Source organism: Alexandromys fortis, unplaced genomic scaffold, assembly GCF_014885135.2.
Source record: "Alexandromys fortis isolate MF-2015 unplaced genomic scaffold, M_Fortis_MF-2015_v1.1 scaffold_369, whole genome shotgun sequence".
NCBI classification, from domain to species: domain Eukaryota; kingdom Metazoa; phylum Chordata; class Mammalia; order Rodentia; family Cricetidae; genus Alexandromys; species Alexandromys fortis.
In genome coordinates, this window is record NW_026068250.1 from 519,162 (window position 1) to 589,470 (window position 70,309).

The 70,309-nt window shown below is 44.6% G+C and overlaps 3 protein-coding genes, 1 long non-coding RNA gene and 1 pseudogene across 6 annotated transcripts; 2 read left to right on the forward strand and 3 right to left on the reverse strand.

Moving 5' to 3' along the window:
* Positions 1-4,019: 4,019 nt before the first annotated feature.
* Positions 4,020-18,401, reverse strand: Akr1a1 (aldo-keto reductase family 1 member A1). Of its 2 annotated transcripts, XM_050131364.1 has the most exons (8): positions 18,078-18,400; positions 9,882-9,968; positions 8,117-8,388; positions 6,946-7,141; positions 6,536-6,735; positions 5,706-5,778; positions 5,338-5,424; positions 4,020-4,168 (listed from the first exon to the last, which is right to left on the reverse strand). In XM_050131364.1, the coding sequence occupies exons 2-8, from the start codon at positions 9,960-9,962 to the stop codon at positions 4,103-4,105; spliced, it is 975 nt and encodes a 324-aa protein (XP_049987321.1). In that variant the 5' UTR covers positions 9,963-9,968; positions 18,078-18,400; the 3' UTR covers positions 4,020-4,102. The 2 variants fall into 2 exon arrangements, with proteins under 2 accessions (XP_049987321.1, XP_049987322.1); XM_050131365.1 differs by lacking the exon at positions 5,338-5,424 and having other exon boundaries at positions 18,078-18,401.
* A 13,479-nt stretch (positions 18,402-31,880) lies between these two features.
* LOC126494145 (uncharacterized) lies at positions 31,881-37,035 on the forward strand. Of its 2 annotated transcripts, XR_007589957.1 has the most exons (3): positions 31,895-31,964; positions 32,330-32,429; positions 34,646-37,035. It is a non-coding gene; the product is annotated as an uncharacterized lncRNA (long non-coding RNA). The 2 variants fall into 2 exon arrangements; XR_007589956.1 differs by lacking the exon at positions 32,330-32,429 and having other exon boundaries at positions 31,881-31,964.
* A 3,951-nt stretch (positions 37,036-40,986) lies between these two features.
* Positions 40,987-51,666, forward strand: Prdx1 (peroxiredoxin 1). The gene is made up of 6 exons (XM_050131366.1): positions 40,987-41,138; positions 42,890-43,006; positions 46,300-46,453; positions 46,887-47,009; positions 48,435-48,565; positions 51,057-51,666. Exons 2-6 carry the CDS (start codon positions 42,901-42,903, stop codon positions 51,140-51,142), a joined length of 600 nt encoding a protein of 199 aa, XP_049987323.1. The 5' UTR covers positions 40,987-41,138; positions 42,890-42,900; the 3' UTR covers positions 51,143-51,666.
* Positions 51,667-54,176: 2,510 nt separating this feature from the next.
* Positions 54,177-56,844, reverse strand: LOC126494141 (cyanocobalamin reductase / alkylcobalamin dealkylase-like; annotated as a pseudogene).
* Positions 56,845-66,177: 9,333 nt separating this feature from the next.
* Positions 66,178-66,504, reverse strand: LOC126494140 (elongin-B-like). The gene has a single exon (XM_050131362.1). The coding sequence runs from the start codon at positions 66,478-66,480 to the stop codon at positions 66,178-66,180; it is 303 nt and encodes a 100-aa protein (XP_049987319.1). The 5' UTR covers positions 66,481-66,504.
* Between the last annotated feature and the right edge of the window lie 3,805 nt (positions 66,505-70,309).

Genomic DNA, 70,309 nt, shown 5'->3' on the forward strand with positions numbered 1-70,309 from the left:
AGGTGTGTTACACAGAGAAACACTATCGGGGGTGGGGGGGGGATGTTGTTATTGTTTTTCTTTAAGTCAGGGTTTCTCGGTAGAGCCCTGGTTATCCTGGAACTTACTCTGTAGACCAGGCTGGCCTCATACTCGGAGATCTGCCTGCCTCTGCCTCCAGAGTGCCAGAACTGAAGATGTGCACCACCATGCCTTTTATTTTTGAGACAGTCTCATATGATGCTAGCCTCCAATTTTACATAGTCAAGGATAATCTTGAATTCCAGATCCTCCTGCTTCCACCTCCCAAGAGCTAGGGTTATTTCTGAGTGTCATCACACCCAACATATGAGATACAATGAGATCCTGCCTCAAAAAAAAAAGAAAAGAAAAGAAAAAGAAAGTTAAAACAAACTCATTAGGATGTGTTCTAAATCCCAGTACTGGGGAGGTGGAGGCATGCCCTTCTCTGGGAGCTTGAGGCCAGCAGGTCTACAGAGCAAGTTCAGGATGGCTAGAGCTACTATAGTCAGGCCTCATCTCAAAAAGAAAGGGAAAGAAAATTGGGATGACTGGTGAAATGGCTAATTGGGCCTGAGAACCCAAATTCAAACCCTAGGTCCCTTAAGATGGCAGGGGAGAACTAAACTGCCAAGAGTTGTCCTGACCTCCACGCCACACTACCGTTGAGCTCCATCTCTGCCCGACTTGACATTCTAAAAATTTCTTAATGTAATAGGAAGCTGTAGAAGTATTTAGAAACATGACCTGTGGTGAGGGGAGTAAACGAGTGGTATTTTCTGTTCAGACCCTAAGACCAAAGAACCTCCCAACCCTGGTGCAGCTATGGAGATAAATCAGAGGAGTAACAAGAGGTTGGAGAGATGTGGTAGCCCACACTGCTCTAACACAGTCCTCCCTCCTCAGCCTCCCAAGTGCTGGGTATCCAACGTACCTGCTTTAAGATTGTTTGCTACAACAGGGTGGTGGTGCATGCCTTTAATCCTAGTGCTCAGAAGGCAGAGGCAGATCTGTGAGTTCTAGCCCACCCTGGTCTACAGAACGAGTTCCAGGATAGGCTTCAAAGCTACAGAGAAATCCTGTCTCAAAAAACCAAAAGAAAAAGAAAATAATAATGCTTGCCTTTAAGCAAGCTTGTAGGGCATTTTTTAATTAGTGATTAATATGCGCAGGCCCATTGTGAGTGGTGTACCCTGGGCAAGTGGTTCTGGCCCATATGAGGAAGCAAGCTGAGCAAGCCGTGGGAGACCCTAGTAAGCCATACCTCTCCTTGTCTTCTTATTCATTTCCTGTTCTAGGTTTCTGCCTTGATTCCTGCCCTGACTTCCCTCAGAAATGGAGCATGACCTGAGAGTTGTTAACCTGAAATAAACCCTTTCCTCCCCAAGTTGCTTTTGGTCATGGTGTGTTATGACAGCAACAGAACTGAAGACAGTTCCCACAGCCTTGTTTGAACACTTGGTTCCTAGCTATTGGTGCTGGTGTGGAAGGTCCTGGGATCTTTAGAAGTGGTGCCTCTCTGGAGGAAGTGGGTCACTGGGGGAGGACCTTGAGCTTTATAGCCAGCTCCATTTGATGTCTGTGAGCAAGCTGCCTCTTCTCCCATCACCGTGCCTGCCACCACGTCTTCCCTGCTGCCATGAACTGTGTCCCCAAACAGGGGAGCCAAAACATACCCCTTCTTCCATAAGTTACTTTTTTTTTTTTTTTATGACTTATCTATTATGTATTCAGTGTTCTGCCTGCATGTATCCCTGCAGGCCAGAAGAGGGCACCAACCCAGTTACAGATGGTTGTGAGCCATCATGTGGTTGCTGGGAATTGAACTCAGGACCTTTGGAAGAGCAGGCAAAGCTCTTAACCACTGAGCCATCTCTCCAGCCCCCATAAGTTACTTTGGTCAGGTATTTGAGTACAGTGAAGAGGAACGAATACAGGTGATGTGGTGGTTTGAGCGGCAACAGCCCCCATAGGCTCAGGTATTTGAATGCTTAAGTTTCTTGTTGGTGGGACTTTTGGAAAGTATTTGGAGGTCTGGTCTTGGAGGAGGTGTGTCACTAGTAGCAGCCTTTGAGGTTTCAAAAGCCCAGACCAGGCCCAGCCTCACTCTCTCTGCTTCCAACTCTACTACTGCTCCAGCACTGTCTGCCTGCTCCCACCAAGATGACTTTGGATTCACCCTGAGACTATAGGCCACCAATTAAAAGTTTTTTTAAAGTTGCTTTGTTATAGTCTCTTCACAGCAGAAAAGAAACCAGGACAGATGCATATCTTCTCCATTTCTTCATGTTACTTTGCTGCTTTCCATCTGGGTCCAAGTTTCTTCTTCAATAAAATAAGAAGTGTAGGCCAGGCAGTGATAGAAGACGGTTCTCTCCTTCCACCTCCACACGGGTTCTAAGGATAAAACTCAGGATGCAGCAGGCACCTCTACTCACTGACCCATCCTTTGGAGTGCTTTGTTCAACAGTTCTCTGTAGCTTTGGAATGTTCCTGGAACTTGCTCTGTAGACCATGCTGGCCTCGAATTCACAGAGATCCATTTGTCTCTGTCTCCTGAACACTGGGGTTAAAGGCGTGCATCACTACCGCCCAGCTGGAGCATTTTTTAAAAATAATTATTTTATTTTCAACTATGTGTATATATTTGTGTATGAGCTTGTAAGTGTAGATGGCCACAGAAGCCAGAAACATCAGATCCCCCTGGACCTGAAGTTACAGGTAATTGTGAGCTACCTGGTATGTGAGTTGAAAGTACAACTCTGGTTCTCCGAGAGCAGTATGTACTCTTAACTGTTGAAATACCTCTCTGGCCCTCACTGAGCATTCGGACAGTCTGATTCTTTAAAATTTTTTGGGAGGTCTTATGGAATCTCAGAATGGTCTCAAAACTTGACTACTTAGCCACAAATGACCGTGAACTTCTGATCTTCCTGGCTCTACCTGCCTGGTGCTAAGACTAAGACTACAGGTGTTCAACCACACACTCACTTTATTTGGTGGTGAAGATCAAACTCAGGGTTTCAAACTTGCTTAGCAAGCATTCTACCATCTGAGCCAGACTCCCAGCTCCTCTAACACAGCTTCTTCAATCGGTTCCTCCCAGCCCGGCACAGTCCTTTGCCTCCTTCCACCTCTGTATCCATGTTGTTTCTGTCACATCTTTTTCAGGCTTTTCCCATGCCTTCCAATTCCAAAGCTGTTTCCTACGCTGTCCAATTCGGAATGCTGTTCCTACTCTCACCTCCTTTAACTAATTAATCTCTGTTCATCCTTAAGATCTCAGCTGATTAAATAAGTAGGTTTCTCATGATGCACTTCTTCCAACTATAATTAAACTAATTATGCAATTACTTAAAAAGTCTGTCTCAGGTAGACTACAGGGACCTGCATACCTTAGTTATTTTATATCCCCAGGGATGAGCACTATTCTTAATCCACATGCATTTATACTATCAGTGAAGGAAGAAAAATGCTTTGAGGCACCATATGGATAGACTTTAGAGCCACTTTGAGTCACCAAAATCTTTCCTAAAATCTATTGATGACCTTTGATGGAATGATAAGGTACTTATTGTCTTAGGTGACAAGCTTTGGACCTGACACCTGCTTCCTTTGGATAGCCTCTGCACACTCACTATTGTACCCCATCTTTCATAATTCTCTAAGCTGAGATCCCTAAACATTTTGGGGGTTCTTCCTAATCCTAAATTTAGATACATACTGGAGCAGGGATTGATAAAAATTCAAGTTTTGTCTTTTAAACCAATATATTAATATTACCCAGGCGTGGTGGCACACACCTTTAATCCCAGCACTCAGGAAGCAGAGGCAGGCAGAAGGCTGTGAGTTCAAAGCCAGCCTGGTCTACAGAATGAGTTCCAGTACAAGTTAAAGATAGACAGAGAAACCCTATCTCAAACAAACAAGTCCCACGCAGCAGTCCTGAATCTGAGCTGTCCCTGAGGACAACAACTTCCCTCCCAAGCCTAACAGAACAAGTCAAGTCAAACAAAGCATATGCTCCAAGGGCTTTATTTTCTCAGGCGTAGCAAGCAACACTTAGCAGGGGAGCTGAAAGGGAAGCTGGGAAACGATGGCCTCAGTATGGGTCATTAAAGGGATACAGAGGGTGTCCAGCATCTCTGGGGACCATCTTCCCATCCATCTGAAAAGAGAGATGAACAGATGAATGCATTAGCAAACACTGACATTCCCAAGACCCATGGCATGACCTCCAGTTCTTCTGAAGAAGTTTACCTCTCTATAGCACTACGACAGCTGACATCAGCAGGACCCAAGCCTCAGTTAATGTTTACATTGACAGTGATTCCAGCATCAAACCCACAGCCTGGTACATGGTTAACCTTGCCCTTAAGACTTCGTAGTATCAACTGGTATAATGCAGCTAGAATCTGTTTACTTCCTTATATGTAGCAGACTTCAACAAGGTCGACAATGTTTCCTGAGCTCCTATTTTTTTTTTAATTTAATGTGGCATGAGGGCAAGTTATCCTTTTTTTTAATTATTTATTTTTACTTTATCCGTGTTTTGCCTGTATGAGAGTGTTTGACCCTGGCATTACACAGTTGTAAGCTGCCATGTGGGTACTGGGAATTGAACCTGGGTCCTCTAGAAGAGTAGTCAGTGCTCTTAACCACTAAGCCATCTCTCCAGCCCCCTGAGCTCCTCTCTTATTATTTAACTGGAGAAATTAAATAGGTCACAAGATCATCAGGAAGCAGGACTGAGACTCACACGTTATGTCCATTATACCTGAGTCATACTAATTTTCCCCAACTTCAAGAGAATGAGACCACTGAAGCAGAGCGTGGTGTAGCCCAGAACTTGGTAGGCTGAGGCAAGAGAATGGAGTGTAAAATCTGCCTGAAAGGAAAGAAAGGGAAACAGAAAGGCAAAGGGAAAGAAAGAGAAATCAGGCAGGAAGAATGGCAGGAGTTCAAAGCCAGCCTGAGCCACACAGTGAGCTGCATAAAAGCAAGAATGACAATGTAAGTCCCTGTCTCAAAAAAAAAAGATGCGTGTGGGGATAGGCCTGGTGGTGGCTCACACCTTTAGGCAGAGGCAGGCAGACCTTTGAGTTCCAGGCCAGTCAGGGCAAAAATGTAAGACCCTGTCTCAAAAAAAAAAAAAAAGAGGAAAGGAAGACAGGAAAGGAGGAAGCAAAGAGAAGAAACAAGCAATGCACCTTGAGTAGCAATCCCACCAACATTCTGCCCCTTCTCCAGTCAGCAGGCCTGAAGTCACACCTGGGCCACCACACCCCAAAACTCCTCTTCCCTGTTCCCTGACTCAGGATGGTTACATATCTTTACCGTAATCATGGGCACAATATACCGCCAATTTTTGTTCAGAGCATCTAATTGCTTCATCTCCTCGGGGCTAATGGTGAAATCAAACACCTGGGGGGGGGGGGGGAAGAAAAATCAGCCTTGTGAGTGGTAGCCTGAGTCTCTCAATACCGGCCTCTTAGTAGGTAGAATCGGGCATCTCCATCTCTCTCTCTCTTTCGTTTTTTCAATAAAGGGTTTCTCTGTGTATCTCTGGCTGTAGATGGACCAGGAACTCACTCTAGATGGACCACACTGGCCTTGAACTCATATAGCTCTGCCTGCCTCTGCCTCCTTGAGTGCTGGGATTCAAGGTGTGAGATTAAAGAAGACAGAACCTAATGATCAAATACCTGAATGTTCTGAAGGATACGCGAAGGAGTGACGCTTTTGGGGACACAGATTACTTTCCGCTGAACCTGCCATCTGGGTGGGGAATGAAAATAAAGAAAATGAATTAGCATTCAGAAACATTTTAACCATAATGCAGCCCTCCGTCCCTCCCTAATTCCTAGACCACCTGAGCCCCATTAGAATAGATGACATGCCTCATGGTGGCCTCACTTCAGCCCATATGGAAAATCCTCAGTCCTACTCAGGCAAATTAAGGAGGGAAAAAAAAAAAAGTGCCCTTTGAGCTGGGTATGGCAGCTCATCCCTTTAATTTTAGCACTCTGGAGGCAGAGGCAAGTGGATCTGTAAGTTCTTGGCCAACCTGGTCTGATGGAGGAGGGTCATCTGTCTATGTGTTACTTTCATTGGTTAATAAAGAGACTGCCTTGGCCTTTTGATAGGGCAGGAAATTAGGTGGGCGAAGTAGACAGAACAGAATGCTGGGAAGAAGGGAAGTGAGGCAGTTGCCATGATTCTCCGACCTGAGATGAGTGTAGGCTAGAATCTTTCCTGGTAAGCCACCACCTCGTGGTGCTACACAGATTATTAGAAATGGGTTAAGCAAGATATGAGAGTTAGACAAGAAGAGGTTAGATATAATGGGCCAGGCAGTGTTTAAATGAATACAGTTTGTGTGTTCCCGGTAGCCGGGCGGGACGAAAAGCAGGCCTGCTCACCTCATCACTACACTGGTCTAGACAGTTGCAGGCCAGCCTGTCTCAAGAAGAATAATTTCCTCAGTCCTTGCCACCCAATTAGGCCTTTCCCCTACCTTAAAAATGTCCCATACCTGAGCAAGATCTGGGCTGGAGACCGGCCATGTTTTTCAGCAAGTGCCAAGACCACTGGATCCTCAAGCAGGACTGGCTCGCTGGGATGGCGCCAAGCACGATCAGAGGATCCCAAAGGGCTATACGCAGTCACCTCCAAGCCTCGTGCTTGACAGTGGGCAATGAGCTCATTCTGGGCCAGGTATGGATGGCATTCCACCTGAAACGGTGAGCAAACTCTGGTGCCACAGCCTCCACTGTGGACCTCTAGGCCCACTGTTTGCACTGGTGAGTTCATGCTCTTCCAGGACTTCAAATCCTTCCACAACACTTTGGACAACTTGCAGTCTCCACTGAGGAGATCCATCACCTGATTACCCATGCTCTGCACACACAACCCACCTTCCATTCATCTGTTTGTAGTGCTCACCTGCAAGACAGCTGGGCGCACAGAGGCCACACTGAGGATATCATCAATCTGCCGACTGTTGAAGTTGGACAAGCCCAGTGCTTTCACCAGCCCCTTTGCCACCAGTGCCTCCAGAGCCTTCCAGGTGTCCTTATAGTGGATGGAGTCATATCGCATGGTCCCATCGGCATTCTTGGGAAAGGGATTGTCTCCCCGCCTGAGTGAAACAGAGCCCCCCAAGTGTCAGCAAAGATGTCAGGCTTCTGCCCTTCCTGCTTATCTAGCTATTCTATGTGCTCCACTTTAAGACCAAGGGATGAAGTGACAAGAATTAGAAACAGCAATGCTTTCTCATCCTTCTAGTTTATAACTCAGGTATGACATCTATATGGAAAGCCCATCCTTTTTCATAGGCCTGGATTTTGTATTTTTGGGTCTTTGTTTGGTTTGGTTTTTAAAGACAAGGATTCTGTGTAGCACCTGCTGTCCCAGAACTAAATCTGTAGACCAGGCTGGCCTCAAAGTCAGAGATCCACATGCCTCTGCTTCCCAAGTACTGGGATTAAAGACATTCAACACCATGCCTGGTTCAGGGGCTAAGAGTCTATCTTCTTTTCTCTAGTACACTTCCATAATGCCATCTTCCTCAAGGGGTGTTTTTTTTGTTTTGTTTTGTTTTTTTTGAGACAGGGTTTCTCTGTAGCTTTGGTGCCCGTCCCGAAACTAGCTCTTGTAGACCAGGCTGGCCTCGAACTCCCAGAGATCCACCCTCTCTGCCTCCCAAGTGCTGGGATTAAAGGCGTGCGCCAACACCGCCCGGCCCTCAGGGGGAGTTCTGTACACCTGACAAAGGCACAATGCTGATGCAAGACATCTCACACCCTCTGTTGAGAAACATTCACAGCCAAAATCTTGGGGGGCCTACTATAAAAGAGCAGCATGTTTCCTAATTGAACAACAGAGTACTAGATAGAGACCACTCATATAAACATACGGTATACACTAAGTGTTCCTTATTATATACCTAAACTCCTGGCTGCAGAAAAGGTAAGGATCCCATGGTACATAAGTTCATCTGCTTGTTGCACAGCTAAGTGTTCTTACCCCATTCTGTAGCTGTGAATATGATAAATTACTAACACTACACACCCAATCCCCAAATTCCAGAAAAAGTTGCAGAGGCAAGGCTTACTCGAAGGCATGAGGCCAATGTATCAAATAGAGGTCCAGATACTCCAACTGGAGGTCAGCCAGTGTCTTCCGAAGGGCACCTTCTACATCCTCAGGGTGGTGCTTAGTGTTCCACAGCTTGGATGTCACAAACAGCTCCTCTCGAGGCACTGCCTTGCCTGGTCCCACATTCTCCTTCAGGGCCTCCCCAATCTCGGTCTCGTTGCCATAGACAGCAGCACAATCAATATGACGGTAGCCTACACTAAGGGCATGCTTGACGGCTGCTTTCACCTGCCGGAGGGAAAGGAGATTTCAGTTCCACTAGTCGGAAAGGGGAAGGGGGAAGGACTATATTAAGGCTGCCCGTGCAGGTCAGAGCGGAGAAGATGAAAAATGATTCTAGGCTTGGGATATAGCTCAGGTAGTGAAGTGCTTGTGTAACATGTATGAAGTCCTAAATTTGAGGTTTTTTTTGTTTTGTTTTGTTTTTTGTTTTTCGAGACAGGGTTTCTCTGTAGCTTTGGTGCCTGTCCTGGAACTAGCTCTTGTAGACCAGGCTGGCCTCAAACTCACAGAGATCCGCCTGCCTCTGCCTCCCGAGTGCTGGGATTAAAGGCGTGTGCCACCACCACCCAGCTTTAAATTTGAGCTCTTGAATGAACAGAGTGTGCTGGCTTATGCCTGTAAATCGGCACTCAGAAGATAAAGACAGGAGGAACAGAAGTTCAAGTTCAAGTCTGGAGAGATGGCTTGGCAGTTAGGAGCACTGGCTGCTCTTCCAGAGTACCTGGGTACAGTTCCCAGCATATACAAGGTGAAACACAGTATTTGGTAACTCTGGTTCAGGGGATCAAATGTAGTCTTCTGACCTCTGTGAGCACCAGGTACACACCCGGTATACAAACATAACTAAGGCAATCTATTCATAAACAAAAAAAAATAAATAAAATCTAAAATTTCAAAAAAAAAAAAAAGAAAGAAAGAAAAGAAAGTTCGCCTCAGTGCCTTTTATCCCAGAACTCAGGATGCAGAAGCAGGCAGATCTCTGTGAGTTTGAGGCCAGCCTGGTCTACAGAGTAGTTCCAGGACAGCCAGGGCTATACAGAGAAACCTTGTCTTGAAAAACAAAACAAAACAAAAATTCAGCTAAAAATCTTCCCTAACTCTTGTCTATACAGTTGACCAAGTAACTTCCCAAGCTTTTGACTATGCTCCCAACTCCAAAATACGTACTTGGGAAAGAGCCAGTTCTTAAAAGCTAAGTGTGGGGGCTGGAGAGATGGCTCAGTGGTTAAGAGCATTGCCTGCTCTTCCAAAGGTCCTGAGTTCAATTCCCTGCAACCACATGGTGGCTCACAACCATCTGTAAAGAGGTCTGGTGCCCTCTTCTGGCCTGTAGACATGCACACAGACAGAATATTGTATACATAATAAATAAATAAACAAATAAATATTTAAAAAAAAAAGCTAAGTGTGTAGGACAGGAGACATAATCACAATACAGGGTGGGAAGTAATATATGGGGACTCAGAGCAAGACTCTAACTCTACCATAACAATGCGTAGAGATGCAGAGAGGCTCTACAGGCTTCAGTCTCTCCTGAGTTAGCTGGGGAAACTAAGGATTCATGGTTGTCCCTTTTTTCCTCATCTCTTCCCACTACCCTTAGCCTTACAAGAACCATAATAGGGGTTTACTAGGGAAAATACAGGGCCTCTCTTGCAAATCTCTCCGATCCTCTGACAGAGACTCTAGAAGATTCCCTCCTCTTCCCGATCCCTCACCTGGCCAGGCTCACTCTTCCATGTCCCCAGCCCAATCAGAGGCATCTTCTGTCCAGTGTGCAGGAGGACACAGGAAGCCATCGTCTCCTAAAACATAGGGGAAAATAAACGGTGAGGAAGTTAATGCTGCCTTGAGCCTAGCCACCCACTGCTGCAAAACATGGTTCAGAAAAGGGTTAGAGATAGGAGTGGTGCAGTGTGGGGAGCAAATACCTTGTGATATAAGGGCCTATGAGCAGAGACAGAGACAAGCAACCTGAAATCAACCAAACCCAGTAGCTCCGGGACAGACACTAACCACACTACTAACTTGGCTGGCCTTCACACAGCATTCAAAGACTCCAGTTTCTGAGAGGGAGAGAGTAGCTCAGTGGTATAGCACTTAGCAACACCCACCTAACACAAACCCAGCCTAGAGATATGGCCTGTAATCCCAGCACTCAGGAAACAGAGGGTAGAGGATCAAAAGTTCCAAGCTAACTTGTCTCAAGAAATCAAAACCTTTTCCCAATACTCAGTGACTTCTAGGCCAGCCAGGCTGTTAAAAAAAACAAAACCAGGGGGCTGGAGAGATGGCTCAGTGGTTAAGAGCATTGCCTGCTCTTCTGAAGGTCCTGAGTTCAATTCCCGGCAACCACATGGTGGCTCACAACCATCTGTAATGAGGTCTAGTGCCCTCTTCTGGCATGCAGGCATACACACAGACAGACTATTGTATACATAATAAATAATTATTAAAAAAAAAAAGAGCCAGGCAGTGGTGGCGCACGCCTTTAATCCCAGCACTCAGGAGGCAGAGACAGGCGAATCTCTGTGAGTTTGAGGCCAGCCTGGTCTATAAGAGCTAGTTCCAGGACAGGCTCCAAAGCTACAGAGAAACCCTGTCCCGAAAAACCAAAAAAAAAAAAAAAAAAAAAAACCAAAATGTACTGGAGGGCTGAGCAGATAAATGACCTGATGACCGAGTCTGATCAAGGACTCACAGGCAGTGGAGGAATGCTGACCCCACAAGTGGGCCTCTGACACTCATGCAAATAAACAGAATAACAACAACAAAATGAATGTGCTCATGTAATCACAGAATTAAAGAAGCTGAGACAGCAGGATCACTGAGTGTCCAAGACCAGACTGAGAGACCAGGCAAGACTCTGTCTCAAAATAAAACTAAAAAGGGGAAGCTGGAGAGATGACTCAGTTCGTGAAGTACTTGCCACTCAAACATGAGAACCGAAATTCAAGCCTAGCACCACATAAAAGCCAGGTATGGCCTGGGCGGTGGTGGCACACACCTTTAATCCCAGCATCTGGGAGGCAGAGACAGGTGGATCTCCATGAGTTTAAAGCCAGCCTGGTCTACAGAATGAGTTTCAGGACAACCAGAGAGACCCTGTGTGTGTGTGGGGGGGGGGGGGGGGAGGGGGTTTGAGCCAGGCATGATGTCACCTCCATTCACATTTGTAAGCATATTTTATATACATGTTTAACACAAACAAGTATATAAAATCAATCAATAAACCTGGTCTATATAAGAGCTAGTTCCATGACAGCTAGGGGTGTTACACAGAGAAAGCTTGTCTTGAAAAAAAAAAATAATAATAATAAATAAAATAACGCCTTTAATCCCAGCACTCGGGTGGCAGAGGCAGGTGGATCTCTGTGAGTTTGAGGCCAGCCTGATCTACAAGAGCTAGTTCAGGACAGGCTCCAAAGCTACAAAGAAACCCTGTTTTGAAAAACCAAAATGAATAAATAATAAAATTAAAATTAATCAATAAATCTCTCTCTTGGGAGCCTGTCCTGAAACTCACTTTGTAGACCAGGCTGGTAAATAAATCTCTCCCTCTCTCCTGCCTCTGCCTCCCGAGTACTGGGATTAAAGGCGTGCGCCACCACCGCCCGGCCTCTCTCTTTTTTTAAAAATTTACTTATTCATTATGTATATAATATTCTGTCTGCATGTGTGCCTGCAGGCCAGTAGAGGGCACCAGATCTTACTATCTTACTACAGATGGTTGTGAGCCACCATGTGGTTGCTGGGAATTGAACTCAGGACCTCTGGAAGAGCAGGCAGTGCTCCTAACTGCTGAGCCATCTCTCCACCCCCAAAATAAATTTCTTTAAAAAAAATAAAAAGATTGAAAGGGGGCTAAAACTATGGCCCTATGATAAAAGTGCACACCTGGCTGCTCAGGACCCTATGTTTACCACAAAAAAAAAAAAAAAAAAAAAAAAAAAAAAAAGAGAGAGAAATGTGCTGGTCTTTCCCAAGAGTCAAAGGCAAAAAGTCTTTCCTACAAAAAGAAACTAAACAAACAACTTCAACACAGCACAAAAATAGTGAAGTACAAATCTAAGAATTTTCAACAGATCAAAAACAGGCAATTAGATTAGGGCATGTGTCCACAAACTGGGAGTTTAACTCCCAGAACCATATAAACCATAGTTGTATAAATTTGTAATCCCCGAACTCTGGAATAAAAGCAAAGGGATGAGAAATTCAAGGTTATCCTTTGCTACGTAGCAAGTTGGAGGCCAGCATGAGTTATATGAGACCTTATCTACAAAGAGAAAAGGCTGATTGTGGCCTTTGATCCCAGTACTTGGGAAGCTGAGGCAGAAGGATCTCTGAGTTTGATGCCACCTAATACCCGTGTCAGTATGGTCTGGTGGGAGAATCAGATAGCATTACAATGTGATGAGCTTTGGCCAAAATCTGCACAAAGGCACACATGGATAGCGGCAAAGACTGACCCACCCAGGACTGGAGGTGATACTGGAGCCCAGCTGAGGCAAGGGAAGCCAAGCAAAGCAGAGCAAGCCTGTAACCCAAACATTTGGGAGGTAGGGACAGGAGGATCGGGAGCTGATTTATATGCGTCCCCCGCTACATATTGAATTTGAAGCCAGCTTGGGCCACAGGAGACCCTGCTTACTATGAAAAAAGAATAGGTGTGGTTAGTCCCAGTACTCAGGAGGAAGAGGAAGAAGAATCTCTGAGTTTGAGGCCAGGCTGGTCTACATAGTAAGTATTAGGACAGCGAGGACAACATAGAGAGACCCTGCTTCAAACAAAACAAGTAAACAGGTGGAGCAAACCTGTAATCCTAGCCATTTGGAGGATGAGGCAGGAGGATTGCAGGTTCAGCAGTTAAAGAGTATTAAATGCTCTTCCAGAGGACTGAGGTTCAACTCCCAGAACCTACAAGGCAGCTCACAACTGCCTGTAACTCCAAGATCTGACACCTTCACACAGACACACAAGCAGGCAAAATACCAAGGCAAAAAAATAAATAAATTTTTTTTTTTTTAAAAAAGGGGGGAAAAAAGGCTGGGGACAAAATGATAAACCAGCCACTGCCTCCTTAGATTTGAAAGTCACCTTACAGTAAAGACAAACTAGATTCACTCCTGGTCATAATTAATTCTGTTCCTCAGGACTGGGCTATACCCCACCTTACCTACAGATGGTACTATACTACCTATTTCAGGAAATGGCAACCATGTCTTTATTTCCAAAGGTTGTCATAACTACCTTGTTAGGTTCTGTTTCTGAAACCCCACCGATTTCCCTGCCAAATTCCCCATCTAGAAACTCCCTACCCCTGAGCTATAGAAATCTTCCCCACATCCAATAATGATCTCTTGAACTTCACCTTAGGGGGAGGTAGCCTGTGTATACAAATAAATTATTAGTGTATAAATTAATTAAAATATAAATAAATTGATTGTTATAATTAATTTGGCCATGATAATTTGGGTTGATGGGCTTTCGCCTCACATCTTCAGAATTAACAACACCTCAGTGGTGGAATACAGACCCGACGTGCTTGGGACCCTGAATTCAGTGCTCAGTAAATGAGGAGTGAACAGGAGTTATCAAAAAGAGAAGGGAGAGGGAATATTTACTCCAATGGAGTAGAAATAACCTTTCCCCTTGATCTTAGCAGTACCTGCCAATAACATCTTTAGAAATATAAACTTTGTTCCCAAGTTTTGAAAGATGCATGAAAGGCAGGTAATAATACAAGCAAACAGACACACCAAAATTGTCTTTCCTACTATCTGGCTGAAAGAATTTTACAACCTAGTAAAACCTGAATATAAAAGCCATTCTTTCTGCTAAACCGACAACAAAACCAGTCAATCCAGGCAGCAAGCCAAACTGTCGAGTGCAATGATCTTTGTAACCACGGACTTCCTAGGGATCAAGCAAGGGGCTCTATGGCTAAGTTCCTGCAGGGGCTTCATATTAAACAATAACCTGTTTACTTTCCCCGGGTTTCTCCCACCACGTGAGAAGGCTCTGAAATTACGAGGGTGGAGACTAAACAAAGCCTAGCATATAGGGAACATGGAAGAAACTTTAATCTTGCCTCTTCATTCCTTTTGCAGGCAAAACTCAACACCAAAGGAGTGGAATAAAGGGCAGAAGAACAAAGGTCTGTAAAGAATAAGAACTTCCGAGAAGGGGGACGGAAGGGCCATGGTAGAAGACAGATTTCCATCAGGACAGAAGTAATCCTCCACGGGCCTGTGGTTTTCCAGCAGTCTGCTTTAGGCACAACAGCTTTCTAGAATAGCCTAGTAGAGTTGTTGACAAGACAGAAAGTGTTTCCTGACTCTGAGGACATTTCCCCTGAGTCCCCGAATGCCAGAGTCCTTTAACTTTGTCCCCATCCTCTTTCTTTCCTTTGGTCAAATTTGCCCTTTCTGTGACCATCTAAAAGCCTGACTTTCCCTAACCAGTTGAGTGTGTTTACTTCTTCTGGGCCTTTCTGCCTGCACAATCCACAGGTGCCTGGGGATGCGGAACAGTCCAGGATCTAAAGTTGCACAAGCCTGGTTTTTTTTTTTTTAATTTATTAAAGATTTCTCTCTCTTCCCCGCCTGGGTTTGAATCTCAGCTGCACTATGTCGAGATATTACATCTAAAGCAGCACGCACAATGCTTGCTCATTCTCTCCTTCTGTGTACTCTAACTCACCAAAGACCCAAGACCGGGATAGCAAGGAATAAAACAAACCAAACAACATGTTCACAGTATTATTTATGGAACTCTTTAAAAAGTTATCTGCCAGGCAATAGTAGCACATGCCTTTACTCCCAGCACTCAGGAGGCAGAGACAGGTGGATCTCTGTGAGTTCGAGGTCAGCCTGGTCTACAAGATCAAGTTCCAGGACAGATTATAGAGCCACAGAGAAACCCTGTCCCTGTCCTAGAACTAGCTCTGTAGACCAGGCTGGTCTCTAACTCACAGAGATCTGCCTGCTTCTGCCTCCCAAGTGCTGGGATTAAAGGCTTGCGCCACCATCGCCCGGCTCTAAAATATTTACTTTAAAGTCATTTAAGGGGGCTTTATCTTCTCCTGCATGTCTAAGAACCCTGCTTGGAAATCATCCTAAGTAAGTAATATTGATCCAGATTTTTTTCTATTTGCTGCATTCTATTAGGTCACTGCCTGGCAGCGCCTTTACTCACAGCACTTGGGAGAAACAGGCAGATCTCTGAGTTCAAGGCCAGCCTGGTCTAGAGAGCGAGTCCAAGGGCAGACAGAGAGACACAAAGAAACCCTGTCTTGAAAAACAAACAAAAAAATCCTGTTAAAAGCTGGTGAGGCAGAGGAGGGACATGGACTGACACAAAACAAAAATAAATTAAAAAAAAAATAAAAATAAAAACACAAGTCCAAAACCTCTAACTCTCTAAAAATATATACATGCTGAGTTAGGTGTGCAGGTGACAAACTTCCTAGGTGTGTGGGTGCACATCTGAGCCTACGAAAGGCAAGATGATTCCACAAGTTCATGTAACATACTAAGGCCCTGTCTCAAAAACACCAAAAGTAAATAAATATAAAATAAACATATACATTTCCTGAACGAACTCTTTCCCAGTGTATTTACACCAGCCTCCACTGTCCTGCCCTAGCTGTGACCACTACCTTCCCTTGCCTAAACCGGGCACTACTTTTAATTTGGACTTCTTCAAAATCCATAAACCCAATTCAATCACATGAGGCCTTAGCTCATACTGTTCAGCAATTTTCCCCAGACTAAAGTCCAGAGTTCTTGAAAACTGGCTCCCACATTCCTCACTTCCCCAACTCTTCATTTCAGACCCTGTGAAACAAGCACAACAGAATTCCTGGCCTCTGCACACTCTTTCCCCAAACTTCACACCTGCCTAGCTGTTACCATTGACCTAGCACCCCTGAAAATTCCCATCACCTTTGCACGATTGTCTTGTGAGAGAAAAGAGAAAGAGACAATGTGTGTGTACTTAAGGACTGTACATCTCACTGCATCCTTTTGTCCACACTGAGATGTCTCCCGACCTGGGCCATTTATCTGAATCCCTTACCATGCACACACAGTTAATGGAGAGATCTTGACCACTGGGGCTTTTCTTTTTGATTTAGTTTGGTTTTTCCAGATGCAACCTCAAGCGGCCCAGGATAGTCTTAAATTCTCTGCAGAGAAGAATGACCCTGAGTTCTGATTTTCATTCCAAGTGCTGTTTTCTTTTTCATTTTTCTTTTTTCGGTTTTTCGAGACAGGGTTTCTCTGTGGCTTTGGAGCCTGTCCTGGAACTAGCTCTTGTAGACCAGGCTGGTGTCAAACTCACAGAGATCTGCCTGCCTCTGCCTCCCAAGTGCTGGGATTAAAGGCCAAGTGCTGTTTTCATAGGCCTGAGAAACCACGCCTTGCAAGCCAGACAGCTCAGTTTACTGGCGAGGCATCTAGGAAATCACTAAGTCCATCATCTTCATTTCTTCTGGGAAAAACGCATGAGCACACGTGTGTGTGTATGTGTGTGTGTGTGTGTAGAGAATGAACTCAAGGTCTTATATTGATCAATTCTGCAATTCTACCTCTAAACTATACTCATGGGTTTGGTTTTGTTTTGTTTTGTTTCTTTTTTTTTTTTTTTTTTTTAAATTTTGAAACAGGGTTTCTCTGTATAGCCCTGCTATCCTGGAACTGGATTTGCAGACCAGGCTGGTCTCAAACTCATAGAGTTCGGCCTGCCTCTACCTCCTGAGTATTGTGATTAAAGCTGTGTACAACCACCGCCCAGCCACCTGCTAGTATTTGGAAAAAATATAAATTCTGGGCTGGAGGTGTGGTTTGGCTGGTAAAGTGCTCGTCCTGGGGTTTGATCCCAGCACTCCATTAAGGTAACAAACTCCAACAATTCCAGCAATCACAAGGCAGAGGAGGCATTAAGACCAGGGAGCCAAGGTCAACTTCGGCTTCGGCTATGTATCACAAGTTCAAGGCAAGACTAAGATATAAGAAACCCTGTCTTGGGGGTTGGAGAGATGGCTAGGCTGCTTGCTTAACTCTCGTTTCTCTCACAAAGCACCTGGGTTTGATTCCCAGAACCCAAATATCAGCTATCAACTTCAGTACCAGGGGATCCATTGCCTCCTTTTGACCTCCATGGGCACGAGGGACCCACACGGAGCATACATATATGCAGACAAAATCATTAATAGGCATAAAATAAATCAATCTTTAGAAAATATTGAGACTCTGAAAAAAAATACATATAAATAATAAACAATTCCACCGAGCCAGAAAGGATCATGCTGAAATTAAACCTGTATTACACATGGAAAAAGCGGAACCTTGGAAAAGGAACAGGCCTGATCAGAACCTAGGGAGAGAGATCCTGCAGTGCTGACTATGCACAGTCTAAATGGTAGAGTCCATTAGCAGTAGGCTCGGTGAAGGTTCGGGTATTTTCACTTAAAAAAAAAAAAAGCTCGGCAGCAACAGGATAGATAACGTCCAAGGTTTCTCAAACCTAAGGCGATGGCTTAATCAAGCTAATTTCTCGCCCCCACTTCCGCCACTTGCTAGAAACACGCCTGCATCTCCATTAGGAAAGGCCGAGGCTCCAGAAATGTCGCGCAGATGAGAAAACCGAGAGGGGGCAACCAAAATGTACAAATTCAAAGGTTTACCCCAGTTCTAGGGAAACAGAGGTTGAGAGAAACAGACGTTATCTGAGAACACACAGAATAGGAAGAAGAGCTCAAATCCGAAACGAAACCTCATTGTCTCAACGTCGACGCTCTCCGCTCAATCCCGGGGCGGACGCCGCGGCACTGAAAGGCCTAGCTTCTTCCTTGGGGGAAGGGCGCTTGGGGGAGGAAGGGAAGGAAGGGGCCAGCAGTAGGTAGAACTCACCTTGGCAGTGAGCGCAGGCTGCGGAGAAGACAATGTGGCTAGAATTGAGCTCAGCACTCAAGTAGTAAGCCGGCAGGCTTCGGCTTAAGTCTGGAAGCGAAGAGGAAGCCCCACCCCAAGGAGGAGCAAGGCCCCGGTTTCCAGAATCACGCGCAGGACGGAGACCCCCGCTGTCCTGCGAAGAAGAGGCGGTAGAAGCCAAACCAGGGACTTTACACATCCCTCCCCAGGAAGAGCTCACTCGAGAGCGAGCTGCTGGACGGGCCGGGGTCCTCAAACTGTGCCTGCGCACGGGCGACGTGGACGGTCCTGGGCGCTGGCCACGCCTTCAACCGTCCCACAATGCACTGCGTAGGCGCCTCTCTAGGCCTGGATTCCCTGTACTTACTGGAGAATAAGCGCCTCTGTGGTACCTGGTGTGTTTTTCGGTCCTCCCATCCCTCCAAGGGATGGCCGGCTTCTCAGAGCTGCCCTAACACTAAATTTGACCAGAACATCGACAATCTGGCCTCTCCAGACGCCATTCTAGAAAGTTATTGATCTCCCAGTCAATATCTTGCACTGGCACTCTGCTAAAGACTTCGTAAATAAGCGCTGGGGATGTAGCTAAATTACTACAGTGCTTGCTTAGTATAAAGTCCTGGGCTCAAATCCCAGCACTGCATAAAACTGGTTGTTGATCCCAGCACTTGGGAGGTGGAGGCAAGGAGGATCAGAAGTTTAAGTTGCTGAGACTGTAGTTCAGTTGGTAGAGTCCCTGGGTTCAAACCTTAGCTCTGCATGGTGGCACGTACTTCCATCTGGTCTCTCAGGATGCGAGGGCAGGCAGATTAAGACTTCAAGGCCATCCTCTCCTACCTACCTAATGAATTTGATGCCAACCTGGGATACGCAAGACGCTTGTTTAGAAAAAAAAATTAGGAATGCAAAGAAGCCATCCTCTCCTACACTGGGGGATGGAGGTGAGCAGAATCAGAAGGTTCAAAGTTTCTTGCCTCCTACACAGTGAGTTTGAGGCCAGCCTGAGACTCATGATTTCCTATCTAAATGGAAATACTTGGAACTGGAGAGATGGCCAAGGGTGCGGGGAGGGTGTAGAACTCTTGCTGCTTTTTCGGAAAACCCAGTTCAGTTCCCAGCACTCATGTCAGAAGATTCATAACGGTCTGTGACTCCAGCTCTAAGGGGGTTAACACTCTTCTGGCCTCCATGAACACCTGCATATAGGTGACACACATATAGAGAAATAAAAATAATTCATAAATAGAATTTTATTGAATCATGATATACAACTCTAGACATTTTATTTGCTTGGGGATTGATTTATGTTTGTTGGATTTGGTTTTTTTTTTTTTTTTTTTTTTTTGGTGTTGTTGTTTGTGAAACAGGGTCTCACTATGTGGCTCTGGCTGTCCTGGAACTCACTATATAAATCAGGCTGACCTCGAAATCACAGAGATCTGCCTAGCTCTGACTCCTAAGTGCTGAGATGAAAGGCATGCGCCACCACACCCAGACCTTTTTCTTTTCTATTTAAAACAAATTATTTCCAGCACTTGGGAGGCAGAGGTAGGCGGATCTCTGTGAGTTCGAGGCCACCTGGTCGACAAGAGCTAGTTCCAGGACAGCCAGGGCTATACAGAGAAACCCTGTCTCAAACAAAACAAAACAAAACAAAAAAACATTATTTCATTGGGACAGGAGAGATGGCTCAGTGGTTAAGAACACTGGCTGCTGTTCCAGAGGACCTGAATTCAGTTCCCAGTACCCACATGGCAGCTCACAAGTGTCTAGAACTCAAAGATCTGACACCCTCACACAGATATATATGCAGGCAAAATACAAATGTATTTATGCTTATAATCCCAACACTCTGGATAAGGACTGAGGCAGGCAGGAGAACTGGCCTAAGTTTAAGGCCAATCTGAGCTACAAAGCGTCCAGGCCTGCCTGAACTAGATAGTGAAAATTTGTCTCAAAAAATAAATAAATTTGCCAGGCAATGTTTGCTCACACCTTTAACCCCAGCACTCAGTAAGCAGTGGCAGACAGATTCTGTGAGTTTGAGGCCAGCATAGTCTGGTCTACAGAGCAAGTTCCAGGATAGCCAAGGCTACACACAGAGAAACTGTCTTGAAAAACAAAACAAAACAAAAAAAGTAAACTCAGATTGAACTTCATTGTATCAAAATTTAGAATCCCTCAAACACATATTAGCCCAGCAGATTTACCGTGAAGAGACACATACTATATTCCCTTTTGAACGAATCCTTGCAGTTGTCAAACAGGGAAGCGAGCCTTGAGAAGAGATAAGAATGAAAACCCTGCACAGCCTGACTTTATCAACCTGGAACAGATGCAGGGAGTCTACTGCCAGGCGGTTCCCTGTCAGCAGATCTAAACACAGTACGACTTGGGGAAAGGTTTCCAGGCAACAATCAGTCCACTCCTGGTGCACAATGAAGCGTAGGTGTCTCTACACCATAAGGGTGGGTCCTAGCTTAAAGGCCTGGAATCTAGTGTGGTCAATAGCACAGATCAGAGGGCCATAAAGTACTTGTGACATCTCCCCTAAGAGTGGACAACTGTCTAGGGAGGGAAGAGTCTGGGACCAGCACGCTGCGGAATTTCACAGCAAGAGGTGGGCAAGGTCTGCCTCCTCAGTTAGTAAAAGGGTTGCCAGGTTGTTCAAGAATCCAGTTGGCTTTCTGGATAGAATGCCGGTATTTGATTTGCATCTCCTCCACTGAGGAGACGCCCTACCTAATTAACATTCCTGGTTTCCTTAGTGCTTCTCTGAGAGTACAGAGACCTTTACCCCCGCCCCCCAACCCCAGGGTAGTACTTCCACCATCTTCTGCAAGGCCTAATGGACTCTCCATTCCTTTTCCTGCTGAATCTGTCTTCTGAAAAGTCTCAAGTCCAACAGTCAGTAGTGACCTTGCCAGTTAGTGAACTGCTGAGTCATTGCTGTGACCCAGAGGCCTTTTTCCCAACTCTGAGACTCAAGTGTCCATGTAAACTGTAACCTTAGCCCACTGAGCATTTTCCTAGTCAGGTCAGATGAGTATTATTTTCCAGAACTAATCTGTTTGCTCAGGAGTGTGGGGGATCAGGTCTCTAATCCTAGTACCTGGAAGTTAGAGGAGGCAAGGTCAGTAACTCAAGCTCAGCCTTGGCTATATAACAAGTAATAGGCAAATCTGGGCTACATGAGACCCTGCCACAAAATAAATAAAAATCGTAATTTTGAATGATATAGTTTATGATTTGGGGCATTACCCTAGTCTACTTTCTTTTTTTTTTTTTTTTTTTTTTTTAGTGGCGTACACCTTTATCCCAGCACTCGGGGAGCAGAGGCCCTAGTCTACTTTCTATTCCTGTGATAAAACACTGATCAACACCAACTTGGGGAGGAAAAGGCCTTTTTCACCTTACACTTCCATGTCACAGTCTATCACTGAGTGAAGTCAGAACAGCAACTCAAGCAGGAACCTGAGGTAGAGACCACGGAGAACACAGACTTACAGATACAATCTGGGTTACAGATACAACCCAGGAACACCTGGCCAGTATTGGTGCCATGCACAGTGGGCTGCAGCCTCCTGCACCAGTCTGTAATCAAGAAAGCCCTCCCCCGCCCCAGACATGCCCACAGGCAATCCCTCAACTGTGAGGGTCCCTCTTCCCAGGCAACTCGTATTTCTGTCAAGAAAAAAAAATATCCTCTTGCAGGGATATTAGTTTATACTATAAAGAGGCGTCTCTGCCTAAGGCACCTTCTGATTGGATTAATAAAGAGGTTAATGGTCAGTAACAATGCAGGAGAGAATAGGCTGGACTTCCGGGCAGAGAGGGAGAAACTAGGAGAAGGAATCTAGGTCTGAGATTTCACCAGCAGACTCTAGAGCAAGTCAGATGGCCTTACTAAGAAGAGGTAACCAGCCAGGCAGTGGTGGCGCCTGCCTTTAATCCCAGCATTTGGGTGAGTTCGAGGCCAGCCTGGTCTAGAGAGTGAGTTCCAGGACAGCCAGGGCTACACAGAGAAATCCTGTTTCAAAAAACAAAACAAAATGAGAAGAGGTAAACAAGCGACATGGTAGAATGTATATTTTAAAAACATGGGTTAATTAGAGCTAGTTGGGAAAAAGCCTAAGCTAAGGCCAAGCTTTCATAATTCACAATAAGTCTCTGTCTGGGTCATTATTTGCGGACTGGCTGTTCAAAGATAGTCTGACAAAGCTTGCTACACTTGTGGGCTTAAAACAATTGCCATTGCTTTAACAAAGCTCTATTTCTGTCTTCCTAGTGTTAGCAGAGATTTTAGGTAGAAGCCTGGGCCCTGACAGCCCCAACGAGCTAAGCCTGTTGGGTCCTGGGGGGTTGTGCAATGATGGGGATAGACCACCAAAGTCTAATAAACCAGAAACAAACTCTATTCCAGAAACAAGATTTCAGGAAAATCAGAAACAAACTTAAATATAAAAATAAAAAAACACCGCAGGGCACAGAAGCTTATCAGCTAGCTGAGATCACAGCCAGAGATGGTGTTTGTTAGGCTGTGGCAAAAGGCCAGTTTCTTTTTTTTTTTTTTTTTTATATTTATGGATTTATTATGTATACAATATTCTGTCTGTGTGTATGCATGAAGGCCAGAAGAGGGCACCAGACCTCATCACAGATGGTTGTGAGCCACCATGTGGTTGCTGGGAATTGAACTCAGGACCTTTGGAAGAGCAGGCAATGCTCTTAACCTCTGAGCCATCTCTCCAGCCCCACATGATTGTATTTAACCGTTGATGAGGAAAAAGATAGGGTGAGAATTGTATATATATAGGCAGATAGTCTCAGCCTTTACAAGAGTCTCCCTGTAAAAGAGTGGGGGTGATGGGGAGTTATATTTGGTCATTTAACCAAGCCTCCAAGAGCTTCTTATCTTTTGGGGCTTGGCAGGAAGGCAAGGCCATGGCTAAAAGATGTCCCTGCAGGCCAGAGAAGTCTGTAGATTGAATTAACCTACTGAAAGGAAGTCCAGCTTTTAAAAGCCACTCAAAACAGGGCTGGGCTGGTGGCATGAAGCAGCAGGGTTTTTTTTTGTTTTGTTTTGTTTGTTTGTTTGTTTTTGGTTTTTCGAGACAGGGTTTCTCTGTGGCTTTGGAGCCTGTCTGTAGACCAGGCTGGTCTCGAACTCACAGAGATCCACCTGCCTCTGCCTCCCGAGTGCTGGGATTATAGGCATGCGCCACCATCACCCGGCTGAAGCAGCAGTTTTAAACTGAGAATTAGCCAAGGTCTCCTGGCACAGGCTCTGGGGATTGGGCAGTCTCAGACAAACCATGTTGAGGCTAATGGGTGTTCCACCCACTGAGAGAGGCCTCAGCCACCCAGAGGGAGGTGGGTAGTTGATTTGGGGTGTTTGTAGAGTTTCACCCTGGCCTGGACCTGGAAGTCCCAACAAACAGACAGCAATTCTCCCCCAGTCAGAGGGTGAGGCTGGAAGAAGAAATGGGGGTGTGGGGGGGAACGCAGAGACAGAAAGAAAGCCAGGATCTAAGACTTAAACCTGAAATGAGCTGCCAGGACGTGTGATGCTTTCTGGATTGTAAGGACCTCCTAGCCCCTGATCCCCTGATGGAAGGGTACTTTTATATTCTGCATTATAAAGATACGTTTGTGCTACAAACTATAAAGGGAATCTGTATGTACATTTTTATTAATAGCTTAGTAAGTACACACCATGAGTGGTTTCTTTGTTCTAAGTCAGCCCAGGTGCTCCTGGAGGAGTACAAGGTTGAAATCATCAAATGTTAAGCACACTCAGTGGTTCAAGACGTGCCTGAGGGCAAGATCGAGCCGAGGAGCTTACTCAGCATTCTGCCAGGCAGCACTAGTGAGTTCCACACACAACAAAGGAGAGGACATGGTCGGAGGAAGACATGTTGGCGATGTTGGGAGAGAATGAGAATGAACATGATCATGGATGCATGTATGAAATTGTTTCTAAGTGCCTGAGAGGCTGGTGATGGCTCCGAGTGGGCAGCAGTGCTTTCTGTGTGAGCCTGAAGACCTGAGCTTGATTTCCTAGAGCTTATGTGAAGGTGGAAGGAGAGATCCACCTGCACAAAGGTGTCCTCTGACCTCCACGTACATCCTGTAGCAAAAGTGCACCTCCTGCCAGGCGGTGGTGGCATAGCCTTTAGTCCCAGCACCCGGAGGCGTGTGGATCTCTGACAGTTCTAGGCCAGCCTGGTATATAGAGTGAGTTCCAGGACAGGCTCCAAAGCTCCATGGAGAAACCTTGTTTAGAAAAGAAAAAAAAAAGTGCATCTCTCAAACACATACACCTCCACAATGATAATAAATAAAAACCGAAAAGTTAAAAAAGAAATGTCTCATTCCCAAATCCACCCAGAAGAGATGATTGCCAGACATGCTGACTGTCACAAGTCAGGCAGCTGACTCGCTGACTAGAGAAGTTTTGTTCATTAATGGTCTCTTCACACAGTGAAGAAATAGCCCACAACAGAGAAGCAAGGCTGCGCTCCGCCATGGCTGGCTGCTCTTTCTCCCCCACCTCTTTCCCCTGTAGGAGTGGAAACGGACGGCAGTTTCGTGCTTGTTTGGTGTGGAGGTGTGTGATCCTTTGCCGATATATGCGTGTGTGGGGAACAGAAGTCAGCATTTCCCCCTTCCTGTTTTTGAGAGTCTCTCACTAGATTTGGAGCTCACCGGATTGGCTAGGCTGGCTATCAGACAAGAACTGAGAGGACTTCTAACACCGCCATGTCTGGCAGCACCACCACAGACAGATACCCCTTTTTGTTGTTGTTATCTTGTTTTGTTTTTTTGAGACAGTGTTTCTCCATGAAACAGCCCTGGCTGTCCTGAAATTTGTTTTGTGGAGCTCTAATTCACAGAGATCCACCAGCCTCTACCTCCCGAGTGCTGGAATTGCAGGCGTGGGCCATCACTGCCCCATTTCTTTGTTCTTTTTTGAAACAGGGTTTCTCTCTGTGGCCCTGGCTGTCATGGAGGTTGCTCTGTGGGCCGGCTGGCCTCGAACTCACAGACTACCTGCCTCTGCCTCCCAGGTGCTGGATTAAAGGTGTGGGCAATCACCCCCTGACTAAAAAGCTGGTTTTTGTCTACCCATATATGTGCCTACATGAGGATATGTGTGCATGAGTACAGTACCCGTGGAGACCAGAAGAGGGTGTCAGATCCCCTGGAGCCGGAGCAACAGGTGGGAGGATGGTTTAGAACAACAAGTCAGGGAGGACTGGAATAGAGCAGTATCTTCCGGAAGGGACCACTGAACTCATGAATGCACGTCAGCTGTGGTTGTCTGCAGACGATCAAGGCAATTGATACCCAGCATGCAGGAAAAAGAGACCCATAAGCACTCACCTCTAACTGAGGAACCGTTGACAGTTGATGGCTTTGGGGGAAGGGGAGTCAATTTTCTTTAAGGGTGCAGTTCCACACATTTTAAAACATCTGAGTGGATGGAGCACAAATTGAGCTCAGTGGGTTATTAAAAAAGAAGAGGCTAGAGAGATGGGTCGGTGGCTAAAAGCACTGGCTGCTCTTGCAGAGGACCCAGCTTTGGTTCCCAGCACCCACGCGACAGCTGACAACCATTTGTAACTCTAGTTTCAGAGGCGCTAATGCTCTTTTCTGAGGGCACTACACAGATGTGGAACACAGACAAACATTCAGGCTAAACCCCCATACATATAAAATAAATAAACTTAGGAAAATATTATATGAAGCAGAAGGATCAACACAAGTTCAGAACCAGCCTGGGCTACGTATTGAAAGCCTGTCTCCAAAACCCAAAATAAATGATAAAGTGTTGAAGCCCAAGTGGGTCCAACACAGATTCCCTAACTGGACTGGAACGGAGTCACGAGGAATAATCAGACGCAGCTTACACGGTCATCATGGAAGGGCAAGATCTCTTGAAGTTTGAAAAAATATTTTGGGATCAAATGAAACAATCAAGAGCACTCACTAGTAGGAATTGAATGGTAGTCATTATTATTTGTTATTATTTATTAATATGGAGTAGACTGCTACAAAGCAGCCTGGGGCAGAACTGTCACCTCCTCTCTCCTACCCTCTTCCCCTTTAAAGTGTGTCTTAGCCCAACCGACACACACACACACACGCACACACGCACGCACACACGCGCGCGCGCGCAGGTACATCCACACATGTAAACATGCACACACCTTTACGTAGTGCCATAGCTGCTGGCAGAGTTCTATTAGGGCAGGAATTGGTCAGAAAGACCAATGCTTGAGTGAGGCAGTGGGAAGAAGACTGCAGTCAGCTAAAACCACTGGACTGTGGCTGGACAGTGGGAAGGAAGGAGAGGAAGCACTATGGGCAGGACCGCGAGGCAAGGGGAAAAGCCACAGAAGGAAGCAGACCGCCTAAGTCATGGGGCAGTACTGATTTCCCGTTAACTTCATTTCCTGATTTTACAGACTTCTATTGCATATGTCACCCACAAACAGTGCTCTGTTAAAAGTGGGTAGAAGTGATTGGGTTAGTCAGGCATTGCGGCATTGTAAATTCAAGACCGGCCTGGGATACAGAGCAAGATCCTATCTCTCTTAAAAGAAATGCTTTTTGTAACTGAGTGGTAGAATGCTTGCCTAGCATGTACAGGATCCTGAGTTTGCTGGACATGGTGGCCTGTGCCTTTAGTCTCAGCACTCAGGAAGCAGAGGCAGGCAGATATCTGTGAGTTGGAGGCCAGGCTGGTCTACAAAGCGAGTTCCGGGATAGCCAGGGTGACAGAGAGAAACCCCATCTCGAAAAACAACAAAGAACAAAACAAAACAAAAGACCCTGAGTTCAATCATCAGTAGCATGTACATAAAAGCATGATTTATTACAGAGGATCCAAGTTTAATCCTCAGGATCTATAGGGGGGGTGGGGGGGCTAAAGGCCATCTGTAACTCCATCCTATAGTATTTGATGCCCTCTTCTGGCCTTCAGGGGCATTGCATGCATGTACATGGTGTAGAGACATGCATGTAGGCAAAACAGACGCCCATATGAATAAAATATATAAATACAAATGCATCTTTTAAAAAAAAAGGAACACAGGTGAATAGCATAGCTCACACACGATTTTCACTAGTAAGGGGATTGAGACTCAAGGACCTGAGGGAAAAAATAAAGTAAATCCAGTAGAAAATAAAGGAAAGGTTGGGAAGCTGACTCAGTGGGCAAGACTGCTTGCTCTGCAAACCTGTGAGTCTGAGTTCGAATCCCCAGTGCTCACATAAACCTGGGCATGGCTGTACATGCCTACAGGTCCAGCGCTGGGGGTGGGAGGTGAATTGTGGACGTTTGCGGGCCAGTCAGCTGAGAGGAAAAGGTAAGTTTCCAGTTCATCAAGAGACCCTGTCCCGAGGCAATAAGACACAGTGATAAAGGAGGATTCCCAGCATCCCATTCTGACCCCAATAGCAGCTCACCTATGTGCTCCAACACACACGTGTTGTGGGATATCTGTACACCGTGTGAAAATGTGTTGCTGTAATTGGTGTGATAAAAAGCTGAATGGCCAATAGGTAGGTAGGATTTCTGGGGAGAGAGGGGAAGAGGGGCTGCAGAAGCATCACCAATGAGACATACAGAATGAAAGAAAGTAAAAAGCCACATGCGGATAAATAAAAGCAGATTAATTTAAATTATAAGAGCTCAGAGATTATTATAAGAGCGGAGAGAAGGCTCAATGGTTAAGAGCACTGCCTGCTCTTCCGAAGATCCTGAGTTCAATTCCCAACAGCCACACGGTGGCTCACAACCGTCTGTAATGAGATCTGGTGCCCTCTTCTGGCCTGAAGGCATGCTTGCAGGCAGAATACTGTATACACAATAAATAAGTCTTTTAAAAGAAAAGAAAACACAAAGATAAATATTTAAAAAAAAGAGCTAGTGGGAAAAGCCTAAGTTAAGGCCATGCTTTCATAATTAATAATAAGTTTCTGTGTTCTTATTTGTGAGCTGGTGGCCCAAAGAAAAATTTGACCCCCCCCCCCCATAGTTGGCTTTGTGGCTAAAAACGCTCGAAGCTTTTCCAGTGGCCCCAAGTTTGATTCCCACCACCCACGTGGTGGCTCACAACCATCTGTAACTCCAATCCCAAGGGATCCAAAGCCCTCTTCTGACTCTGAGAGCACCAGGCATGCATGGCGTGCACATATGTACAAACAGGCAAGTTAGGCTGTTTCAAAATAAGGGGAGGAGGGGAAGTGAAAATGGGTAGTTTAATGTAAACCATTATAGCTCAATAGGGCTCTTCTTTTAAAAAATATTTAATTTGTTCTTTGGCTTTTTTGAGACAGGATCTCACTATGTAGTTCTGGCTAGCCTGGAGCTTACTGTGTAGACCAGGCTGACTTCCAATTCATAGAGACACACCCTGCCTCTGCCTTCTGAGTGATGAACTAAAGGCATGTGCCACTACACTCAGTCTTTTGTTTTGTTTTGTTTTTCAAGACAGGGTTTTTCTGTGTAGCCCTGGCTATCTTAGAACTCATTTTGTAGACCAGACTGGCCTGCAACTCAGAGATCCGCCTGTTTAGGAGGCTAAAGGCTGGGATTAAAGGCATGTGCCACCACCTGGCTAAAAGATGAAAAGAATTACGTGTTTGAGTATTTCGCGTGTATGTATGTATGTATGTATGTATGTATATGTACTATTTGAGTGTAAGTACCCAAGGAGACCACAAAAGGGTGTCTGAGGTATCCGATCCCTTGGAACAGGAGTTTGTGAGCTACCATGTGGGTATGAGACCCAAATCTGAGTCCTCTGCAAGAGCAGCAAGTGTTCTTTACTGCAGAGCCTTCTCTCCAGTCGCTATTTTTATTTTTGAATTATGTGTATGCATGTGAGGAGGTGCATGTGTATGGGAGTGACTTGGAGGCCAGAGGGAATCGGATTTTTTGGAGTAAAATTATGAATGGCTGTGAGCCACCTAAAGTGAGATCCAAATTTAAGTCCTCTGAAAGAGCAGTAGGTGTTCTTACCCACTGAGTCATCTCTCCCTCCTCAATAAAGCTGTTGACAGAGAGAGAAAGAGCCAAAGAGATGGCTTATCGGGTAAGGGTGCTTGTACACAGACCAGATGACATAGCTGGATCCCTGGATCCCACGAGGTGGCAGAAGAGAATTGAGCCATGAGAGTTGTCTTCTGACTTCTGCATTCACACACATGCACACAAATAAAAAAAATATTAAAAAAACCCCAAAAACTAGGAGGGCTGGAGAGATGGCTTAGAGGCTAAGAGCACTCACTGACTGCTCTTCCAGAGGTCCTAAATTCAATTCCCAGCAACCACATGGTGGCTCATGGCCATCTGAAATGAGATCTGGTGCCCTCTTCTGGACAGCAAGCATACAGACAGACAGAACACTGTATACATAATAAATAAATAAAAATAAAATTAAATTAAAAAAAAAACAGACCTGGCAGTGGTAACACATACCTTTAATCTCAGAAGCCATACTAGTTGCCATAGAAACTGAGTGGTGCTTGCCTTTAAAACAAAACAAAACAAAACAAAAACAAAAAACTAGGAGTTGGGCTTGGTGGCGCTCACTTTTAATCCCAGCCCTTGGGAGACACAGGCAAGTGAATCTCTGAGTTCAAATGAGTTCTAGGACAGACTGAGAAGATGAGAGAGAGAGAGAGAGAGAGAGAGAGAGAGAGAGAGAGAGAGAGAGAAAAGGAAAGAGTCCCACCTCTCAGGCAATTTAGTAATAGTTATTAACATGCTAAATATGTAACCCTTCTCATCCAACAATTGTTAAGAATATACGTTGGGGGGGCTGGAGAGATGGCTCAGTGGTTAAGAGCTTTGCCTGCTCTTCCAAAGGTCCTGAGTTCAATTCCCAGCAACCACATGGTGGCTCACAACCATCTGTAATGGGGTCTGGTGCCCTCTTCTGGCCTGCAGGGATACACACAGACAGAACATTGTATACTAAATAAATAAATAAATAAAAAAAAAAAAAAAAAAGAAACCACCAAGGGATTTATTTAAAAAAAAATATACGCTGGGCATGATGATACACACCTTTAATCCCAGCATTCGGGAGGCAGAGACAGGAGGATCTCTGTGAGTTCGAGGCCAGCCTAGTCTACAAGAGCTAGTTCCAGGACAGGCTACAGAGCTACCAAGCTACAGAGAAACCCTGTCTCGAACCCCCCTCACGCCAAAAAAAACCCTGCACTCGGGAGGCAGAGGCAGGTGGATCTCTCTGAGTTTGAGGCCAGCCTGGTCTACAGAGCAAGTTCCAGGACAGGCTCCAAAGCTACAGAGAAACCCTGTCTCGAAAAACAAACAAACAAACAAATAAAAGCCATACAGTCACAAAAAGGTAGATCTGTAAACATTGTTATGGACCTGTGATATGTTAAGTGAAGAGGGGGGAGGAAGAAAATGTCTGGTTATGATAACTAAAGGTGGATTTGGTATTAATTACATTCAGTTTATTCTGCCCCGAGGATCAAAGTCCGAGGGCTTCAGAAGACCGGCGTGGTAGTTCCTGGCCCTGGATAGAGGTTGTGCAAGCTGAGAGGAGGCTGGCCCTAGCCTGGGTGGGTGTGGGGATTTCTTCTTCAAGTCTGTCTCAATCTGGACTGAGCCTAGCAGCCTGCATTTCCTTATCTAAACAGACTGTGGGTGAAAGTTAAAGTCCTAGTTATATTAATAACGTTTTCTACCTACCTCACTAGGGTGAGAAGGTGACTTCTCTGAGCACTGCTGGAGCTGGGCTTTGAGGCTCTTCCAAGTTTCCTTCCTTCCTTCCTTCCTTCCTTCCTTCCTTCCTTCCTTCCTTCCTTCCTTCTTCCCTCCCTCCCTCTCTTCCTTCCTTCATTTCTTCCTTCCTTCCTTCCTTCTAGGGAATCTAGCAGATAAAAACTGTAGTCACAAAGCTAGCCTTTCAGTTAAAGGCCAATGACAAGCAAGTTGCTTAGCTTTGCTGCGTTCTTATCCAATTGCAGAAGAGATATTTGAATTCACTTCACGAAATTTCAGATACCCAAGAACTTAGGCAGTGAGCATTTGATAAACATTAATTAAATTTCACATAAACCTGGGCTTACAGTGAGATCTTAGGAACCCACATAGCTTCTTCATTAGTCTTAATCTTTAGGGACTGAGTATTGGACAGATATTATTACTTGAATGGCCAATTAGTAGCTAATTAGAACACTGGAACTCCCTGGTCAGGTGCTGCCTAGAAACCCTCTTGAGAATGAAACAGTAAATCCAAGCAGTGGGGGTGGCTTATGGTGGCACAACCAGAAACCCAGCCCTAGGCAGGCCCAGGTAGAACAAACATGAGTCTGACTGCATCCTTGGCTCTGTAGTAAGCTTCTGTCTAAAGGAAGGAAAGAAGGGAGGCAAAGAAAATCTAGTTTGTAATTCCTATTTATCAAAGAAATGCTTCACTGAAAATCCCCACAGTGGGGCTGGGGAATGTACGTCAGTAGTAATAGTGTATGCTCTTCTAAGAAATACAGTTGAATGGGGTGAGGATAGAATGCTATCAGTCTTATAAATTAGATTACCAAATACATAGTTAGCTATCTGCTGTGATTTAAATACAGTTAGCCTGCTCGAACCTAAAGTGTATGTTAACGAGTCAGTCTGACCTCTTTTGTTTAGAGGTAAAGTGTTTAGAAATGATTAAGCTTACGTAACTTCATTAGGGTGGAGTACTGAGTCTTGGTGACTTTATAAGAGGAACAGTAGCAAGGACAGCATGCCAAGTCATGCTCTATGCCACCATGGGACTGCCAGGAAAAAGGCCATCTTCTGTGAAGAGATCCATCAAGGAGAGACTCTTGCAGGTATGTGCACCAAAGCTGTACCCTTTCCTTTACAATTTTAACCTGTTTCTGATATAACCCGAGAGCAATTTCATTTTTTTTTCTTTTGAGATACTGTTTCACTGTGTAACTCTAACAAGCCTAGAACTCACCATATAGACTAGGCCAGCCTTGAACTCATAGAGATCCACCTGCTTCTGCTTCCTGAGTGCTGGGTTTAAAGGCATTTGCCACCATCCCAGCCACAATCTCCTTCCACCTGAAGAATCTGTGTATTCCACATTCACTGAGTACTAGTTGCTTATAGACCATGTGCTGGATGTTGAGATGCAGAGGTACAGTTGTTGCCCTATCTTACCTTTTTTGTTTTTGATTTTTCGAAACAGGGTATCTTTGGAGCCTGTCTTGGAACTTACTTTGTAGACTAGGCTGACCTTGAACTCACAAAGATCTGCTGGCTTCTGCCTCCTGAGTGCTGGATTAAAGGTGAGCACCTCGCTGGGCAGTGGTGGCACACGCCTTTAATCCCAGCACTTGGGAGGCAGAGGCAGGCGGATCTCTGTGAGTTCTAGGCCAGCCTGGTCTACAAGAGCTAGTGCCAGGACAGGCTCCAGAGCTATGGAGAAACCCTGTCTCGAAAAACTAAAAAAAAAAAAAAAGGTGAGCACCAACACCTGGCTGCTGCTGCTGCTGCTGCTGCTGCTTCTTCTTCTTCTTCTTCTTCTTCTTCTTCTTCTTCTTCTTCTTCTTCTTCTTCTTCTTCTTCTTCTTCTTCTTCTACTACTACTACTACTACTCCTCCTCCTCCTCCTCCTCCTTCTCCTTCTTCTTCTTTTAATTAATTAATTAATTTATTTATTTTTCTGCTTTTTTCAAGACAGGGTTTCTCTGTAGCTTTGTTTTTTTTTGTTTGTTTGTTTTCAAGACAGGGTTTCTCTGTGGTTTTGGAGTCTCTGTAGCTTTGGAGGCCGTCCTGCAACTAGCTCTTGTAGATGTAAGACTTTAAGACAATTCTGAAGCCATTTTTGGCAATTCTGAATCCTCTCAGCCTCTATGCCATAGTGCTTCCCCTCCTCCCCTGGGAACCAAGGACCTAACAGCTACACTCGCACGTACTCAGTTCCTGAACAATTACCCATATACGTATGCTTTGGTTCTGTCCCCTGGGAAACGAGGTCAAAATGACCTCTTACCTCATCTGATCTGGCAACAGCTCTCCAGTCAATTATTGGTAATAGCCCTTTCGAATAAGCCAATCAGAATAGTCAAAGAACAACCCCCCTTGCTTCTGTAGCCCCTTTAAAAGTAGACTGTACCCACTATTCGAGGTCCCTTGGCTTCCCGAATGCTGGGGGACCCTGTCATGACAGAATTAATAAATTCCTCATGCTTTTGCATCGGCTGTGGTGTGTGGTCTCTGGGGGCGACTCCTTCTCCGTGTTTGGACGCCAGAGTCCAACATAGACCAGGCTGGCCTCGAATTCACAGAGATCCGCTTGCCTCTGCCTCCCAAGTGCTGAGATTAAGGGCGTGTGCCACCACTGCCTTTTAATAATTTATTTATTTGTATGTTATGTACATTGGCATTTTGCCCACATATATGTCTGTGTGAGGGTGTCAGATCCATTGAAACAGGAGTTATAGACAGTTGTGAACTGCCATGTAAATGTTGGGAATTGAACCCTGGGCCTCTGGAAGAGCAGCCAGTACTCTTAACCACTGAGCCATCTCTCCAGCCCCTGTTTAAATTTTTTATTATTGCATTTATTTATTTGTGTGTGTTTGTGTCAGAAGGCATGGCACACACATGGAGGCCCAAGGACAACTTTTGGGAGTCAGTTCTCTTTTCCTACCACGCAGGCTCCAGGGGTTGAACTCAGGTTGTCAGACTTGGCTGCAGGTGTCTTCCCTTGAGCCACCCCTCCAGCCTCCAACAAGTTTCTTTTCCAAGCCACGGAGTACTTACAATCCCGGTGACCTTTGTTTAATCAGATAACAATATACTGTAGAAAGAGAAAAGGAAGTAATTAACAGTTAGAGGAATCTGTGATAAGTGCTCTGTCCATGACGGAAATATACACAGGAACAATGAACGCGGAAAAGGCACCCAAAAAATAAAAAATGACTGGGAAAGGAGGAGCTGTTAGGAAACTTCTCAGTTGCAGAGAATTGCAAGAACACTTTATAGTGAGAGTAGCATAAGGTATGCTTGAGGGAGGAGCGTGGGGGGTCAGAAGGTAAAGGGTCTTGTGTATCGTGTTAGGAAGGAGGCTGAACTTGATGCCAAGGCCAAGTCAGAGGCGGCAGCAGGGATTTGAAAACCATGTCACATGTGTGTGGATGGGGCAATAGTATGTTTAAATTTAGCTTCAATGATATGAAGTGGTTTTGTGTGTGTGTGTGTTGTTGTTGTTGTTGCTACTATTGTTACTTCACAACTAGAGAGGGCCAGCATTTCCTTGCCCATGAACCATGTATGATGAGCCTTGGCTGGCCTAGAACTTGCTGTTTCAGCCAGACTGGCCTGGAACTCACAGAGATGGCCATCCTTTGCCTCCTGAGTGCTGGGATTAAAGATGTGCACCACAATGCCTGGGTGATGATGAGGTTTAGGGGCAGATTACCAGACCTTTCCTGTCCTCTCTTGTCAGCTGGTGACCCATAAGAGCTGACTCTGCTACACACACTTTCTGGTTCTGCAGGTCTCAGATCATTGTCCATTACTCAGCCTTGTCCATCCCTAGGGGAAAGTGGAAGGAGAGGATGCATAGAAGCCTCTAGAACTACCACCTGCAGTCTGCCAAGCGAACATGACTAAGTGCTTTAAGGGAGGTGAGATCCTGCGTGTGGTTAGAGGTGTGGTGGGGCTAATAATGAATCACTGGGGCTTCTTACTCAGAGGTAAAAAGCCTCCTTTCCCAACCAGAGGCTTTCTCAGTCTTTTGTGACTCCCCTCCCCCCACCTCCAGGCACCTCTGTCAAATGGCAAAGCAGCTACGACTTTGTTTTGCTTGTTTGTTTGAGAGAAAACTCTGTAGACCAGGCTGGCCTCGAACTCACAGAGATCCACCTACCTCTGCCTCCCAAGTGCTGGGACTAAAGGTGTGCACCACCACCAGGCTATCACCACTCTCTTAATTGCAATGTTTTGGCAAGAAAGGCCCCCTTTCTCAGGAAGTTTTGTCCAAGACAAAAGGCTAGAAATACAGGTGCATAAAAGGACATCTTCCCCCTGCTTCTTGATGACAAAACTAAGCCTTCCAATGAGGTCATATGAATTGGAGATAGGACAGGCTAGGAGTCACCAGCCACTTATTTCACTTTCTCCAGTTCAGTGATTCTCTGCTAAGATGATTCTGTCACCTACAGGACAGCGGGCAAGGTACGCAGGGCTATGTGCAAGCAAGCAAGGGGAGAGCAGGTATGCTACGAGAATTTAGAGGGCAGAGGCCAAGTGTTACTAAATGTCTTATTATGCACAGGATAGGCTCCAACCCCATAATAAGGAGTTATTTAGACACAAGTGTCCTAGATTGAGAAATAAGAGAAAAAACTTTTTTCTATCTTTTTTTTTAATAAAGATATGGTTTTGAAACCTGAGATCACAGATGAAATTTAATATCATTTTTAAAATTAGATTCCTGATTGGAGATTTAACTCAGTGGTAGAGCACTTGCCTAGCAAGAACAAGGTCCGGGGTTCGGTCCTCAGCTATAAAAAGGAGACCTCATAGTAGTCTTGGCTAACCTGGAGCTCACTACATAAGCCAAGCTGGTCTCAAACTTGGACTAATCATCCTGCTTGCTCTGTTTCACCCCTGCCCCTGAGTGCTGGGATCCTGGATGTGCTGCATGCCCAGCTTTAACATAAACGTATTCTGAATCACAATGATGACTTCATAACAGAGATCTGGTTTCCATGATTTGGAAATCATGTGGTCTGGTTTCCATGCTTTTCTTTTGTATGTGTTGTTGCAATTAAATAAGGCATTTAACTTTAATAGCCTATAAGCTTAATTTTAATATTTTATATGTTTGGGGTAGGTTGTCATTAGGTTAGCAAAGCTTAATATAAAAGATGATTGTTGATTTGACTTTTGCTTTATACTGATTTGTCGAACATTAATGGAGCTGCCTTGCCTGTTATACTTAGTTAACTATGAAGAAGGAACAATGACTTTTCATGAGTCAGATAACTGTCTCTCATAACAAATTAGGCCCAAGGCAACTACTGACAAAGAACACTATGATCAAAGATTCTATGCTTCTTTATAGAGGAAAAAAAATGGTAGAATTGAGTCACCATCCAAGGGTGTAGTCAAGACAGGCACATGCAATTCCAAGGAGCCCTACTCCAGAAGTCAGGACCATCTCCATACAGAGCCTTGCTTCCAGGAAGCTTAACTTGTATGTTTCCACTTGCATTTCTACCCTGAATTTTGTGGGTTTGTTTTTTATTTTTTATTTTATTTATTTTGTTTTTTTGAAATAGGTTTTCTCTGTGTAACAGCCTTGGCTGTCCTGGGACTAGCTTTGTAGACCAGGCTGGCCTCAACTCACAGAGATTCACCTGCCTCTGACTCCCAAGTGCTGGGATTAAAGGCACACGCCACCACACCCACCATGTGGTTTTGCTTTGTTTTGTTTTTAAAGAAGCCATATTCAGGGGCTGGAAAGATGGTTCAGTAATTAAGGGCACTCATTCTTCCAGAGGACCTGAATTCAGTTCCAAGTAACCACAAGATGGCTCACAACTAACTGTCTATAACTCCACTTCCTGTAGACTCAAAACTTCTGGCCTCCTCGAGCACCTAGAATTTTTGTGGCACACATACATACATGTAAGCAATACTCGTGTATACAGTTAAATAAAACTAAATAAATCTTTTTAAAAGTTTTCCGAAAAAATCTGGCCGAGCTGTGGCGTTGCACACCTTTAGTCCCAACACTGAGAAGGCAGAGGCAGAAGGATATCTGAGTTTGAGGTTAGCCCGGTCTACAGAGCGAGTTCCAGGGCATCCAGGTCTACACAGAGAAACCTTGTTTCCAAAAAGAAAAAACAAAACAAACAAACAAACAAACAAAAAAAACAAGACAAAATCAATTGCAAAAAGGCCATATTTACTTAAATTGGGCTAAGAAAAAACACTTTTTAGTCATTATTAATTTTAATTATGTGTATCAATGTGTACATGTGCACGTGTATATGCACCTGTGGAGGTCAGAGGCATTGCATGCTCTGGAGCTGGGAAAAGAACTCAGGTCCTGTGCAAGAACAGTAAGTGCTCTTAACTACTGAGTCAACTTGCCAGTCCCCACATTAATTCTTTCCATTCATGAACATGATACATCTTTACTTATCTAGATGTTCTTTAAATTAGGATTTTATCTTAGCTTCTTTTTTAAAAATGTTTATTTTGAGACAGGGCCTCAGTCGTGTTTGCCTGCTTGCCTGCCTGCTATGGCGTGCATGTGGAGATCAGAGGATAGCTTAAGGGAGAAGTTCTATCCATCTACTTCCTGGGTTCTGGGACTTAGACTGAAGCTATAGGCTTGGCAGCAAGTGCATTTATCCACTGAGCTTTCTTGCTGACCCAGATGGTGATTTCCTTTCTTTCTTTCTTTCTTTCTTTCTTTCTTTCTTTCTTTCTTTCTTTCTTTCTTTCTTTCCTTCTCAATATTTTTTTAAAAAATTATTTTATGTGTATGAGTGTTTTCCTTGCACACACAAGCCTAGTGCCCTTGTGTGACAGACCAGAGGCTGTCAAGCCTCTGGAACTGAAGTATGGGCTGTGGGTGGAGCTTGTCCTATAGCTTCTGCCTAGCGCAGGGAGATCCAAGGTCCGATCTGTAGCATCAAAATATTAAACTAGAAGAAGTGTGAAGCCTGTCACGATAACTCAGCAGTAATCTTACCACTTTGGAGGCTGAGTCAGGGGAACTGCCTGAGTTCCAGTCAGTCTAGCCTCTACAGTGAGACTCAGTTTCAAAAGCAATGGCTAGTAGATATTCAGCAGGTAAAGGAGCCGATGTCAAGCCTGATGACCTGACTTCCAAGCCTAGGAACCACAAGGCAGAGGGAGAACACTGAAGCCTAGACTGTCTGCTGGTTCACTCTGCTCTCTCTCATAAGAGAGAAATGAGCAGTGGCAACTGCTCCTCTTCAGGGTGAGAAGGGAAAACAAGGTAGCCAGGGTCAGGAGAGGCGTTCCAATGGGTAAAGGTGCTTGCTGTATTAACATGAAGATGAGTCTGGATTCCAGCACCACTGGTGAGGGCCAAGGGAGGAGCCTGAGATAGCTGCAAGATATGTCTATAAGCCAGTGATGTGTGGGCAGAGACCAGAGCATCTCCACCAGCTCTGCTTCAGGTTCTGTGCTTTTTTTTTTTTTTTTTTCTTTTTTATAAAGACATAACACTCAGGGCTGGAGAGATGGCTCAGTGGTTAAGAGCATTGCCTGCTTTTCCAAAGGTCCTGAGTTCAATTCCCAGCAACCACATGGTGGCTCACAACCATCTGTAATGAGGTCTGGTGCCCTCTTCTGGCCTGCAGGCATACACACAGGAAGAATATTGTATAATAAATAAATAAATAAATAAATAAATATTAGAAGAAAAAATCTAAAAAAAAAAAGACAAATGAAAAATGTCAAAAAAAAATATGTCTAAGCCAGAAGCTCAGGCAGCATGACACAGCACTTCCCCATTTCTACACTGGTCCCAGGGCCCTGGGAAGTAATGGGGATTACCGCCTCCACTAACTGGAAATGTATAATGCGAAATAGCTGGTCAACCTCATGCTGAGAAGGAAAAAAAAAAATCACTGCTGTTGTAAGGGATGATAAATACCCCAAATTGGAAATATTCAGCTAGCATGACATAGCATTTCTCTTACTTCTTGCCCTATTATGTTAGTAATAAGAGTCAAGAGAGGGGCCAGGGATAGGGGTACATGCCTTTAATGCCAGCGGTGGGGGGCAGGGGCAGGGGCAGGGGCAGGAGAATCTTTGTGGATTTGAGGCCAGCATAGTCTACAAAGCAAGTTCCAGGATAGCAAGGACAACACTGAGAGACCTTGTCTCAAATAAAAAAAAAAAAAAAAAAAAAGGAAAAAGAAAAAGAAAGAGTAGAAGAGGGACCCAATACCCCAATACTATTTATTAAGAGCTCAGAGTTCCCATTTTTATATCACATTTTAGAGACACAAATCCCACCCTCTGGAACAGGGGTTCTCAACCTGTGGGTCGAGACCCGTTGAGTTAAAGGACCCTTTTCACAGGGGTCCCCTAAGACCGTCAGAGAATACAGATATTTACATTATGAGTCATAACAGTAGCAAACTTACAGAGGTGAAGTCACAATGAAGATCGCTTTATGGCGGGGGTCAGCACAGCATGAGGAACGAACTGCAGGAAAGCGTGGCAGCTAGGGAGGTTGAGAACCACTGCTAGAAAGTCATGCTAGCAGAGGAGGCGAATGTGCAAACAAAACTGAAGGGCTGTATTTTTTTTCGTGGCTGTCCAGGTTATTGTTTAGGTACAATGGTCAGTTCAAGGGGCAAATGAGAGTTAGAAACACTGTTAGAGGGATTGCCAGAGTCAGGGGCAGCTTTACAGGAAGTAATGCTTATCTGTCGTGAAGGGGAATTAGTTTCCTGGTGTGCACAAACAGACTAGGTGGTTCCGGGTTTTCAGCGAGGAAGATGGAGAAGGTTCAGTAGAAATAACAGTTAACATCTCTAGAAACTAGTAATAGTAAGAACTAAGTAATAACAGCCAGGTTTCCCAATAATGCTAGCACTCAGGAGGTGGAGGCAGGAGGATTATGAATCCAGCCTGGACTACTAAAGGAGATATTTGTCTCAAAAACTAAAACCTACCACCATAGCAAACTCAGGTATTGTTCTAATGAACATTAATTATTTCCACTAAGATACTAGAATTAACCGGACATAGTGGCACACACTTTTAATCCCAGCACTCAGGATGCAGAAGCAGCAGGTGAATGGATCTCGGAGTTCGAGGTCAGCCTTGATTACAGTGTAAGTTCCAGGACAGCCAGGGCTACAGAAGGAAACCCTGCCTTGAACTGCCCCCTTCCAAAAATATATTAGAATTATTCCATTTTATAGGCAAGAAAAGACAAGGCTTAATGGGATTACATTTTTTATGAAAGATCACATATAAGGAAGTGACTTTTAAATTTTTTTTTTTTTTTTTTGAGATAGGGTTTCTAGCTGTTCTGGAATTCTCTCTGTAGACTAGACTGGTCTGGATCTCAGAGATCCACCTGCCTCTGGTCCCCCAGAGGAACAATCACTGGAACAGTGACTTTTAACTCAGGAAATTAACCACAGAGCCCCAATTTTTAAAACCACAAATCAGATTAGTGACAAGATCAGATTTATAAAGATTTAAGAGGGTGGAAAAAAGGGTATGCGAGACAGAGCAGCAGCGAAGTCATCAGAGACCCATAGAGTAGTCTTCCTCCTTAGGTGGTGTGGGTCACTGAGAACCAGACAAGGTTTTCTTTTTTTTAAAAATGATTTATTTCTTTTTATTTCATGTGTATTGGTGTTTTGCCTGCGTGCATATTTGTGTGAAGATGTTGGATCCACTGGAACTGGACTTAACTGACAGTTGTGAGCTGCCATGTGGGTGCTGGGAAATTGAACCCCGGTCCTCTGGAAGAGCAGCCAGTGCTTTTAACTGCTGAGCCATCTCTCCAGTCCTAGATCAGGGTTTTCGAGGCCGGGAAGCAATTGGGAACTACTGTGGTGCACCGTTCCCCGAATACGGTGTAATTAGACGTGGGCTTCCGTGAGCAGATTGGGAGACCCTTATGCACAACACATAGGGGCCCTGGGAATAAAGAGCGGCGAGGTTTCTCAGATACCCCCGATAAAAAGCGATGCCTCAAAGGGAAGTCCTTTCCCACCTCTGTGAACAGCTGCTGCGAAAAGCTCGAATTGAGACCCCCCCCCCAACTTCCAGGGAAAGCGCTGATTCATTCCGTCAGGGCGGCCAGGGCGGGGCGGGGCTCAGCCAGATGCCCCCCTCCTCCCGCACCCCCGGCCCGCTCCGAGTCTCGCGATAACTTTGTGGGCTATAAAAGCTGCGCCCCGCGCGCGTCTCGGGCGTCGTCTTCCTTCCTTTGCGTAGCTGTTTCTTTCTCTGAGACCTGTGACTCGGCCCTGGTGAGTGTACGGGTATCGCGGCCGCGAAACGAGGCTCGCGCCTCACAGCACCGGTTCTTTCTGCCCCAGGCCGGTCCGGGCTCTGCAGAGGCGGTCACGGGCTGAGGCAGCCGGGTGAGGCCTGGTGCTACGAGTGCTCGGACGCTGCTCGCATTCTTCACGTGGCCCTTAGCTCCCGGACCTGTTGGAACCTGAGGCTAACGTTGATTTTTTTTTTCCGCCTCTCCGGGCTTTCTGATAGCGTAGATTGACGCGGTGGGGACGGGTACTTGCCGGAGTCTTCTCGACTAAGCTCCCTTCGCGCGCTCCGCTTGTGCCGCGCTGTTTCCTGAAGTTCTGGGGTGGGTGAGTGGCAGGAACCTCAGGTGAGGTTGGGGCGTGACCGTCTCGGGCGTTTTGGACCGATTCCTCTGCAGAGGCTTCGCAGCGGCCAGAATTTAATTTTCTGGGATTGGTTGGTCTTTGGAGTGCCAGGCCATCTTGCAAAGCAAGTTTGATAAGATGATGTAGCGCACTAGTTGCTGCATGCCCTTGAAAAGAACTTTGGTAAGAAAAAAAGTTTTGTTTAAAAGTTTGCGATGGACGACGCACCTAGCCTTTATTTTGGTTATTGGAGTTATGAACCAAGAAGTTTGGAACTTGCAGCATTCAGACTTGAGTGTTTTAAGTTTTGTTTTAGATTGCTGTTTTCATTATGTGTGGCCGTCTTTGGGTACGTGCGTGGGAGCGCAGGTGCTCGAGGGTAGATGTGTGAGACCCTCTCTGTAGCTTTACAGGTGCTGTCCACCACCCGACGTGGGTGCTGGAAACCGAATCAGGGTTCTCTGCAAAGAGCAGTGCAGGCTCTTAACCGTTGAGCCATCTCTCCAAATTGCCTAACGGTGTAAATCTTAAGAATCTATCTTGGTATTGATCTGGATACATAGCAGAAATCGTTTTCTAACAATACTTGGATTTTTTTTTTTTAAAGATAGGGTTTTCTTTAGGTTTGTCCTCTAATGTGGCTAGCCTTGAACTCTCTGATCCTTCAGGTTTTACTACCCAAGTGTTGGGGATTACACTTCCTATCCCGAAACATGTATGTGTGTGGGCTCTGGTGTTAAGACAACCTGTAGAAGTGAGTTCTTGTTCCATTTTATGCAGATTGAGGGTATTAAACTAAGGTCATGAGGTAGCAGGTGCCTTAACATAGCCTCTCTGATCTAGAAACTTTGAGGCAAGTTTTTATCAGTTTTTTCTCAGTATCCTCCTGCCTCAGCATCCAGAGTGCTGGAATTATTCCCACTGTCCCTGGTAGAAACCTAAAAAAAACTTAAGATAAGGTCTCTATTAACCTAGGTTGGCCTCAAATAAGTTATGCAGAAAGAACTGCTTAATAAACACAACACCTAATGTTTTGAAATAAATACCAATGTCCTGGCATTGTTTTGCTTGGATTCTTCTTGTGTCTGTTCCAATTCTTTCTTGCTTCTTTCTAATGCATATGCAAAAACTGGTTCAGAAAGGGTGTTAGAACTGACTTATTTAGACACTGTGGAGCTTTTTGTAATGGAAAACAAAGGCTAACATTCAGTCTTGTTTTACCCTGGAGTTGGAGCTTTTGGGTTGTGACTAACATAAAACAATATATTCAAGGCCATGGGACAGTCCCTTGGTTGAACTACAGTTAAGTGCCTTGGTGATGAAAGCTGTTGGTTATTTAGAAAAACCAGGCTTATTTCAATTTTTTTTGTTGTTGTTGCCTTTTTCAGCTGATAGCAAGATGTCTTCAGGAAATGCAAAAATTGGGCATCCTGCCCCCAACTTCAAAGCCACAGCCGTTATGCCAGATGGCCAATTCAAAGATATCAGCCTAAGTGATTACAAAGGTAAGAATTGATTACTTTGGGTAAGAGGCCGCTTCACGTGTCTCCATGCTGAAGTGAAGTCATGGCTGGGACAGTGATTACTAGGTAGTTTGCCTAGGCGTAAGCCTCTTAATATTTGCTTGATTATCTTTTAAGTGGTGCTTCTATTATTGGAAAGATTTTTTTCTATATGTAGCTCTCTGTCCTGGAACTTACTACATAGATCAGGCTGGCCTTGAACTCACAGGGATCCTCCTGTTTCTGTCTCCTTTATACTAGGATTAAAGGCAAGCACCACTGTGCCCTCCTTTGATTCTTTTTGTTTGCTTGTTTGAGACAGGGTCTCACTATCCCCTGGCTGGCCTGGACCTTCATATGTAGACCAGGGTGGCATCAAAATTCCAGAGATCTGCCGGCCTCTGTCCATTAAAAGTGTCTGGCATCAATGCTTGGCCTTGTCCTTCTCCCCTTCCTCTTCTTTTAAATTGGAAAACTTTTAGGATGTGTTTTATTTTTATGTGTATGGGTGAATAGTTTTCCTATGCACCATGTGCTTACAAATAGGAAGGTGTTGGATCCCCTGGGGTTGTGAGCCCCCACATCTGTATTAGAGCCTCTGGAAGAACAGTCATGTGATAACAGCTAAGTAGTGCACCCCCCCCCCCCCCCCGTTTCTCTGTGGCTTTGGAACCTGTCCTGGAACTAGCTCTTATGAACAGGCTAGCCTTGAACTCACATTATAGTCCCACTCATCTCTTGTTTTTTTTTTTAATATTTATTTATTATGTATACATTATTCTTCCTGTGTGTATGCCTGCAGGCCAGAAGAGGGCACCAGACCTCATTACAGATGGTTGTGAGCCACCATGTGGTTGCTGGGAATTGAACTCAGGACCTTTGGAAAAGCAGGCAATGCTCTTAACCACTGAGCCATCTCTCCAGCCCTCATCTCTTGTTTTAAGAAAACTTGAGTATATTTAGTCTTAAATTCAAGTCTTTGGAGCTGTGGCTTTGCTTCTGCACACAGAAAAAAGTTGATAGCTGCAATTAATTTTGTTTTGCCATACTTTCATACTGCATACAGCAGGTTCTTTGCCAAACTTTCATACAGCAGGTTCTGCTAATGTTCTACCTTCTCTCCCTTTTCAAAAAATTGACCTCCTAGCTGGGTGTAGTGGTGCATCAAGTGGACTTCTGGATTTCAGGCCAGCCAAAGATGCATAGTTGCATAGTGAGACCCCGTCTCAAAAAGTTAAAAAAGTAAAGCATAAATTGACCACCTTAATTATTTTTTAAAGGTGTATATATTTTTATGTGCGTGAATGTTTTGCCTGTATGTATTTATGTACTCTGCTTGTGTGCACAGGTTTTGGAACTCCTAGAATTGTAGTTACAGATGGTTGTGAGTTGCCGCGTGGCTGCTTGGGTCCCAGCTAGAGTCGTTTGCAAGAGCAGCACGAGTACCGGAACTGCTGAGCTTCAGTTCCCATCCTCCTCCTGCGATCTCAGTAGCTAGGTCTTTTGGGACCATTGAGAGCATTTGATTCCTTAGGTGTAAGCTTCAAACTGGTGTTGAATGTACCTTCTTAGTGGTCTGTGAGTTTCTGGAGATAGCTTTGGGTAAACTATCCAGTTAAATCTACTGCTATCTTTCTTTGTTGTTGATGTGTGAACAGTTACTGTGGGCCCTATGAAAAAGATTTACAGCAAACAGTCTAAAACGCACCTCTAGGGAGGTGACCCTGGCACATGGTCTAGGGAGTAGTTGCTCTCTGCCCTGTAGGGCTTGGTCTACTGAGGCTTCAAAGTGCTTGTTAAGCAAAGCCACAGAGAGATTGCTTAGATGAGTCAGGGACTGCTTGTTTTGACTTTCAGACATAGTTGCTACCAGAAAATAACGAGGATATGTGGAAATGTTCCAGTTGTTCAGCCATTAGAAGTGATGAGAGGCTTCTGGCCCATTAGAAGATTTACTTTAGTGAGAATCTGAGTTACTAAAGTAGAATTGGAGCTAGAAATCCTGTTATCTACCAGTACTGTGGGTACTTTTGGTTGTAAAATTTTTCTAGTCATGTCCTGTTGGGCTTGTTAGGAACATATTTGTTTTAATTCATGAAATTACTTAAACATTACCCAGGAAGGCTGGGAACAGATTCACCAGGTAAAAGTGCTTGCTGCACAAACCTGAGGACTCAAATTTATTTTAATTTATGGAGCCTACATAAAAAATAGGGTTTGCTGAGTGATGGTGCACGTCTTTAATCCCAGCATTCTAAAGGCAGAGGCAGCAGATCTCTGTATGTTCAAGGTCAGCCTGATCTGCAGAGCTAGTTCCAGGACAGCCAGGGCTGTTACACAGAGAAACCCTGTCTCCAAAATCCACTTAAAAAAAAAAAAAGGATTCATTGATTGGATTCTATAATCCCACTAGTCCTATTCAAGATAGATGGAGCTAACTAGTCTAGTACCACAGCAGAAACAAGAAACCTTGCTCCTAACAGGATGGAAAGGGAGAAAATTACCCATGGTATTGCTTAATTATCCTTCCATTATTGCATAAAGGCTCTGACTACTTTCTGTCTGTGTTGTTGGCTTGCCTTTCCTTATCTATTTTTTATTAAATTTAATTGTGTGTGGGTGTTTTATCTGCACATATGTCTATATCATACATGTATATCTGGTGCTAGAAGAGGCCAGATGAGTGTCTTGGATCCCCTGGTAATGATATTACAGGCATTTGTGCGCTGGGAATTAAGTCTGGGACCTCTTGAAGAGCAGACAGTTCTTAACTGCTAGATGACCGCAAACTCTTAATTCTCCTGTCCTTCAATTTCCACCCCCAACTTTTGTTGTTGTTTTGATTTTGCTTTTTGAGATGGTGGTTTTTTTTTTTTTTTTTGGAGTGTCAGGTCAGCTCCAGGAAACATAGTAAGTCAGTCTCAAAAACAACCACTTACCCCAAAACACACACACACACACACACACACACACACACACACACACACACACACACACACACGGTAGCTCCCTCTGCCTGTAATCCTGCTTTAATAAGTTTCAAGATAAGCCGGTCTACAGAAGGAGACCCTATGTCAAAAATAAAACAATTGCCTGGTGGTGATGTCACATGCCTTTAATCCCAGCAATCTGGAGGAAAAATGAATTCCTGTGAGTTCAAGACAAGCCTAGTATACAGAGCAAGTTCCATGGCAGGCTCCAAAGCTACACAGAGAAACCCTGTGAGAGATAAAGAGAGAGAGAAAAAAACTCAGTTTCAAAGCTAACCTCTTGATTACTTTTTTTTTCCTCCCCAGGAAAATATGTCGTATTCTTCTTTTACCCTCTGGATTTTACTTTTGTGTGCCCCACTGAGATCATTGCTTTCAGTGATAGGGCAGAAGAATTTAAGAAACTGAACTGCCAAGTGATTGGAGCTTCTGTGGATTCTCACTTCTGTCATCTGGCATGGTAAAGTTTTTGTCCCATTTGGCATGTTTGGAATTTTTTGTTTTCTGTTTTTGTTTTTGAGTCAGGGTTAATATGTAACTCAGGCCGGCTTTCTTTTAGTTTGTAGTATCTCCAGCCTTAGCCTCATGAGTAGGTGGGATTACAGGAGTAGACCACAACATGTTGTGGATTTCTTGAACAAATTTAGAGATTTGGCAGTAGAGTTAAGTGTTGGCTTCTGGGCTCCAACTCCTTTCTACTGTCTAGCAGCAGAGGCAAAGCAGCTTGAGTTGCTGTTGTCTAATATACACTCTTAAGTGTTGTCAAGCTATTCATTTTACTGTTGGAAAAGTTTTGGGGGAAAGGTATCTGAAAGGGGAGGGATAGGTCCAGTTAATATTCCTGCTTTCACAAGGTTTGAGTGAATGGAGTCTAAGAATGTCTCTTGCTATAGGGTTAATACACCCAAGAAACAAGGAGGATTGGGACCTATGAACATTCCTTTGGTATCAGATCCCAAGCGCAGTATTGCTCAGGATTATGGAGTCTTAAAGGCTGATGAAGGTATCTCTTTCAGGTATGTACTTTGTTTTTGTTTTTTTTTTTTTCTTTTTGGTTTTTCGAAACAGGGTTTCTCTGTCATATACCTAAGAGCCATTCAATTCTTCGTGCCAGATACTATGTTAACTTTTATACATTATCTTGTTTAATATTTATAAAAATCTTGTAAGTAGTTATACTTCCTTTTTTTTTTTTAAATTTTTGTGTGTGTAAGTGTATACCACACGTGTGGATACCCTAAGGAGGACAGGAGAGTGTGTCAGATCCCCTGGAGCTGGAGTTATAGGCAGTTAGTTGTAAACAACCTGACATGGATGCTGGGATCAAACTTGTTTGGCCACTGAGCCATATCTCCAGTCCCCAGACTTTGGGAAGCAGAGGCAGTCAGATCTCTGAGTTTGAGGCCAACCTGCTCTCCAAAGTGAGTGCAGGTCAGTCAGGGCTATACAGAGAAATTCTATTTTGAACCGCCCCTCCATAACAACACCCCCCCCCCCAAAGGAAATAATGTGTGCATATTTGTGTCTGCCACCTGTGTTCACTGGATCATCTGGAACTATAATGGTTTATAATGGTTGCAATTTCGATGGCCGATGGCGCACACCTTTAATCCCATCACTCAGGAGGCAGAAGCAGGTGCTTCTTCCATGAGTTTGAGGCCAGCTTGATATACAAAGTGAGTTTCATGAGAAGCTTCAAAGCTACAGAGAAACCCTGTCTCGAAAAAACTAAAAAGACAACAACAAAACCCCAACTGGTTATGAGGCACCATTTCAGGGCTAAGAATCAAACCCAGGTCCACTGGAGAGGGCAGCCAGTGCTCTTAATTTCTAAGCAATCTCTCTCGCCCCTTGAAATTTTTTAAAGGTGAGATTTTTTTATTTTTTTGGTAATTTATTTTTTAATGGGTAATGGGGTTCAAATTCAGGTGCTCATAATTTCAAGAGCCTCACTTTACTGAGTCTTCTTTCTCCAGCCTTTGTTTTTACTTTTGAGAAACTTGGTTATACTATATCTCAAGTTAGCCTTGAGTTTGCTATAGTTCAGGTTGGCCTCGTTCTAGTGATCTTCCTTTCAGCCTCCTGGGTACTAGAATTTATAGGTATGTACTGCTTGTACTGCTATGTCTAGCCTCCATGTTTTATTTTGCACATGTTTGTCTAAGGATGATTTTGAATTCTGATCTGCTGTGTCCACTTTCCTTTTGTGCACTAGTCTTTCTAGTTTATGTGGTCCTGGGATCAAACTCAGGGTTTCCTGTATGCTGGGCAAGCACACTGCTGACTGAGCTGTATCTATCTCATTGCATTGTTCAGTGTGGTCTCACTAATAGTAGGCTGGTATAACTTTGTAGAGCAGCCCATTTTCTTAGGACTTAACAACAATGCAAAAATTTGACTTGTAATGCCTCTTTCTCAATCCTTCACTTTCTTCTACCCAGGGGCCTCTTTATTATTGATGATAAAGGTATCCTTCGACAGATCACTGTAAATGATCTTCCTGTTGGCCGCTCTGTGGACGAGACTCTGAGACTAGTTCAGGCCTTCCAGTTCACTGACAAACATGGTGAAGGTAAGTCATCTGCCCGCTAATAAGATAGCAGTATGGTAGGGTGCAAAGGCTATTGGGTAAAAGGGCAATTGTGTTTTTGCAAGAAATGAAATCTGGATTAGAGCCAGGCGGTGGTGGTGCATGCCTTTAATCCCAGCACTCAGGAGGCAGAGGCAGGCGGATCTCTGTGAGTTCCAGGCCAGCCTGGTCTACAAGAGCTAGTTCCAGGACAGGAACCAAAAGCCACAGAGAAACCCTGTCTCGAAAAATACCCCCCCCTCCCAAAATCTGGATTAGAGTGGTCCGATGGGGTAGGGTAATAGACAAACCTGGAGAAAAAAAAATGCTTTTTGTTCAATTTTCATATTCTCCACCTCTGATCTGCTGCTAATTTGGAATCAATGACTGATGCAGATTTGAGGAGAATCTCACTGCTTAGGTTTTTCGAGACAGGGTTTCTCTGTAGCTTTGAAGCCTGTCCTGGAAAAAGCTCTTGTAGACCAGGCTGGCCTCGAACTCACAGAGATCCACCTGCCTCTGCCTCCCGAGTGCTGGGATTAAAGGCGTGCACCACACCGCCCGGCTGATCTCACTGTTAATACCTGCACTCAGCAGACAAGTGGATCTCTGTAAGTTTGGTACCAGCCTGGTCTACCTAGTGAATTACAGGTAGAGCCCTGTGTCAGAGAGAAAGGGAATTTTTTGTTTGTTTTTTGAGACAGGGATTTTTCCAGACTTTTTAAAAAAAGATGCATTGTTTATTAAAATTGTGTGTGAGTGGGTAATGCTCTGTCACCCACAAACAAGACTACCACAGAGCCAGTATCCAATGGAAACACACTGGGGTTTGATTACAAGTTAGCTAACAGCAGACCATAATCCTTCCCTCCAACAGAGCTGGTGGGGGAGAATGGCCCTAAGTCTTCAGGGTAAGGAGATTTTAAAGGAGAAAACCACAAGGCAGGGTAGCATCAAGCCTTGATGTTTCAGGATTGGATAGAAGATCAATTTTTGAATTGTAGGTTGGGGTATAGGGGAAATTTCAAAATAGCAGTTAATCAGATACCTACAAGGACATTTGAAGAAAACAGATATAAACAGATATTGTTTGGACACTCTGGTGGGGTCACGTGCTTTGATCAGGGCTGGCACAGTTTCTTGGGAATGTTTATGACTTTGCTGGGCTGTATTTAACCACCCCCCCTCCCCAAAAAAGTTGGGTCCCCTCTAAAATGGAGTTCAGCCTGGTGGTGGTGGCATACACCTTTAATCCCAGCACTCAGGAGGTAGAGGCAGGGGATCTCTGAGTTCGAGGCCAGCCTGGTCTACAAGAACTAGTTACAGGATAGACTCAAAGCTACAGAGAAACCCTGGCTCGAAAAACCTAAATAAATAAAAAAAAGAGTAAATAAAATGGAATTTATTCTGCTGCTTCAGTATGAGCATCTAGAGGGTGTCAAGCTTTTTTAAGTTTGCTTTTCTGTTTTTGTTGTTGTTTTTTGAGGCAGGCATTCTCTGTGTAACAGTGCTGGCTTTCCTAGAACTCACTTTGTAGACCAGGCTGGCTTGAGATCTGCTTGCCTCTGGAATTAATGTGCCACCACCAGCCAGCTTCTAATGTATTTTGAGACAGTTTCACTCTCATCAAGGCTAGCCTGGAATTTGGCCTAGACTGGTCTCCATTGTGGCAGTTACTTGAGGGCTGGGATTAATAGGCATGAGTCATTCTTTTCTTAAATATATTTTTCTTTTTTTTCTTTTTTTAAAAGATTTATTTATTATGTACATAGTGTTCAGCCTCCATGTATGCCTGCAGGCCAAAAGAGGGCACCAGATCTCATTACAGATGGTTATAAGCCACCATGTGATTGCTGGAAATTGAACTCAGGACCTCTGGAAGAGCAATCAATCAGTGGTCTTAACCTCTGAGATATCTCTCTAGCCCCTGGCATGAGTCATTCTTAGCTTTGTATTTGGTTTGGTTTTTTGATTATTTGGAAATATCACATCATGCACTCCAGTCCAACCTGAAAAAAAAAAAAAAGGAAAAAATAAAACCAGTCAAGTTCATTTTGTATTGTCCATATACTCATTGGAGCATGCTCAAACCCCTGGTGGCCTGCCCTACCACCGCCCTCCATGAAAGGAAAAGTGTATCTTCTTCCCATCTGCACACCTGCCAGAAGCCATGTACTGTGGAGAACCATGTGGCAGCTGGTGAGGGATGGTGCCAACTCCTGTGCCCGTGCCCACTAGGGGGCTACCTTGTCTGGAATGTACTATGTAGACCAGGTGGTCCTTAAGTTCCAGAGATCTGCTGCTGCCTCTGCTTTTTCAATGTTGGAATAAAGGGATGTGCCATGAAAATTTGTAGTCTAGTCTGGCCTTGAATTTATAATCCTCCTGTCTCCGTTTCTTCAGCGTATCTACCAGTGTGTGCCACCAATATGACAGAGATAGGAGATATATACTACTGAGCAGGTTAATAATTAATCATAACTTTCTCTTGCAGTGTGCCCAGCCGGCTGGAAACCTGGCAGTGATACCATCAAGCCTGATGTCCAAAAGAGCAAAGAATATTTCTCTAAGCAGAAGTGAGCACTGAACCATTTTTCTGCCAGACTCCATTGGGCAGCCAGAAGAAAATCTCTTGTACTCTATTCATGCTTAAAAACAAAACTTGGTGTCATCCAAGACATGCCTTTCCTACAGTGCTGGGGGTGGGGGTTGGCCTTTCTTCCACTGTTGGGAATGGCCTGAGCTGTGTTGTGGGTAGACTATATGATATACCTGTTGCAGAAATCAGCCTGTTCTTTTTGTAGTATCTATTAAACTTGAAAATGTGAGGACGTGGTGAGCTTCATTTAAGAGGAATTTATTTTTTTTTTATGTGTAGGTGAACATACATGTGTGTGAGAATATGGAAGCCAAAGGTTGCTGTTTAACTTGGGATTTATTTTTTTTCTCTCTCTCTCTCTCTTTTTTGTTTGTTTGTTTGTTTTTCCAAGAAGGGTTTCTCTGTGTAACAGTCCTAGCTGTCCTGGAACTAGCTCGAACCCATAGAGATCCACCTACATCTCTCTCCAGAGTGCTGTAATTAAAGGCCTTGTGGTTCCACCGGCTGGCCTGTTTCTGTTTCTTTTAAAGAATTTATGTGGATGAATGTTTTCCCTGCATATGCACTATGTTGGATCCCTTGGAACTTGGGTTATGGATTGTTTTGAGCCATGCTGGGTACTGGGAATTGAACCTGTATCATTTACACCAGTAAGTGCTGTTGAGTCATTTCTTAAGTCCCTTACTCTTAGAGGCAGAATCTCTGATTGATCTGGAACTTGACAGGTGGGTGTGACTAGCAAGCTCTCAAGATCTGCTTCTCCAGGGCAGGTTTCATTTATCTATCTATCAATCTATCTATTTTTGAGGCAGGGTTTCTCTGTGGCTTTGGAGCCTGTCCTGGAACTAGCTCTGTAGACAAGGCCGGTCTCGAACTCACAGAGATCCACCTGCCTCTGCCTCCTGAGTGCTGGGATTAAAGGCATGCACCACCATCGCCCAGCCAGGGCAGGTTTTATAAGCATGGTCTATCAGGCCTAACTTCTTTAATAGAGGCTCCATGAACCTAATTTATTTCCTCACAAGAGCACTTTGTGGCTGAGCCATCTCCATAGCTCCCATTATGCATAAAAAATTAGGTTTAAGAGCTGCCTCAAGGCAGGAGGTGTAGCTCTTGGTAGAGTGCTTGCCTGGTGTCTGCTTTGCTTCTTCTTTGTGATTGAAAACAACTTGGGGTAAGTGAATTTAAAACAGCCCAGGACCAGCTGCTGCCTAGGAATGGTACTGTGTACAGTGGACTGGGCCCCTCTAAGTCAATGAGCCTCCCCACCTTAAATACCACAAAATCCTCAGTTTGTTTTTTTTTTTTTTCCCAGAGGACAAAGTTTACTGTAGAGTTGACAGAACTGAACAGTTTGCATGGTGTGCACAAAGCCCCTGTGTTCTAAGCCTGCTGCCACATAAACAGTGTGGGATACACCTGTAATCCCAGCACCAGAGAAGTGAAGGCAAAAGAAAGCATCGGTTGTATGGAGAGAACTCCACTCTGCACTGCCCAGAACTCCAGCATGGCTAAGATTTTCTGAACAGCTGATTCGATGATTTTACTATTGGGCTCTTGTTCTGTACCCTTGGTGGCTACAGGGTTAGTCAGCTCATTTGTGACCAAGTGTAAAACACACTGTGAACAGAACAGTGCAAGCACGTGGTGTGAGTCCAGTCTCCAACAACCACCTAAAAGTGCCAGGACCAAAGCTGTGTGTTTGTTATCTAAATGCAGGGGAGACAGGTAGATTGCTGGTTAGCAAACCTCAAATAAGCATCAAGTTCAGGGGGACTATCTCAACATACAGCACATGGCTCCCAACTGCCTCTAAATTCCAGCCTCAAGAAGACTAAGACATGCTTCTGGCCTACACACAAATGCAGTCTTGCCTTGCAGCCTAGATTGGCTTTAATCTTGCACTAATCTCAGAATTCTGGGAGTAAAGAACTGATAGACATGACCATCTCTTTTTACTTTTATTTTTAGGATTTTATTTATTATGTATGCAGTGTTCTGCCTGCAGATAGACATGCAGGCCAGAAGAGGGTACCAGATCTCATTACAGATGGTTGTGAGTCACCATATGGTGGATGGGATTTGAACTCAGGACCTCTGGAAGAGCTCTTACCATTGAGCTAACTCTCCAGCCCTTGACCATTTCATTTTTCTTCCTCTTAAATCATATGTTCATAGGGAGAGGGGTACATCAGTGTATATGGGGTCAGAGTACAGCTTTCAGGAGTCAGTTCTCTCCTTCCATGAGGACGGATGGCAGGCTTGATGGTAAGTTTCTTTAAGCCTTTAGTAATAACATCACTACTATAGGTCCTACAGTTTCAAAGTCATTTATTTAAATAATTACTTGGCTTAGCCCTATGTAGTGGGGACCATTTAAAGGGTGTGTGTATACCCCTAGGATCCTCTTAAATCAGCAATTCTCTGCCTGTGGGTCAAAACCCCCTTAGGAGTTGGAGGAGACTTCACAGGGGATAGCCTAAGACCACTGGGAAAACATTTACATTTTGATTCAAATCAAAATCACTTATCTCAATAACAATGAAAGTGATTTTATTGTTAGGGGTTACCACAACATGAGGAACTGCATTAGGAAGATTGAGAACCACACCTCTAAATAGTATCTTGCAGTATTACACAAAAATACAACAGGCATGAGTCCAATATTTGAAGGCAGCTGCTGATTTTAAGTCTGTCTTGAATGTTTGTCTTGACCAATGTAAATTGAGTCTTGACTCTGTTTTAGAGCCTTAGGAAATAGTCAAAATAAATGTGTTTCTTTCACACATCTTTAATCCCAACACTCCGGAGGCAGAGGCTAGCCTGGTCTACAGAGTGAGTTCCAGGACAGCCATAGCCACACAGAAAAACCTTGCTTTGAAAAACTAAAAAAAAAAAGTGGTTTTTCAAAAAAATTTATCCCCAAATAATCTACCAAAGTGGGAGGCCACAGGGGAAAGGTATCCAGGGCCAGGAGAGAGGTGGTGAGACACTGGGGCTAAGCCAGCTTCCTGCTCAGCTGGAATTCTCAGATGTAGTGCTAGGGTGTTCTGAGGGCGGGGCTAAGCCTAATAGGGCCAAATGTTGTGCAGTGGGGTGGAAAAGTAGATCTTCTGCTCTTTGAGTACCTTTCTTCTGCAGGAGTCACGGCATCCCGGTAGTCCAGTCACGCCAATGGAAATTGAAGCCTTCAAGCAGAGTGATGCGGCTAGCTCTTGTAGGCACACAATCAGTGGACTTTCTGGGTGGCAAATTTGGCACTTCAATCCCTGGCAGCAACATTACCCCTCAGATAGCAAACCAGCCCAAATCGGGGGTGTATGCACACACCTGCTATGTACTGGGGAGAAGGGAAAAGCAAGGCAGAGTTACAGAGGCCATTTTGACACTAAGTCCAACTATCATTATTGAAGCTTTTTTTCCCTTCAATTTATTTTTATGTGCAAGCTGTACCAACAGAGGCCTTAAACTCACAGGGATCTGCCTGCCTCTGCCTCCCGAGTGCTAGGAGTGCCATCACCGCCTGGCTCTTTTTCTGATTTTTAAGAAATTATTACTGTGCATATATGAATGTACCTATGGGGCTCAGAGGACAGTTTCATTGATTTGGCTCTTTCTCCTTTACATGGGTTCCAGGGGTCAACTCAGGTTGGTATGCTGGTGTGGCACACAGTGCCTTTACCCCCACCTCACTGTTCTGTCCTTCCCTTCACCACCTACTCAGAAACATTCTAAGTGTTTCTTAGGAATTCTAAGGAATGTTTCTTAGGAATTCTAAGGAATAAGGAAGGGCTCTCTTGAGCCCTGCCTTGCATTACTCCGCCCCTGGATTTTCCAGAGACAGCCAGGAAACACAGTTTTAGGAACAAAGCAGGCAAGCTGGGCAGTGGTTTCGTATGCCCAGCTCTTGGGAGGCAAAGGCTGGAGTTTTTTGTGACTTTGAGATCAACCTGTTCTACACAGTTCTAGAATAGCCAGGTTATTTATCACACAGATAAATCCCCTCCCCAAACAAACAAATATAACAGATCCTGTCAGGTTTCGCTGCCTGTGCTTTAAATCCCAGTACTACTAGGGCAAAAGTATCTCAAGGAGTTCAAGGCCAGCCTACACAGTGAGTTCTAAGACAGCCTCAAGTGTAGAGACCTTGTTCAAAAACAAAAATAGAGCAGGAAGAGGTGAGGTGACTCAGTGAGGGAAGGTGTTCGCAGCCAAGCCTGACAACATTGGTTCATCGGGACCCACATGGTGGAAGGAGAGACCTGACTCTAGCAGTTGTCCTTTGGTCTCCATAAGGGCATGCACAACACAGTAAAAAAAAAAAAAAAAAAAAAAAAGATTTATTTATTTAGTTAGTTTTTTTTGAGATAGGGTTTCTCTGTAGTTTGGAGCCTGTCCTGGAGCTCACTTTGTCTACCAGGCTGGACTCAAACTCACAGAGATCTCCCTGCATCTGTGTCCCTAGTGCTGGGATTAAAGGCGTGTGCCCCCAATTGCCCGACTTATTTTTTTTTTAATGTATACAGTGTTCTGCTCCCATGTATCCCTGCAGGCCAGAAGAGGGCACCAGATCTCATTAGGGATGGTTGTGAGCCACCATACAGTTGCTGGGAATTGAACTCAGAACCTCTGGAAGAGCAGCAGTCAGTGCTCTTAACTGCTAAACCATTTCTCCAGAGAGATTTTTTTGTTTTGTTTTGTTTTGTTAGGAGACAAGCTCTCTCTCTGTAGCTTTGGTGCCTGTCCTGGAAGTAGCTATTGTACAACAGGCTGGCCTCGAACTCAAAGAAATCTGCCTGCCTCTGCCTTGTGAGTGCTAGGATTAAAGAGTGCATCACCACCACCCGGGTACAAGAGAGATTTTTAAAATATTAAAAGGGCCCAGGCTTTTGGACTGTGATGTCCTCAGGTAAACCAGAAAGCAGGCGGCCTATTTGTCAGGACCACAGATACTTTGTCCTGGGTTATGCATCAATGTCAGGAAAGGAAGGTGATGTAATGTGGAACCTCACAGGGATACTTGGAGGGGCTTTTACTATTTTCTCTCAGTGCCCACTCATTCATTCACATGGATTCTCTAACCTTGGTCCCCCACGGGTCAGCATCCACATCTTGTCGTTGGTAGTAGTAAGCAGCCCCGGCCACATGGGCTGCAGTCTGGGCTAGAATCTTAGGGCGGCGGTTGGGGTGGACCTCATAGTCAGCAATGACTTCTATTTGCAGTTCTGGAAACTTCTGGAACAGAATAAGGGGCTCCTGTTAGCATGATGGGAGTCACGACTGTTCCACGAAGGCCTAAGATGTGTATTAACATGGCCCTGGCTCATAAGCCCATGGTTTGGTTTTTTGAGACATGGTCAGAATGGCCTTGAACTTGCTACACACTGCAAAGACGATAATCTTGCCTTTACCTCCCTACTGCTGGGACTCTCCATTAAAAGCCATATTTCAAGGGAAAACATAACTTTAACCTCTATGAAAAAAGAAGTCAGGCCTGACAGACCTTGCTTATAAAACCAGCCCTGGAGAAGCAGATCCTGAGAGCTTGCTAGCCACACCCACATGTCAATTTCCAGATCATTAAGAGATTCTGCCTCAAAGAGTAAGGGACTGAAGCAATGGCTCAATAGCACCCAGCGTGGCTCACAGCAATCCATAACCCAAGTTCCAAGGGATCTAACATAGTGCATATGCAGGGATAACATTCATCCACATAAATTCTTTATTTTATTTATTTTTTTTCATATAAATTCTTTATAACAATCAAACAGGCCAGGCAGTGATGCCACAAGTTCGTTAATCCCAGCACTCTGGAGACAGAGGCAGGTTGATCTGTGGGTTCCAGCTAGTTCCAAAACAGCTAGGGTTGTTACAAGAGAAACCCCATCTTGAAAAATGAAAACAAATAAACAAACAAAAGAGAGAGAGAGAGAGAAAACTGAAGGTAAACAACACCCAAAGAACACCCTTTGGCTTCCATATTCTCACAAACATGTATGTTCACTTACACATAAAGAAAAATAAATTCCTCCTTTTTATTATTTATTTTTTTTAATTTTTTATTGATATTTGTTGAGCTCTACATTTCTCTCTCTACCCCTCCCTGCCTCTCCCCTCCTGCCTCCAATCCTCCCCCAAAGTCCCCATGCTCAAAATTTACTCAGGAGATCTTGTGTTTTTATACTTTCTACTTCCCATGTAGATTAGATCTATGTAACATGTAAGTCCCTCTTAGTGTCTACATTGTTGTCCAAGTTCTCTGGGATTGTGGTTTGTAGACTGGCTTTCTTTGATTTATGTGTAATAACCACCTATGAGTAGTACATGTGATAATTGTCTTTCTATATCTGGGTTACCTCACTCAAAATAATGTTTTCTTAGCTCCATCCATTTTCCTGCAAAATTCAAGCTGTCGTTATTATTTTTTTCTGCTGTGTAGTACTCCACTGTGTAAATGTCCCACACTTTTTTTTATTCATTCTTTGGTCAAGGGGCATTTAGGTTGTTTCCAGGTTCTGGCTATGACAAACAAAGCTGCTATGAACATAGTTGAGCACATGTCCTTGTGGCACAATTGGGCATCCTTTGGATATATACCCAAAAGTGGTATTACTGGTTCTTGAGGAAGGTTGTTGCCTAATTTTCTAAGAAATCACCACACTGACATCCAAAGGGGTTGTACCAGCTTGCATTCCCACCAGCAATACAGAAGTGTTCCCTTTTCCTCTCAACCTCTTCAGCATTTTTTTTTTTTTTTTTTTTTTTGTTTTTTCGAGACAGGGTTTCTCTGTGGCTTTGGAGCCTGTCCTGGATCTAGCTCTTGTAGACCAGGCTGGTCTCGAACTCACAGGGGTCTGCCTGCCTCTGCCTCCCAAGTGCTGGGATTAAAGGCGTGTGCCACCATCGCCCGGCTTCATCAGTGTTTTTGATCTTGGCCATTCTTACAGGTATAAGATGGGATCTCAGAGTTGGTTTGATTTGCATTTCTCTGACGACTAAGGATGTTGAACTAAGGTGGGGGCAGACACTGCAGTACCACGGTGCACATGTGGAGGTCAGAAGAATCTGGGCCTCAGTCCTCTCACTCTGCCATGTGGGTCCCAGAAATCAAACCCAGGTTCCTGGGCTTGACCACAAGTGCCTTTACTTCTGAAGCAGCTCACCCGCCCAGTAAAAGCTATTTATTAACCAAGTGTGACATGGAGCCCACGAACTGAGGGAGTGTATTTTGTCTGTTATTGAATAAAAATCAGCTAGGGAGTCAGAGAGGAAAACAAAGCCTGATATCTCAGGGTTGGAGACAGGTAGACAGTCACAAATGCCAGGTCACCATGGTCTATACAGTGAATTACTGCCATCCAAGTCTACACCTGTCTCAGACACAAATAAACAAAAACACAAAAAAACAAAGAATTACCCGAGGAGGCCAGTCAGACAGGCATGTTGGGGTACAAATGTACACTGAGCATTTGGGATGTTAAGCAAGAAGAAAGCCTTGTAGCAGAAGCCAGTCTATAAGCTATACAGAGAGGGAAAAAAAAAAAGCAAAAAACCCTAAAATGATCAGAGATGTCTAAAACCCATAGTTCTCATCTTCTACTTGACCTGGAGCATCAGAATCTCTTTGGAGGAGGCCTGGAGAGTTTAACAGGCTCTACAGTGATTCTTATTTATTCCAAAAGCAAGCAGTCCTCAACAGGGGAAAAAATGGAACTGTCTTATATCAGGATGTTTTCTTTACGTGTTTGAGTATTTCGCTTGGATGTTTGTCTGTGCACTACTTGCACGTCTGGTGTCTGTGAAGGCTAGACCAGGGCTTTGGATCCCCTAACTGGAGTTAATGGTGGTGTGAAGACCTGACTTTGCAGACTCCATTTTAAAGAGGGGGCATCATCTTAAGCCATATAATGAGGGGGGGTCTCAGTTCAGATACGTGCTGCGATAGCGCAATTTGGATGGATACCGTGAAAATAGCCATTTAAGGAGCTAGGGAGCAGGGACATAAACCTTAACAGGGTTCAGATGTTCCTAGGAGGCAGCCTGCCCTTGAAGATACCTTGTCAGTTTTTAATGGCTCTTTGTTAGGGTTTTCGTGCCCCAAAACTGACCAATGGTTTCAGAGACTACTTTGCCCTATGCCCTCCTTACCCAATCCCAGGATGACAGGACATGAACACCCCTTACTATGACATTTCCCCTTTAAAAGTTCCCCCTTCCCGGGTTCAGGCTGCACTTCCCTCACCCACTGCATTGGTGTAGTAGTGGTATAGTTCAAACTCAAGTTTGAATATTAAAAAACCCTCTTGTGCTTTACATCAGAATCTGTCAGAATCCGGTTTCCTTTTGGGGATAATAAACTTGACCATAACAGTGGCTGTATGGCTGTAAGCTGTCAAGTGTTTGCTGGGAACTGAACCTGGGTCCTCAGTATAATAAGTTCATTTAACTGCTGAACCATCAGAGAGGAAATGGAAATAGTTATTTTTAAGCACTAGGAATTTTACTATTATTTTCTCACTTAGATGTAACTGCCTGCTGAATTAGCTAACTTGAGCAATCTGCCATTTAAAACTTATTTCAAATACTGTAAGGAGTTGCCAACAACCTAATTTTAGAACCAAAAGTTTATTGAGTGCACAAGAGATGATGCCAGCCTGGATAGTAACAAAATACACATGCAGTGTGACCAAAAGTCCGTCCTCATTTTTATAGCCATATATTTATTAACTTATTTACGGGCATGTGCCACAGCACATGGATCAGTCAGTTCCCTCCTTTCACCAAGTGGCACCTAAGGATGAAATCAGATCATCAGCCTTGGCAGGAAGTGACCTTACCCACTATGCCAACACCAGCGAGTTCCTGGGTTGACAGATCCTAGATGTTACACTCAAGCACAGAAAGTAAAATTATTTTCATGTTTCGATTTGTTGAGTCCTTAACTCTGCAGTGTGGCCCATATGACCATGAAATCTTTATTCCCCATCTTCTACCTCACAGATGCTAGGATTACAGTGTGTGCTGCTACATCTCTCTCAAAATTCCTTGTTGTAGCTCAACAGGTCTGATTTTACACTCTCAGCTACACAGGGAGAGATAAGGGATTTCAAATGCAAGTCATTTGAAGTAATGCAAGTCAGGTCTCAAGAGAGCCCTTCCTTATTCCTTAGAATGTTTCTGAATAGGTGGTGAAGAGAAGACAGGGGGGTAAAGGCACTGTGGGCCACAGCAGCATACCAACCTGAGTATGACCCCTGGGACCTGGATTTTCCAGAGGCTGTGAAGAAACACAAGATTTTAAGAACAAGGCAGGCTAAGTGGGCTGTGGTTGCAATAACACCAGCACTTGAAAGGCAAAGGCTGGAGTTTTTTGTGAGTTTAAAGTCAACTTGGTCGACACAGATCCAGAACAGGCAGATTTATTAAGAAAAATCCTCCCCCCCCAAAAAAAAATTAAATAGATCAGGACAGGATTCGTTGCAGGCACCTTTAATTCCCCTGTTCAGGGAGCAGAGGCAGGTACTATCTCAATCAGTTCAAGTAGAGCCTACACAGTGAGTTCTAAGGCTAAGGCCTTTTGTTGCTCTTGCAGAAGAGTAGCATTCATCACCCACAAGGCTGGCTGCTCACCCTCTGCTGGCCTCTGTAGGTACTGCTTGCACATAAAAATAAATTGAAGGAAAAGAAAAAGCTTCAATAATGCTAGCTGGACTTAGTGTCAAAATGGCCTCTGTAACTCTGCCTTTCTTTTCCCTTTTCTTCAGTACATAGCAGGTGTGTGCATACACCCCCTGATTTGGGCTGGTTTGCTATCTGAGGGGTAATGTTGCTGCCAGGGATTGAAGTGCAAAAATTGCCACCCAGAAAGCCCCCTGATTGTGTTCCTACAAGAGCTGGCCGCATCACTCTGCTTGAAGGCTTCAATTTCCATTGGCGTGACTGGACCTACCGGGATGCCGTGACTCCTGCAGAACGGTACTCAGAAGAACAGAAGATCTACTTTTCCACCCCACCTGCACAACGTTTGGCCCTATTAGGCTTAGCCTCGCCCTCAGAACACCCTAGCACTACATCTGTAAGTCCGGGTTCCATTCTAACCAAGCTTCGGAATTCCAGCAGAGCAGGAGCTGGCTTAGCCCCAGTGTCTCACCACCTCTCTCCCTTGGCCCTTGATACCTTTTCCCGGTGGAATCCCACTTTGGTAGATTTATCTGGGGTAGAATTTGGATTTTGAAAAAGCACTTTTTTTTAGTTTTTCAAAACAAGGTTCTTCTGTGTGGCTATGGCTGTCCTGGAACTCACTCTGTAGACAAGGCTAGCCTCCAATTTGGAAATCTGCCTGCTTCTGCCTCCTGAGTGTTGTGATTAAAGATGTGTGAAAGAAACATATTTATTTTGACTATTTCCCAAAGCTCATCAAAGAGAGTCAAGACTCAATTTACATTGGTCAAGACAAACGCATTCAACACAGACTCAAAATCAGCACCTGCCTTCAAATATTGGACTCATGCCTGTTATATTTTTGTATCATACTGCAAGATACTATTTAGAGGTGTGGTTCTCAAGCTTCCTAATGCAGTTCCTCATGTTTTGGTAACCCCTAACAATAAAATCACTTTCATTGTTATTGAGATAAGTGATTTTGATTTGAATCAAAATGTAAATGTTTTCCCAGTGGTCTTAGGCTATCCCCTGTGAAGTCTCCTCCAACTCCTAAGGGGGTTTTGACCCACAGGCAGAGAATTGCTGATTTAGAGGATCCTAGGGGTATACATACACCCTTTAAATGGTCCCCACTACATAGGGCTAAGCCAAGTAATTATTTAAATAAACAACTTTGAAACTGTAGGACCTATAGTAGTGATGTTATTACTAAAGGCTTAAAGAAACTTACCATCAAGCCTGCCATCCGTCCTCATGGAAGGAGAGAACTGACTCTTGGAAGCTGTACTCTGACCCCATATACACTGATGTACCCCTCTCCCTATGAACATGTGATTTAAGAAGAAGAAAAGAGAAATGGTCATGGTGTGGAGAGTTCGCTCAATGGTAAGAATCTCTTCTAGAGGTCCTGATTGCAATTCCCAGCAACCATATTGTGGCTCACAACCCTCTGTAATGATATCTGGTGCCCTCTTCTGGCCTGCATGTCTATCTGCAGGCAGAACACTGCATACATAATAAATAAAATCCTAAAAATAAAAGTAAAAAGAGATGGTCATGCCTATCAGTTCTTTACTCCCAGAACTCTGAGATAAGTGCAAGATTAAAGCCAATCGAGGCTGCAAGGCAAGACTGCATTTGTGTGTAGGCCAGAAGCATGTCTTAGTCTTCTTGAGGCTGGAATTGAGGCAGTTGGGAGCCATGTGCTGTGTGTTGAGACAGTCTACCTGAACTTGATGCTTATTTGAGGTTTGCTAATCAGCAACAGCCAATCCACCTGTCTCCCCTGCATTTAGATAACACACACAGCTTTGGTTCTGGCATTTTTAGGTGGTTGTTTTATGTGCTTGCACTGTGTTCTGCTCACAGTGTGTTCTACACTTGGTCACAAATGTGTTTATTAACCCTGTAGCCACCAAGGGTAATGAACAGGAGCCAAATAATAAGATCATCGAATCAGCTGTTCAGGAAATCTTAGCCATGCTGGAGTTCTGGGCAGTGCAGAGTGGAGTTCTCTCCGCACAGCCGATGCTTTCTTTTACCTTCACTTCTCTGGTGCTGGAATTACAGGTGTATCCCACACTGTTTATGTGGCAGCAGGCTTAGAACACAGGTGCTTTGTCCACACAATGCAAACTGTTCATTTCTGTCAACTTGACAGTAAACTATTGTCACCTGGGAGAGGAAACCCCAACTGGGAAATTGCCTAGATCAGACTGGCCTGTGGGGATTTTGTGGGATTGTTTTTTTGGGGGGGTGGGGTGGAGGGAGGCTAGTTGACTTAGAAGGGTCCAGTCCACTGTAGGACAGCAGCTGGTCCTGGGCAGACAAGTAACTCTCTAGGTACTCACTCAGCCTTGGAGAACAGCAGAGCTGCCACCATGGCAGTGGCGAGGGGAGGTGCCAACATACAAATTTTTAAAATTTACTATAGTGCAATGCAAATAACACAAGACCCTGTCTCTACAAGAATAAATTGAATTTTAAAATCATTATTTATGATGAGATTCTTAGGTCTCAGGTTTCTTTGGTATCTGACAAATACTATTTCTGAGTATTGTATTTTCTTGCACTCTAAAATTTTGTTTTGTTTTTCATTATTTGAGACAGGGTGTCTCTATGTAGACCAGGATGGCCTCCAACTCACAGAGATACCCCAGTCTTTCCCTCCTAAATATTGGGATTAAAAGTATTCACCCCTCGAGCCCTGGCCTAAAACTTTTTAAAACAATAAAAGTTTTCAATCTTTTTCTTAAGTCTACTGCTAACATAAGAGTTATTTGGCCTGTGTGGGCCAAGAAAACACAAAGCCGTCCAGCAAATAAACAGCAAACCAATATGCAAGCCAAGCCTGCAGATTCTCAGACTATTCTGCTTGTTATGATTATTCATACGAGCCATGCCCACTCCCTCTCCCATTCACCCAGGCAGGCTGATCTTCAGCTTCCAGCCTGAGCTCGCTCTCTTATTTGTCTTTCTCTCGGAGAGGCATCTTAGCTTCTGCCTCTCTCCCCACTTCTCTGCTTCCCTCCCTTCTCAGTCTCTCTCTTCTTCTTTCTCTCTCTCTCTCCCCCTCAACTCCATTCTCCCATTTTGCCTTTCCCTCCGTAGCTCTCTGAATAAATATTTACCTCATTCTACATGTCATGTCTATCCATGTTTCTGTCTCATGCCTGCCCGCCATGTGTCTCCCTGCCTGGGATCAGACACTGCCAGGAGACTGTCAGCCATCTCTGCCTGGTACTGGCTGCTCCCAGGGCCTGCTGCCTGCTACCACATTGCCTGCTACCACCATTTTTGGACCTACAGCATTTCTGTTGCCTACTGCTTCACGGGATCTTGCCGCATTTTTAAAAAATTATAACCCTGCAGGTCCACTCCAGTTTCCAGTCCAAAGATTATTTCTATCCCACACTAACGTTGCAAAAGCACTATGGGAACTTTTAAAAGAGTTTAATTTACACAATGTAGAGATTAGAGTGGCGGGGCTGCGTCCCCGACACCCGGCCGTCCACAAGGCTAGCTTTACCCAAAATAATTACACAGAAACTGTATTCTTTTAAACACTGCCTGGCCCGGCTAGTTCTAGTTTCTTATTGGCTAGCTCTTACATATTAATCTAACCCATTTCTAATAATCTGTGTAGCCCACGAGCTGGCTTACCAGGGAGGATCTTAACCTGCGTCTGTCTGGAGTTGGAGAATCATGGCAACTCCCTGACTCAGCTTCTTTCTCCCAGCATCCTGTTCTGTTTTCTTTGCCTATCTAAGGGTTGGCCTATCAAATGGGCCTAGGCAGTTTCTTTATTAGTAAGAAATCACTCCCACATCAACACAAGCCATAGGTCTAAAGTAGAAAGAATGTGTAGGAAACATATTTAGTTTTGAAATTCTCTTATATGCTAAAGTAGCATTAGTCACCAGGCAGCTAACATGAATGGGAGAACATACAGTCCCCTCCATGTAAGGACTCCATTAATACATTTTACAAATTCTGAGAAAAGGAAAAGGCCCAGACTGTGGCTTCTGTTCTCATGGCCAGCCATGACCAACTACATTTTAATTATTACTATATATGTATGAATGACATGTATGTACCTTTGTGAAGGTGTAGAGTGTACATGTCCATGTGTGAAGTTGTATTGCACGTGTCTGTGCACGTTTGAGTGTAGGCATGAATTCCCCTGGAGCCAGAGTTACAGGCAGTTGTGTGCTGCAATGCCTGGGTGCTGCGAGTCAAGGTCGGGTCCTCTGTAAGAGCAGTAAGTGTTCTAACTACTGACCCTTCTCTTCAGTTCCTCTATCACTTTTTACTGTCGTTTTGGTTTGGTTCTTGTTTCTTCAGAAAAGGGTTTCTCTGTGTAGCCCTGGCTGTCCTGGAACTCTACTTACGGCCTGATACACTTGACTGGCCTTGAACTCAGAAACCTGTCTTTGCTTCCCACGAGGGATAAAGGCTTGCTTCCACCACACCTGGTTTCTGACAAAAGTTTACTATCTACAACAGGCAGAAAAGGCTGGGCGGTGGTGGCACACGCCTTTAATCCCAACACCTAGGAGGCAGAAGCAGGTAGATCTCTGTGAGTTCCAGACCAGCCTGCTCTACAAGAGCTAGTTCCAGGGAAGGCGCCAAAACCACAGAGAAACCCTGTCTCAAAACTCCCCCCCCCCAAATAAACAAATAAATAAAAGGCAGTAAAGGCGTGAATAAGCACACAACCCTATCAAACACAAAGCCCAGTGCTAGGCTCGGCAGAGGGAATAATGGCACCTGCTGACAACCTGAATCCCATTTTTTTTTTTTCCAGATAGAGTTTCTCTTTTTATCAGTCCTATCCATCCTGGAACTAGCTTTGTAGACCAGACCAGTCTTACCTTGAACTCACAGAGATTCAAAGGCCTCTGCCTCCAGAGCGCTGGCATTAAAGGCGTAGGGCACCACTGCTGGAGCAAATCCCACCTCTTTTTTTACATGATGGTAGGAGAGAACCAGCTTTTGCAAGCTGTTCTCTCACCTCTACCTAAGAGCAGCCTTGAGACATACACTACCACACACATAGATGCACACAAATTAATAAATGAAATACTTAAAATTGCCAGGCACAGTCGCACGTATCCTTAATCCAGTACTCAAGAGACAGAGGCAAAAAGAGATCCACTTGCACTTGAGACCAGCCTGATCTACATTGTGAGTTCCAAGAACAACCAAGTACACATAATGAGATCCTGTTTTTCTTTTTGACAGCCAAATCTTTATTAAAAGAATGGGTCTCTGGGGGTGGGGGGTGGGCCTGGGGCCCTCACTACACAGCTTGTTAATCGTCACTGTCTCAGGAATCCTGTGGCTTCATCGCCTATGGACGCTCTGCAGGGCTGGAGAAGGGCTCAATGTGCAGGGCTTCGAAGGCATCGTCCTCTCGGAAGGCCAGGCCCACTGTGGCTGGGGCCTGTGGCCGTGCTGTCAGGCTAGTGAAGCCACACTCCTCCAGAGTTTTCCCATCATCAAGGAGCTGGTCGTCCTTGTACAGCCGCTGCTCAGCTGGTGGCCGCTTAAGGATGCTCTCAATGATGCGCTTCAGCTCGAATACGGTACTCGACTCCTTGGCATCCGTGAAGATGGTTGTCTTGTGGCGCCGGATCATGAGAAACACGTCCATCCCGGAGGCTGCTTCTGGCTCCACGCGCCGGCACAGCCACTCTCAGTCCCGAGATACTGTTTTTAAAATATCAAATTAAATAAAACTCACCCTGGGTTGGATTTAAGAAAGGTTGTTTTGTATTAAAACATGCATTTATTAATTAGAGGAATCAGGTACTTGAGCCATAGTGAGCATGTGGAGGTGAGAGGAAAACTCGGAGTTCAATCCTTCCACACACTGAGCTTTTGTTGTTGGTTTTTTCAAGACAGGGTTTCTCTGTTTAGCTGTCCTGGTTGACCTGGAACTCCCTTTGTAAATGCAATGTCTGTCCTGTCCCTTCAAGAGACAAGCCCCGCCCTCCCAAGTCTACAGAGGCAAGAGAATCTTTCTTCTGCTTCCTGCCTGCAAGCTCTCCCTTTCCTTCCTCCCTAAGAGGTAGTTTCTACACCCTCTCCTCTCCTCTTCCCCTACATCCTCTCTTTGTTTCTCTCTCTCTGCCTCTCTCTCCTCATTCCCCTTCTCCTCCCTCTCCCCCGTCTCCTTCCCTTCCATAATCCACTAAACAAACATGCAACCTCACTCTTGCATGCTGTGCCTATCCATCTCCTTCTCTCACCCGCCATAGCTCTTCTGGGACCTGGTGATCTGTCAAAGTCTCTCACCCGCTGTGTAGCTCCCTGCCTGGGACCCACTGCCGACCCTCAGGAAACTGTGCAGCCTTTTATTTTTGCAATTCCAATAGACCACAGTGATCTTGATCTCACAGAAATCTGCCCGCCTCTGTTTCTAGACATGTGCCACCATGACCAGCTGCCACTCTTGAGTTTTTAAATCTGAAAATTATTTATTTTAAAGTGACAGTATATACTATTTGAAATGTGTGAGACTAAAATGTTTTCTGTCTCTGGATTACTTGTCTTGGTCTCATGTATGGAACATCACCTTTTTAAAAGTGCATTTATTTTTAATTCATGAGTCATTTGCCTACGTGAGTGCCTGGTGCCATCAGATGCCAGAGGGGAGAATCTTATCCCATGGAAGCAGATGGTTGTGAACTGTCATGCAGGTACTGGGAACTGAACCCAGGTCTTCTACAAGAGCAATCAGTGCTCTTAATGACTGAACTATCTCTCCAGCCAAGGAATATTACCCTTCGATAATTATAGTACCCCTCAAATTTTAAGTTTTTAGAGGAACAGACCACAAAAATAACTTACATTTACCAAAAGATATGATAGAAAAACAAGCATTTTGGCCAGGCAGTGGTGGCACACGCCTTTAATCCCAGCACTCAGGAGGCAGACGCCAGCCTAGTCTACAAGAACTAGTTCCAGGACAGCTAGGACTGTTACACAGAGAAACCCCGTCCCGAAATACAAAGAAAAACAACCGTGCATTTAGGGGCCTGGTTATGGCCCAGTTAGTAGTGTTTACATAGTTCTTACAAAGTCCTAGGTTCAACCCTTGATACCATCAGATGTGGTGGCACACAACCTTTATCCCAGAACCCGGAAAGTGGAGGCAGGAGGATCACAAATTCAAGGAATCCTTGGTTACATAGTAAATTTGAGGGCATCCTGAGTTAAATGAGACCTTATATAAGAATAAAAGGAAGGCCGTGTGGTAGTGACGCATGCCTTTCCAGTACTTGGGAGGCAGAGGTAGGCAGATCTCTGTGAATTTGAAGCCAGCCTGGTCTTCAATGGGAGTTCTAGGATAGCCAGGGCTGTCACACAGAGAAATACTGTGTCCAAAAAAACAAAAAAAAAATGAAAATAAAACAAAGATAAAAAGAAAGGTTTTAGGTTGTGTCTGTTTGCTTTTGAAGATACTCAATTTCAGAGAAACTGAGAAGCCTGCTGCAACCATACAGGCTGAGCTGCTAAAGATGAGGAGGTGTAGAGAATCTTGGGTAAGTCTCAATAAGCTGTAGCACAACTAAAGGAAACACAGACACAGATATTGGGGTTCAACCTGAAGACTAGAAAAGCAAAGCAGCCAGCCACTGCCTCTTACCTCTACCACAGTCCGAATAGGATGATCCTGCCTCCAGGAATCCTCAGAATGAGACTGGCTGAGAGCTGCCTCCTCCTGTCTTATATTCCTCTCTAGGGCTGGGATTAAAGGCGTGTATCACTCCCGCCCAGACTCTATGACAAACTAGTGTGGCTACTTGGATTAAAGGTGTGTGATACCACTGTCTGGTCTGTGAGGCTGACCAGGGTGTTTGTTTTACACTCTGATCTTCAGGCAAGCTTGATTTACTAAAACACAAATGAAATATCACTACAATAAGCAGTCTGACAGTGTGACTGCCTAGATCTAGTGCCCACCAGGTAGCACACGCTCCTCCGCCATCTCATCAATACTGCCTCAGACCAACATCTGAACCCATTCTACTCACCACAACAGGGAAATCATTGCTTTCCAAGTTCACCTGAACTTGGACTCAAACGTGTATCTATAAATGTCAGAAATCAGAGGCAGAGTAGGCTTCCTCCGATGGACGGTTCATCTAGCTCATCCTTATTACAGTCCTTACAGGTCACTCCACAAGACCTTGGGGCCCTGAAGGAACAGATCCTCTCACCCAAGGTTGTGGGCATGGAACTGAGAGCTGCTGAGTTCCAGACTAGAAAGGGTGTTCTGAAGTTCTAAGAGGAAGTCAAATGAAAAACCAACCATTAGCGAGACTGTGATGTGCATAAAACCATGTCCTGGACCATCCTGGAAAGGACGCACCGACCTGGTTCGTATGTGCCCATGCACAGGTGCTTCTCACTGAGGACCTGTTTTTGTACCCAACTGCAGTGAGTGTTGTAATGAGGAATGTAGTGGTTCCTGTCCTGGAACTAGCTCTTGAAGACCAGGATCTCCTTGAACTCACAGAGATCCACCTGCCTCTGCCTCCCTCTTGAGTGCTGGAATTAAAGGAGTGTGTTACCACTGCACAGGCCTTTCTCTCATTTTTAAGATATTATTCCTGTGTATATATGAATGTACCTATGGGGCTCAGAGGGCAGTTTTATGGATTTGGCTTTCTCTCCTCTACATGGGTCCCAGGGGTCAAACTCAGGTTGGTATGCTGGTGTGGAACACAGTGCCTTTACCACCACCTCACTGTCTTGTCCTCGTCTTCACCACCTACTCATGGAAACTCATAAAGAACAACCGAGGGCTCCCTTGAGCCCTTACCTTGAGTTACTCTGCCCCCAGATTTTCCAGAGACAGCCAGGGAACACAAAGTTTTAAGAACAAAGCAGGCAACTTGGGCAGTGGTTGCGTACGCCCAGCCCTCGGAAGGCAAAGCCTGGAGTTTTTTGTGAGTTTGAAGTGAACCTGGTCTACATAGTTTTAGAACAGGCAGATTTATTAAGAAAAATCCTCTCCCCAAAACAAAGAAATGAAATAGATCAGGCCAGGCTTGGTTGCAGGCGCCTCTAATTTCCCTATTCAAGGAGCAGAGGCCTGTACCTTCTCAATGAGTTCAAGGCCAGCTAGAAGTGTAGAGACCTTGTCTAAAAAACAAAAAGAAATAGAGCAGGAAGAGGTGAGGTGACTCAGTGAGGGAAGGTGTTTGCAGCCAAGCCCGACAACATTGGTTCATCCCCAAGGACCCACGTGGTGGAAGCGAGACCTGACTCTAGCAATTGCCCTATACATTAATTTAATATATTTTAAAATTAATATTTTTTATTTATTTTTAATTTATTTATTTTGTTTTTCGAGAGAGGGTTTCTCTTTAGGATTGGAACCTGTCCTGGAACTAGCTCTTGTAGACCAGATTGACCTCGAACTCACAGAGAACTACCTGCCTCTGCCTCCTGAGTGCTGGGATCAAAGGCGT

Bases quoted from the DNA above. Each gene is read 5' to 3' on its own strand.
- Akr1a1 (XM_050131364.1), bottom strand. From the start codon at position 9,962: ATGGCTTCCTGTGTCCTCCTGCACACTGGACAGAAGATGCCTCTGATT. The intron at 8,389-9,881 runs GTGAGGGATCGG...TCCCTCCGGCAG, and splicing joins GGAAGAGTGAGCCTGGCCAG to GTGAAAGCAGCCGTCAAGCA. The intron at 6,736-6,945 runs GTGAGCACTACA...TCACCGTTTCAG, and splicing joins TGCGCCCAGCTGTCTTGCAG to GTGGAATGCCATCCATACCT.
- Prdx1 (XM_050131366.1), top strand. From the start codon at position 42,901: ATGTCTTCAGGAAATGCAAAAATTGGGCATCCTGCCCCCAACTTCAAA. The intron at 46,454-46,886 runs GTAAAGTTTTTG...CTCTTGCTATAG, and splicing joins CACTTCTGTCATCTGGCATG to GGTTAATACACCCAAGAAAC. The intron at 48,566-51,056 runs GTAAGTCATCTG...TTTCTCTTGCAG, and splicing joins CACTGACAAACATGGTGAAG to TGTGCCCAGCCGGCTGGAAA.
- LOC126494140 (XM_050131362.1), bottom strand. From the start codon at position 66,480: ATGGACGTGTTTCTCATGATCCGGCGCCACAAGACAACCATCTTCACG.